This window comes from Rhinoraja longicauda, chromosome 39 (genome assembly GCF_053455715.1).
Source record: "Rhinoraja longicauda isolate Sanriku21f chromosome 39, sRhiLon1.1, whole genome shotgun sequence".
NCBI lineage: Eukaryota > Metazoa > Chordata > Chondrichthyes > Rajiformes > Arhynchobatidae > Rhinoraja > Rhinoraja longicauda.
The window spans coordinates 6,470,975-6,543,063 of record NC_135991.1 but is presented as its reverse complement, the minus strand read 5'-3'; the positions used below and the strand labels follow the sequence as shown (position 1 = coordinate 6,543,063).

Below are 72,089 nucleotides of genomic sequence, written 5' to 3'. Positions count from 1 at the left end.
GGAGAACTTTGTGGGTTGGGCTTAATCTATCATGTAATCTTCAGAAATGGAAACTTGAGCAAAAACATTTAGCAGAAGACGGTGTTGGTGGTGCAGCGTTACAGTTGCCAGAGACCCGGGTTCGTTCCTGACCACGGATCCTGTCCGTGCGGAGTTTGTAAGTACTCGCTGTGACCGCATGGGTGTTTTCTTGGTGCACCGGTTTCCTCTCACGCTGCAAAGACTTACAGTTAATTTGATAATCGGTAGAATTTTAAATTTTACCTAGTGTGGAGGATAGCGCTAGTATACGGGGATCGCTGGTCGGCGCGGACTCGGTGGGCCGAAAGGTCAGTTTCCGCGGTTTATATCTGAAGTCTAAATTCTAAAGAGGGTAAAAACGAAAAGTGAAAGATTTAATGCGAACGTTTTAGTACGAACGGAGGGATTAGGTTCTCACGAACAAGATTGTGGGCACGTGGGACGAACTGCCAGAGGAAATAATCGAGGTAGGTACAACAACAAAATTTAAATAAATCGAATACGTGGACAAGATTTCAGCCATTCGAAAGAGGGATCTGATTGCAGGTTTAATTCATGAGTTCCTGTTGGTCGGTTGATGTGACGACGAGTTGATCATTGGGGGGGGGGGGGGGGTCGCTATAGCGACTATTGAAACGCTCCATAAAGCGTTCGTCCGACAGCCGAGATGCGGACGGTTCCTTGCGCCGTTCGAACAACAGATCGCCGCGAACCCTTTGTTGCGTCACTCGCGCTGAGAACCAATCGGCGTTCTCTTTGCCTTTCTCCGCGCGTTCCACGACAACGGTTGGTTCGCTGGCGGCCAATCACAGTCGGCCTGGCTGAATGGAACGTTCCATCGGGCGGGGTATAAAAGGACGCGTTCGGCGGATGCGACACATTGCCTGGAGCTGCGAGACCAGAAGGAAGATCATGGTGGGTTCTCCCGGGTCTGGTCGGTGGGGCGTCGTGTCAAACCGGTACGGGGGTGGGGGAGCCGGGATACCTCTAGAGGACCCGGTACGAAGAACCTGTCGACAGAGGATTTCCGCGATGACCACGCAAATCCAGGCGCACGCTGTGGAGTTCATGTTAGCACTCGGAGCCAATAACCGTGCGAATAACACTTTCATCTCTTCCCCCTTTTTTCCAACGCCCACCCCCTCTTTCTCTCTCTCTCCAGCGTGAGTGTATCTCCATCCACATCGGACAGGCCGGAGTCCAGGTCGGCAATGCTTGCTGGGAGTTGTATTGCCTAGAGCACGGGATCCAGCCGGACGGACAGATGCCCAGCGACAAGACTATCGGTGGCGGCGACGACTCCTTCAACACCTTCTTCAGCGAGACGGGGGCGGGAAAGCATGTCCCGCGGGCGGTGTTCTTAGATCTGGAGCCCACGGTGATCGGTAAGCTGGTAGGGAGAGAGTGTTGATATATTATGTCTCAGTCCCTCCCCGCTACGTGCCGGGAGGGGCGTTTGCGGCGCTGGTTTGATCTCCGGTCTCTGCTCCCCACTACCCATAGACGAGGTGCGGACCGGTACATACCGTCAGCTCTTCCACCCCGAGCAGCTCATCACCGGTAAGGAGGACGCGGCCAATAACTACGCCCGGGGCCACTGCTCCATCGGCAAGAGGATCGTGGACCTGGTGCTGGATCGCATCCGGAAACTGGTAGGTTTAGTTTAGTTTAGTTTAAAGATAAAACGCGGAAACAGGCCCTTTCGGCGCGCCGGGTCCGCGTCGACCAGTGATCCCCGCACATTAACACTATCCTACACCCACTAGGGACATTTTTGTTACATTTACCAACCCAATTACCCTACATACCTGTTGGTCTTTGGAGTGTGGGAAGAAACCGAGGATGTCGGAGAATACCCACGCAGATCACGGGGAGAGCGCACAAACCCCGTAGAGACAGCACTCTGACAGTCAGGATCGAACCCGGGTCTCATCCCTTCTGTGGCATGTAATGCCACAAATTGACAACTCTCTTGGTGAAAACGTTTTTTTTCTCATCTCAGTTTTAAATGGCCTCCCTTTCATTCTTGGACTGTGACCCCTGGTTCTGGACTCCCCAACACTGGGAACATATTTCCTGCATCAAGCTTGTCCAGTCTTTGTATAATTTTATACGTTACTGCAAGTATTTACATACATCTAAAGCTCTGCCTCGTCAATGGTGTTTTGGTCACATAATCACAAAACCCAATCAGATTGGTGATACAAAACCAACCACCTACACAGCCGTGTTGACTATCCCTAGTCAGCCTATGTCCATCTACATGCATTCCTAACCTGTCCCTTAGATACTTTGTCGCATCGTTCCGACCACAGATGTTAAACTAAACCTACAGATGTTATGCTCCGTCCACAGATGCTAGACACCTCCTCAGAGCGTCAGTTTACCCTTGTAACACTCACACTCACCCTCACACCTTTCTCCCTTCCAATGCTCTCTGTTTTCTCTGCCCGCAGGCCGACCAGTGCACCGGACTCCAGGGGTTCCTCATCTTCCATAGTTTCGGCGGCGGCACCGGCTCGGGCTTCACCTCCCTCCTCATGGAGAGACTCTCCGTGGACTACGGCAAGAAATCCAAGCTGGAGTTTTCCGTCTACCCGGCGCCGCAGATCTCCACCGTCGTGGTCGAGCCCTACAACGCGGTGCTGGTCACCCACTGCACCCTGGAGCACTCCGACTGCGCCTTCGTGCTGGACAACGAGGCCATTTATGACATCTGCCGGCGGAACCTGGACATCGAGCGCCCCACCTACACGAACCTCAACCGCCTGCTGGGCCAGGTAGTGTCGTCCATCACCGCCTCGCTGCGCTTCGACGGCGCCCTCAACGTGGACCTGCTCGAGTTCCAGACCAACCTGGTCCCCTACCCGCGCATCCACTTCCCGCTGGTGACCTACGCGCCCCTGATCTCGGCCGAGAAGGCTTACCACGAGCAACTCTCCGTGTCGGAGATCACCAACGCCTGCTTCGAGCCGGCCAACCAGATGCTCAAGTGCGACCCCCGCCAGGGCAAGTATATGTCGTGCTGCATGCTCTACCGCGGGGACGTGGTGCCCAAGGACGTCAACGCCTCCATCGCCACCATCAAGACCAAGCGCTCCATCCAGTTCGTGGATTGGTGCCCGACCGGGTTCAAGGTACGTGGAGATTTTGCACTATTCCACGCGGCAGAGGCTTGACCCAAACCCGGGTCTCGCACTGGGCTGTGATGTCTACCGCATCCAGACAAGCCGGTCCACGATTGCAGAAACCAAACCGAGGGCCTGGGTTCTGAACATCCATCCAGGGAAATATTGAGGGTTTCTGGGAGACTCCTGGTCAACCGGTCGCGCCGGCATCAGGATAACTAGCAGCGCTCTCCATAGGTTAAATGCGCAAATCTTTATTTTTAGTCAACGTCCGGTATCATTGGGCCCATCGTGTCCATGCTGGCCCTTCCATTAGTTCCATTCTCTCCTCTCACTGCTGTCCTGGTAACGCTCGTTCAGTCCCTGGTTTTGTTTGCACTGTTCCGCCATGCGACCTCCAATTAATTTGCTCCCGCCCATTTGCGATGGGCGGGAGGCGGCATAGGAAGATAGCGGAACGTCGGAGGTTGGGATCGAACCCGGGTCCACAGCGCCCTGGAAGAGCTGCTTTCGTGGAACTCCAGCCCAAGCGGGAACCATTTGCGATTTCTAGAATTTTATTGGCCATTGCGCGGCTCCGGCTTCTTCCAATGGAAGAAGAAAACTGGCTATCGCTCGGTAAAAGGAGCACCGATTTGTCTTTCACCACTCACCCTATGCAAGCCATTACTCCATCACCAACATGTTTGGGTCGCGTCTAGTAACGTGACAAAGCAACGGAGGTCTGTTTCTATTAGGTACGTCACACTACTTCCACCTACCGGTGGCAGATGCATCTTATCTTGAATGCGATCCTTTCTATGCAACCGCACTAAACGCTGTTCTTCTCCCCCTGCAGGTGGGCATCAACTACCAGCCCCCGACGGTGGTGCCGGGGGGCGACCTGGCCAAGGTGCAACGCGCCGTCTGCATGCTGAGCAACACCACCGCCGTCTCGATGGCCTGGACCCGCATGAACCTCAAGTTCGACAAGATGTACGCCAAGCGGGCCTTTGTCCACTGGTACGTGGGGGAGGGGCTGGAGGAGGGGGAGTTCCAGGATGCGCGGGAGGACATGGCTTCGCTGGAGAAGGACTACGAGGAAGTAGGCATCGATTCGGCGGATCTGGACAAGAAGGGGGAAGAGGAAGAGTGAATGTATTGTATATCTTGTATGTCTAGAAAGATTCATTTATTTTTGTTACTACTGTTGTAAATCTCATTTCCGAAATTAAACATATTTATGACTTAGTTTGGTATTGCGTCCTTCGTAGAGACACAATTGCTCAATGTCTATAGGTTCATACCGTGGAAATAGACCCTTCGGCCCAACTTGTCTATGCCGACCATACCTCCTCATCTATGCTCATCCTGTTTGGCGCATATCACTCTATTCAATTCTTCGTCATGTCACTACATCAATATATTTTAAATGTTTCTGTACCTGCCGCTGTGAGATCAACTGGACCCTCGTTCCATTTGCCCACAACCGCCTGCGAGATGAATAGACAATAGTCAATAGACAATATGTGCAGGAGTAGGCCATTCGGCCCTTCGAGCCAGCACCACCATTCAATGTGCTCATAGCAGATCATTCTCAATCTACCCCGTTCCGGCCTTCTCCCCGTACCCCTGACTCTGCTATCCTTAAGAGCTCTATCTAGCTATCTCTCTTGAATGCATTCAGAGAACTGGCCTCCACTGCCTGAGGGAGGGAATTCCACAGATTTACAGCTCTCTGACTGAAAAGTTTTTCCTCATCTCCGTTCTAAATGGCATACCCCTTATTCTTAAACTGTGGCCCCTGGTTCTGGACTCCCCCAACATTGGGAACATGTTTCCTGCCTCTAACGTTTCCAACCCCTTAATAATCTTATATGTTTCGATAAGATTCCCCTCTCATCCTTCTAAATTCCAGTGTATACAAGCCTAGTCGCTCCAGTGTTTCAACATTTGGCAGCCCCGCCATTCAGGGAATTAACCTAGTAAACCTACGCTGCACGCCCTCCTTCCTAAAATTTGGAGACCAAAACTGCACTCAGTACCCCAGGTGCGGTCTCACTAGGGCCATGTACAACTGCAGAAGGACCTCTTTGCTCTTATACTCAACTCTTCTTGTTATGAAGGCCAACATTCCATTCGCTTTCTTCACTGCCTGCTGTGCCTTCATGCTTCCTTTCAGTGACTGATGCACTAGGACACCCAGATCTCGGTGAACGTCCTAACATGACAGCATTCAGATAATAATCTGCCTTCCTATTCTACCACCAAAGTGGATAACCTCACACTTATCCACATTAAAAAGCATCTGCCATGCATCCGCCCACTCACGCAACCTGCCAAATCACCCCGCAACCGCATAGCATCTTCATCACAGTTCACACTACCACCCAGCTTTGTATCATCTGCAAATTTGCTAATGGTACTTTTAATCCCTTCATCCAAGTCATTTATGTATATTGTAAATAGCTGCGGTCCCAGCAGCGAGCCTTGCGGTACCCCACTAGTCACTGCCTGCCATTCTGAAAGGGACCCATTTATCCCCACTCATTGCTTTCTGTCTGTCAACCAATTTTCTATCCATGTCAGTATCCTACCCCCAATACCATGTGCTCTAATTTTGCCCACTTATCTCCTATGTGGGGCCTTGTCGAAGACTTTCTGGAAGTCGAGGTACACCACGTCCACCGGCTCTCCCCTGTCAATTATCCTAGTTACATCCTCAAAGACTTCCAGAAGATCAGTCAAGCATGATTTTCCCCTTCGTAAATCCATGCTGACTCAGAACGATCCTGTTATTACTATCCATATGCTCCGCAATTTCCCCTGTTTCTGGACTCCCGCAATATCGGTTACATGTTTCCATCCTTTCGCGTGTCCAATCCCTTAATAATCTTGTATATTTCAATAAGATCGCCTCTCATCCTTCTAAATTCCAGAGTATACAAGCCCAATCGCTCCAGCCTTTCAACGAACGACGGTCCCACCATTCCGGGAATTAACCTCGTGAACCTACGCTGCACACCTTCAATAGCAAGAATTTCAATTCCTGAAATTTGGAGACCAGAACTGCACACAGTACTGCGGGTGCGGTCTCACTGGGGCCCTGTACAACTGCAGAAGGACCTCTTTGCTCATATACTAAGCTCCTCTTGTTATAAAGGCTAACATGCCATTAGCTTTCTTCACTTCCTGCTGTACAAGCATGCTAACTTTAAGTGACTTATGAACAAGGACACCCAGATCTCTTCGTTCTTCCCCATTTCCTAACTTGACACAATTAAGATAATAATCTGCCTTCCTGTTCTTACCACCAAAGTGGATAACCTCACATTTCGCCAAATTAAACTGCATCTGCCATGTATCTGCCTATTCGCACAACCTGTGCAAGTCTCCCTGCATCCCCACAGCATCCTCCTCAGAGTTCACACTGCCACCCAGCTATGTGCCATCCGAAAAAATGCTTTTAATCCCTTCATCTAAGTCATTAATGTATATTGTAAATAGCTGCGGTGCAAGCACCGGGCCTTGTGGTACCACACGAGTCACTGCCTGCCATTCTGAAAGGGACCCGTTAATCCATACTCTTTGTTTCCTGTATGCCAACCAATTTTCTATCAATGTCAGCACCCTATCCCCAATACCATGTGCACCAAACTTGCCCACTAATCCCCTATGTGGCACTTTATGAAAGGCTTTCTGGAAGTCCAGGCACACTACATCCACTGGCTCTCCCTTGTCCATTTTACTAGTTACATCCTCAAAAAAATCCAGAAGATTAGTCGAGCATGATTTCCCCTTTGTAAATCCATGCTGACTCGGCGCGATTCTGTTACTGCTATCCAAATGTTCCGCAATTTCTTCTTTTACAATTGACCCCAGCATCTCCCCCCACCCCCGATACAGATCATCTGTCCCTGCGGATTTATCAGCCTTCAGCCCCATCTGTTAACCCAACATCATTTCCTGCCTAATGTGAATTTCCTTCAGTACCTCCGTCACCCTAGGACCTCTGTCCACAGGTACATCTGGGAGATTGTTGGTGTTTTCCTTAGTGAAGACAAATCCAAAGTATCTGTTCGACTCGTCTGCCATTTCCATGTTCCCCATAATAAATTCACCTGCTTCGGTCTTCAGGGGACCCACATTTGTCATAACTATGTTTTCCCTCTTCACATACAGAAAGAAGCCTTTACTATCCTCCTTTAGATTCTTGGCTAGCTTACCTTCGTAACTCATCTTTTCACCCCGTATTACCGATATTTTGAATTAGGGGACAAACCGCATACATTGTTAGCCCGTCAGCTTAGAGGGCAACAAGCAAGTAGGGCCATATATATATAATAAAATCAGGCAAGGGTGTTGCTTTAACCGATCCAAAATTAATAAATGAACGCTTTAAGGAGTATTATCAAGAGCTGTATAAATCCAAAGCTAACGGTGATATCAATGCATGGTTAAAAAAGTTGGACATACTAAAATTAGATAGTGCCTCTTGTGAGGCCTTAAACTCAGAACCCTCCTCTGTAGAAATCATGGATGCAATTAGGTCGTTGCAAAACGGCAAGAGCCCTGGGCCAGACGGTTTTGGAGTCGAATTTTATAAGAAGTTTGCTGACCGGGTAACTCCGATTCTGCACAGGATGCTCTCCCACTCAATCGAGTTGAAAAAGCTCCCACCATCATTGTACAATGCTAATATTTCTCTCTTATTGAAACAAGACAGGGATGAAACCAATCCCTCCTCATACCGACCAATTTCTATGCTTAATTTGGATTTCAAATTTTTTACTAAAATAATGGCGACTAGACTAAATAAGTGTATAGAATCCATTATCCATACGGATCAGACCGGGTTCATCCCCAATAGGTTCTCTTTCTTTAATGTTAGAAGAGTAATGAATATTATGTATCGACAGTTCTTCCAAACAAGCCATTCTGTGTTTAGACGCAGAAAAAGATTTCGATCATGTTGAGTGGGGATATTTACTCAGAGTGCTGGAAGAGTTTGGTCTTGGTGCCTCTTTTATTTCCTGGGTACGTCTTATATATGCTCATCCCACCGCTTCCATACCTACAAACCAGGATAGGTCACCCCCTTTTGCCCTTCAGAGGGGTACGCGACAGGGCTGCCCCCTCTCGCCGCTCCTCTTTGCGTTAGCCATTGAGCCGCTGGCAATCAGCATAAGAGGGCATGCGCTTATAAAACCAATAATACTGGGTGGGGTGGAACATAAGATTTCGCTTTATGCGAATGATATTGCCATCTTTGTATCTGACCCTGAACATTCTGTCCCTTACCTATTCCAGCTTATTAATTCCTTTGGCGACGTCTCAGGTTACACTATAAACTGGCAGAAGAGTGAACTTATATCGTTAACAGCAGAATTAGACCCTGTATTCTTAGCCAACATGCAGTTTAAAACAAATCCGGACAGTATAAAATATCTGGGCATTAAAATATCTAAAAACCCCAAGACCCTTTTTAAAATTAACTTTACCGAAAGGTTGAACAAGCTAAAGGAGAACATAGAGAAATGGAGAACGTTGCCTATTTCCTTGATTGGCCGCGTGAACGCAGTAAAGATGGTCTCCCTGCCGAGATTTCTGTATTTATTTCAGAATGTCCCTATTTTTATCCCCAAATCCTACTTTAAGTTAATCGATTCTATCATTATGCCGTTTATTTGGGGATATAAAGCACACAGGATCTCAAAAGCTTATCATCAAAAAACGAGGGAACAGGGGGGACTGGGGTTACCGTGCTTTTAATATTACTATCGGGCGGCCAATGTTAGAGTCATGGTATACTGGCAGTGTGCATATGAACGGGGAGTTGGATATGACCTGCCCCCTTGGCTGGCGATTGAAAAAAGCTTAACCCCAAAAACTTCTCTCCCTGCTCTTTTATTTCATTACCCAGATCTCTCACCTCTCTTAGAGAGGATCATTTCACTCTGTCCAATGCTCAGAGAATATGGCACCAAATTAGGAAAGTTTGTGAGCTTCCGAATACGTCAATGCACGCCCCAATCTGGCATAACCACGCTTCCCCCCCCCCCCCCCATCATTTACAGACACAGCGTTCAGAGAATGGAGCTGTAAAGGGATAGTTACAATAAAAGATCTTTACATAAATAGACACTTTGCATCATTTGATCAGCTACAATCCAAGTTCTCATTGCCCAAAACTCAATTCTTCAGGTACTTACAGCTGAGAAATTATGTTCGACAAAACAATTCGCCTTTTGAGTCCTTGCCCGAAGACGACCCATTGTCCAAAATTTTGCTGGGTCACCAGGAAGCAAAGAACCTAATCTCATCTTTTGTAGGTATCTTTTCAAACAAACTAGATAAATCTACTTTAAAAATAAAACAAACCTGGGAAGAAGACCTTAACATTGAAATTGATGACGATGTCTGGAAGGTAGTACTGAAAAGTATAAAATCCTGTTCTATTAATTCTAGGCTACACCTGATTCAATTCAAGGTTATACACAGATTACACTACTCTAAGGTTAAGCTGCATAAAATCTTTCCTGATCTCTCACCTTTGTGTAATAGATGCAAGACCGCTGAGGGTACACTCGCTCACCACTTTTGGACTTGTCCAAAACTTCACAACTTTTGGTGTCTTTGATTTCAATGGCACTCTACTGTTTTAAATGTCACTTTAACTCCGGACCCTGAAACTGCTCTATTCAGGTATTCCACAACGCTTGAGAAGCTAGACCATAATGCTCGCACAATCTTGGTTTATGGTATGGTAATTGCCAACAGATGCATTTTGAAACTATGGAAATCAGACTCTGCTTCTCAGTTTGAGACTTGGTTAAGAGAATTAATGGGCATCTTACACGTAGAGAGGTTGAGATATGAATTGTCTGGCAACCCTCAAAAGTTCTTCAACATATGGAACCCAGTGCTGCAGCATATTAAGGACAAGTAAAACTATCCCCTCAATGCCACATGCTTTTGTACCTTCTTTGAATCCAGCAGTGAAAATACTGAAATATTTGACATGTGAAAATTACCTTGCCTCATGTTTTTGTGCTTTTATCTTTTTTGTCACATTGTAGTTATGTTTTTGTTTTAAATTTATTTATATTTATTTATTTCTTTGTTTTTGTTTGTTTGTTTTCATGATTATGTAGGGAAGGGGAGGGATGGAGTTTACTGTTGTTGTTATATGTACTGTAATTAATTAAATTAAAAATTACAAAAATAAACATTAAAAAAAACCCTATGTTTTCCCTCTTCACATACCTAAAGAAGCTTTTACTATCCTCCTTTATATTCTTGGCCAGCTTAGCTTCGTAACTCATCTTTTCTCCCTGGATTACCTTATTAGTTTTCTCCTGTTGCTCTTTAAAAGAGCCCCAATCCTTTGGCTTTCCGATCATCTTTGCTGTGTTGTACGTCTTCTCCTTTATTTACACTGATAATTCTTCAGTTCTGTCCATACTGTTTCTACATTTCCTGATTCGATGTCACCCCTTGCAAGGGACTGAATATCATTCCTTACCAACAGAGCGACAGTACCCCCTCTGCCCACACCCGTCTGTCTTTTTTTCGATAGGTCGTATACGCCTGAATATTCATCTCCCAGCTCTGCTCCTTTTGCAGCTATGTCTCTGTAAGTACCACAACATCAAACGTGTTAATATCTAACGGCGCCTCAATCTCATCCACTTTACTTTTTATACTTCGCGCTTTAACCTCGGTATTCACCTCACCTCTCACACCGGAAAATATTGGCCCTGACCTTACCCTCATATCCGTTCGAGAACTTTCCTTCCCGTTAACTCGGGTGTCTTTTGCAACTTTTCGTGTAATCACTTCCCCTTTAACTCCATCTTTATATTCCCAATTTGTCAACCCCACCCCTCCCCCCACACAATTTAGTCTTCCTGTTTCCTACTATATCTTATCTTTATCCCGCCCCCTCTCCTGATATCAGTCTGAAGAAGGGTCTCGACCCGAAACGTCACTCATTCCTTCTCTCCAGAGATGCTGCTTGACCCGCTGAGTTACTCCAGCATTTTGTGTTTACCATATTTAAAGGTACTGCCGTTCGAAGAGCAGAGTTTACGGGGGGATGTGCACAATATGCAAAAATGCAGCCTGTCCAAAGTCATATAAAGCTGCGAAACAACTTCCTGTCGCTTATACGCTGCGCCCCGCCCAAGCATGTGTGGATATTAATAAAATAATACAACAGAGGTTAGTGTCCAATTAAGAATGGGACGAGCTAAACTTCTGCATTGACCAACCCAACTGCGGAGAACTTTGTGGGTTGGGCTTAATCTATCATGTAATCTTCAGAAATGGAAACTTGAGCAAAAACATTTAGCAGAAGACGGTGTTGGTGGTGCAGCGTTACAGTTGCCAGAGACCCGGGTTCGTTCCTGACCACGGATCCTGTCCGTGCGGAGTTTGTAAGTACTCGCTGTGACCGCATGGGTGTTTTCTTGGTGCACCGGTTTCCTCTCACGCTGCAAAGACTTACAGTTAATTTGATAATCGGTAGAATTTTAAATTTTACCTAGTGTGGAGGATAGCGCTAGTATACGGGGATCGCTGGTCGGCGCGGACTCGGTGGGCCGAAAGGTCAGTTTCCGCGGTTTATATCTGAAGTCTAAATTCTAAAGAGGGTAAAAACGAAAAGTGAAAGATTTAATGCGAACGTTTTAGTACGAACGGAGGGATTAGGTTCTCACGAACAAGATTGTGGGCACGTGGGACGAACTGCCAGAGGAAATAATCGAGGTAGGTACAACAACAAAATTTAAATAAATCGAATACGTCGACAAGATTTCAGCCATTCGAAAGAGGGATCTGATTGCAGGTTTAATTCATGAGTTCCTGTTGGTCGGTTGATGTGACGACGAGTTGATCATTGGGGGGGGGGGGTCGCTATAGCGACTATTGAAACGCCCCATAAAGCGTTCGTCCGACAGCCGAGATGCGGACGGTTCCTTGCGCCGTTCGAACAACAGATCGCCGCGAACCCTTTGTTGCGTCACTCGCGCTGAGAACCAATCGGCGTTCTCTTTGCCTTTCTCCGCGCGTTCCACGACAACGGTTGGTTCGCTGGCGGCCAATCACAGTCGGCCTGGCTGAATGGAACGTTCCATCGGGCGGGGTATAAAAGGACGCGTTCGGCGGATGCGACACATTGCCTGGAGCTGCGAGACCAGAAGGAAGATCATGGTGGGTTCTCCCGGGGCTGGTCGGTGGGGCGTCGTGTCAAACCGGTACGGGGGTGGGGGAGCCGGGATACCTCTAGAGGACCCGGTACGAAGAACCTGTCGACAGAGGATTTCCGCGATGACCACGCAAATCCAGGCGCACACTGTGGAGTTCATGTTAGCACTCGGAGCCAATAACCGTGCGAATAACACTTTCATCTCTTCCCCCTTTTTTCCAACGCCCACCCCCTCTTTCTCTCTCTCTCCAGCGTGAGTGTATCTCCATCCACATCGGACAGGCCGGAGTCCAGGTCGGCAATGCTTGCTGGGAGCTGTATTGCCTAGAGCACGGGATCCAGCCGGACGGACAGATGCCCAGCGACAAGACTATCGGTGGCGGCGACGACTCCTTCAACACCTTCTTCAGCGAGACGGGGTGGGAAAGCATGTCCCGCGGGCGGTGTTCTTAGATCTGGAGCCCACGGTGATCGGTAAGCTGGTAGGGAGAGAGTGTTGATATATTATGTCTCAGTCCCTCCCCGCTACGTGCCGGGAGGGGCGTTTGCGGCGCTGGTTTGATCTCCGGTCTCTGCTCCCCACTACCCATAGACGAGGTGCGGACCGGTACATACCGTCAGCTCTTCCACCCCGAGCAGCTCATCACCGGTAAGGAGGACGCGGCCAATAACTACGCCCGGGGCCACTGCTCCATCGGCAAGGGGATCGTGGACCTGGTGCTGGATCGCATCCGGAAACTGGTAGGTTTAGTTTAGTTTAGTTTAAAGATAAAACGCGGAAACAGGCCCTTTCGGAGCGCCGGGTCCGCGTCGACCAGTGATCCCCGCACATTAACACTATCCTACACCCACTAGGGACATTTTTGTTACATTTACCAACCCAATTACCCTACATACCTGTTGGTCTTTGGAGTGTGGGAAGAAACCGAGGATGTCGGAGAATACCCACGCAGATCACGGGGAGAACGCACAAACTCCGTAGAGACAGCACTCTGACAGTCAGGATCGAACCCGGGTCTCATCCCTTCTGTGGCATGTAATGCCACAAATTGACAACTCTCTTGGTGAAAACGTTTTTTTTCTCATCTCAGTTTTAAATGGCCTCCCTTTCATTCTTGGACTGTGACCCCTGGTTCTGGACTCCCCAACACTGGGAACATATTTCCTGCATCAAGCTTGTCCAGTCTTTGTATAATTTTATACGTTACTGCAAGTATTTACATACATCTAAAGCTCTGCCTCGTCAATGGTGTTTTGGTCACATAATCACAAAACCCAATCAGATTGGTGATACAAAACCAACCACCTACACAGCCGTGTTGACTATCCCTAGTCAGCCTATGTCCATCTACATGCATTCCTAACCTGTCCCTTAGATACTTTGTCGCATCGTTCCGACCACAGATGTTAAACTAAACCTACAGATGTTATGCTCCGTCCACAGATGCTAGACACCTCCTCAGAGCGTCAGTTTACCCCTGTAACACTCACACTCACCCTCACACCTTTCTCCCTTCCAATGCTCTCTGTTTTCTCTGCCCGCAGGCCGACCAGTGCACCGGACTCCAGGGGTTCCTCATCTTCCATAGTTTCGGCGGCGGCACCGGCTCGGGCTTCACCTCCCTCCTCATGGAGAGACTCTCCGTGGACTACGGCAAGAAATCCAAGCTGGAGTTTTCCGTCTACCCGGCGCCGCAGATCTCCACCGTCGTGGTCGAGCCCTACAACGCGGTGCTGGTCACCCACTGCACCCTGGAGCACTCCGACTGCGCCTTCGTGCTGGACAACGAGGCCATTTATGACATCTGCCGGCGGAACCTGGACATCGAGCGCCCCACCTACACGAACCTCAACCGCCTGCTGGGCCAGGTAGTGTCGTCCATCACCGCCTCGCTGCGCTTCGACGGCGCCCTCAACGTGGACCTGCTCGAGTTCCAGACCAACCTGGTCCCCTACCCGCGCATCCACTTCCCGCTGGTGACCTACGCGCCCCTGATCTCGGCCGAGAAGGCTTACCACGAGCAACTCTCCGTGTCGGAGATCACCAACGCCTGCTTCGAGCCGGCCAACCAGATGCTCAAGTGCGACCCCCGCCAGGGCAAGTACATGGCGTGCTGCATGCTCTACCGCGGGGATGTCGTGCCCAAGGACGTCAACGCCGCCATCGCCACCATCAAGACCAAGCGCTCAATCCAGTTCGTGGACTGGTGCCCGACCGGGTTCAAGGTACGTGGAGATTTTGCACTATTCCACGCGGCAGAGGCTTGACCCAAACCCGGGTCTCGCACTGGGCTGTGATGTCTACCACATCCAGACAAGCCGGTCCACGATTGCAGAAACCAAACCGAGGGCCTGGGTTCTGAATATCCATCCAGGGAAATATTGAGGGTTTCTGGGAGACTCCTGGCCAACGGGTCGCGCCGGCGTCAGGATAACTAGCAGCGCTCTTCATAGGTTAAATGCGCAAATCTTTATTTTTAGTCAACGTCCGGTATCATTGGGCCCATCTTGTCCATGCTGGCCCTTCCATTAGTTCCATTCTCTCCTCTCACTGCTGTCCTTGTAACGATCGTTCAGTCCCTGGTTTTGTTTGCACTGTTCCGCCATGCGACCTGCCAATTAACTTGCTCCCGCCCACATGGGCGGGAGGCGGCATAGCAAGATAGCGGAACGTCGGAGGTTGGGATCGAACCCGGGTCGACTGCGCCCTGGAAGAACTGCTTTCGTGGTACTCCAGCCCAAGCGGGAACCATTTGCGATTTCTAGAATTTTATTGGCCATTGCGCGGCTCCGGCTTCTTCCAATGGAAGAAGAAAACTGGCTATCGCTCGGTAAAAGGAGCACCGATTTGTCTTTCACCACTCACCCTATGCAAGCCATTAGTCCATCACCAACATGTTTGGGTCGCGTCTAGTAACGTGACAAAGCAACGGAGGTCTGTTTCTATTAGGTACGTCACTCTACTTCCACCTACCGGTGGCAGATGCATCTTATCATGAATGCGATCCTTTCTATGCAACCGCACTAAACGCTGTTCTTCTCCCCCTGCAGGTGGGCATCAACTACCAGCCCTCGACGGTGGTGCCGGGGGGCGACCTGGCCAAGGTGCAACGCGCCGTCTGCATGCTGAGCAACACCACCGCCGTCTCGATGGCCTGGACCCGCATGAACCTCAAGTTCGACAAGATGTACGCCAAGCGGGCCTTTGTCCACTGGTACGTGGGGGAGGGTCTGGAGGAGGGGGAGTTCCAGGACGCGCGGGAGGACATGGCGTCGCTGGAGAAGGACTACGAGGAAGTAGGCATCGATTCGGCGGATCTGGACAAGAAGGGGGAAGAGGAAGAGTGAATGTGTTGTATATTTTGTATGTCTAGAAAGATTCATTTATTTTTGTTACTACTGTTGTAAATCTCATATCCGAAATTAAACATATTTATGACTTAGTTTGGTATTGCGTCCTTCGTAGAGACACAATTACTCAATGTCTATAGGTTCATACCGTGGAAATAGACCCTTCGGCCCAACTTGTCTATGCCGACCATACCGCCTCATCGATGCTCATCCTATTTGCCCACGTTTGGCGCATATCACTATCCAATTCTTCGTCATGTCACTACATAAATATATTTTAAATGTTTCTGTACCTGCCGCTGTGAGATCAACTGGATCCTCGTTCCATTTGCCCACAACCGCCTGCGAGATGAATAGACAATAGTCAATAGACAATATGTGCAGGAGTAGGCCATTCGGCCCTTCGAGCCAGCACCACCATTCAATGTGCTCACAGCAGATCATTCTCAATCAGTACCCCGTTCCAGCCTTCTCCCCATACCCCCTGACTCTGCTATCCTTAAGAGCTCTATCTAGCTCTCTCTCGAATGCATTCAGAGAACTGGCCTCCACTGCCTTCTGAGGCAGGGAATTCCACAGATTTACAGCTCTCTGACCGAAAACGTTTTTCCCTCATCTCCGTTCTAAATGGCCTACCCCTTATTCTTAAACTGTGGCCCCTGGTTCTGGACTCCTAACATTGGGGACATGTTTCCTGCCTCTAACGTTTCCAACCACTTAATAATCTTATATGTTTCAATAACATTCCCTATCATCCGTCTAAATTCCAGTGTATACAAGCCTAGTCGCTCCAGTCTTTCAACATTTGGCAGTCCCGCCATTCAGGGAATTAACCTAGTAAACCTACGCTGCACGCCATCAATAGCAAGAATATCCTTCCTCAAATTTGGAGACCAAAACTGCACACAGTACTCCAGGTGCGGTCTCACTAGGGCCATGTACAACTGCAGAAGGACCTCTTTGCTCCTATACTCAACTCCTCTTGTTATGAATGCCAACATTCCATCGGCTTTCTTCACTGCCTGCTGTGCCTGCATGCTTCCTTTCAGTGACTGATGCACTAGGACACCCAGATCTTGGTGTACGCCCTAACATGACACCATTCAGATAATAATCTGCCTTCCTATTCTACCACCAAAGTGGATAACCTCACACTTATCCACATTAAAAAGCATCTGCCATGCATCCGCCCACTTACGCAACCTGTCCAATCACCCCGCAACCGCATAGCATCTTCATCACGGTTCACACTACCACCCAGCTTTGTATCATCTGCAAATTTGCTAATGGTACTTTTAATCCCTTCATCCAAGTCATTTATGTATATTGTAAATAGCTGCGGTCCCAGAAGCGAGCCTTGCGGTACCCCACTAGTCACTGCCTGCCATTCTGAAAGGGACCCATTTATCCCCACTCATTGCTTTCTGTCTGTCAACCAATTTTCTATCCATGTCAGTATCCTACCCCCAATACCATGTGCTCTAATTTTGCCCACTAATTTCCTATGTGGGGCCTTGTCGAAGGCATTCTGGAAGTCGAGGTACACCACGTCCACCGGCTCTTCCTGTCAATTATCCTAGTTACATCCTCAAAGAATTCCAGAAGATCAGTCAAGCATGATTTCCCCTTCGTAAATCCATGCTGACCCGGAACGACCCTGTTATTACTATGCAAATGCTCCGCAATTTCCCCTGTTTCTGGACTCCCACAATATCGGTTACATGTTTCCCTCCTCTCGCGTGTCCAATCCCTTAATAATCTTATATATTTCAATAAGATCCACTCTCATCCTTCAAAATTCCAGCGTATACAAGCCCAATCGCTCCAGCCTTTCAACGCACGACGGTCCCGCCATTCCGGGAATTAACATCGTGAACCTACGCTGCATACCTTCAATAGCAAGAATTTCAACTCCTGAAATTTGGAGACCAGAACTGCACACAGTACTGCGGGTGCGGTCTCACTGGGGCCCTGTAGAACTGCAGAAGGACCTCTTTGCTCATATACTCAACTCCTCTTGTTATAAAGGCTAACATGCCATTTGCTTTCTTCACTTCCTGCTGTACATGCATGCTAACTTTAAGTGACTTATGAACAAGGACACCCAGATCTCTTCGTGCTTCCCCATTTCCTAACCTGACACCATACAGATAATAATCTGCCTTCCTGTTCTTACCACCAAAGTGGATAACCTCACATTTCGCCAAATTAAACTGCATCTGCCTTGCATCTGCCCATTCGCACAACCTCTGCAAGTCTCCCTGCATCCCCACAGCATCTTCCTCAGAGTTCACACTGCCACCCAGCTATGTGCCATCCGAAAAATTGCTTTTAATCCCTTCATCTAAGTCATTAATGTATATTGTAAATAGCTGCGGTGCAAGCACCGGGCCTTGCGGTACCACACGAGTCACTGCCTGCCATTCTGAAAAGGACCCGTTAATCCCTACTCTTTGTTTCCTGTATGCCAACCAATTTTCTATCAATGTCAGCACCCTATCCCCAATACCATGTGCTCCAATCTTCCCCACTAATCTCCTATGTGGCACTTTATGAAAGGCTTTCTGGAAGTCCAGGCACACTACATCCACTGGCTCTCCCTTGTCCATTTTACTAGTTACATCCTCAAAAAAATCCAGAAGATTAGTCGAGCATGATTTCCCCTTTGTAAATCCATGCTGACTCGGCGCGATTCTGTTGCTGCTATCCAAATGTTCCGCAATTTCTTATTTTATAATTGACCCCAACATCTCCCCCCCCCCCCCCCGGATACAGATCATCTGTCCCTGCGGATTTATCAGCCTTCAGCCCCATCTGTTAACCCAACATCATTTCCTGCCTAATGTGAATTTCCTTCAGTTCCTCCGTCACCCTAGGACCTCTGTCCACAGGTACATCTGGGAGATTGTTGGTGTTTTCCTTAGTGAAGACAAATCCAAAGTATCTGTTCGACTCGTCTGCCATTTCCGTGTTCCCCATAATAAATTCACCTGCTTCGGTCTTCAGGTGACCCACATTTGTCTTAACTATGTTTTCGGGGGGCGTGTCCAATGTCTGGCTGAGTAGACATAACTTTTCAGCATTCCCGAGAACAAAGCCCTAAACTACCAAAAAAAGACGCACTAAAAGAATTCAAGTACTTTAATTTAAAGTTAAAAGTATAAAGAACGTACTGATGAACCCCAAGAAAGAAAGGAAGGGAGCACAGCTGCCACTGAAGCCAAGAAATCCACCGGGGGAATCAAGAAAGAAAATCGAAGGTAGGCCTACAGCCACGACGGAGCAGGGGCCTGGATTTGATGAGCTCTCAGCAGGCGCAGAGGCATGGCCCTCTGGTGGCCGAGAGGCTCAAGTTTCGGAATCGAGTGAAGATGAGGGAACCAGCAGAGAAAGTGGAAACAAGCAAGAACGGGATCAAGAAGATTCAGAGATTAAAATTAAAGCGATGTTTGAAGAAATTATTAAAAGGCTCAAGAAAATGGAAGGAGCTCACAAAGTGATGGAAAAGGAAGTGAAAGCATTGAGGATAGATAATAAGGAACTGCATAACGATAAGAAGGAGCTTCATAAGGACAATATCGAAATATATAAGACTTTGAAAAAAATGGAGGGGGACTTTCAAACAGTGATAAACAGAGTGGATAATATAGAAATGGAGAACAAATTGTTAAAATCCAGAGTGGAAAGAAATGAAGATAGTATTACTGCTGCAACAATTGAAAGCAAAAAGATCGTGGAAAAGTTGGATGCCTTGGAAAACTACAGCAGGAGAAATAATGTTAAAATTGTTGGCTTGCCAGAGGGAGTTGAGGGGGAAGACCCAATCAATTTTTTTCAAGATTGGATAGTGACTAGTCTTGGAATAGATAAACAAGGACCGATGGAAATAGAAAGAGCACATAGGGCTCTAAGACCGAAACCTACGAATAATCAAAAGCCAAGATCTGTGTTGATTAAATTCTTAAGGTACCGAGATAGAGAATTGGTCCTCAAATCAGTCGGAATGAATATAAGACAGGGAAAACCAATAGAGTATGAAGGTACCAAAATAAATTTTTACCCAGATATTAGTAATGTCTTGTTGAGCAGGAAAAAAGAATTTATGGAAGAAAGGATATAAGTTCATTTTACTGCATCCTGCTACTTTGAAGATCATGATCAACATTGGAGAAAATAAATTTTTCAAAGACTTTGTCAGAGCACAAGAATTTGCTGAAGAATTGCCATCGAGAATTGGTGAAGAAGATCCGTGAATGAATGATTATTAACAAGATTTGTATACTACAGAGGGGATCAATTGTATTAAGGATAGTTAATTTTTAGAAGTACTTGAAATATCGGGGGGGCTGGAGAATATGCATGCTCTACCATAATCATGGGCACAAGTGTGGTGTGGACCACACCTCGTATAATAGAGGGGGGTAATGTTGTTAATTTATTTATTAACAACATTAGAGGGAGGGTTTACTTTTCTTTCTTTCTTTTTTCTTTTCTGTTTTTGTACCTGGACGATGGAAGGGAGTACACTGAAATACGGCACAACGTAAATATTCGAAGAGGTAACAAGGTAAGGAGGAAGGGAAAAAAAAAAAAAGATTGAATGGAGAATAAATTAAATTTTTTAAGTTATAATGTGAATGGGTTAAATGGACCGATAAAAGGGAAGAGAATTTTAACACAGATGAAAAAATTGGAAGTGGATATAGCTTTCTTACAAGAAACACATCTAACGGAAAAAGAACATCAAAAGTTAAAGAGAGATTGGGTAGGAAGTTTGGTAGCATCTTCTTTTAATTCAAAAGCAAGAGGGGTTGCGATCCTATTTAAGAAAACGCTACCAATTAAGATACAAAATATTGTAAGTGACCCAGTAGGTAGATTTATAATCGTACATTGTCAAATTTTCTCAGAATTGTGGACTTTAATGAATATATATGCACCAAATACAGATGATGAGAAGTTTGTGCAGGGTACTTTTCTAAATCTAGCGGAAGCACATGAAAATATATTGATAGGGGGAGATTTCAATTTTTGTTTAGATCCAGTAATGGATAGATCATCAAGGACAACGACAAGGACAAGAGCAGCGAAGATAACCTTGAATTTAATGGAAAGTTTAAATTTAATAGATGTTTGGAGGAAAAGCCATCCCAAGGAAAGAGATTACTCTTTTTATTCCAATAGACATGATACATATTCTAGAATAGATCTATTTTTGATTTCAGCTCAATTAAGCGGTAGAATAATACAAATAGATTACAAGGCTAGATTGTTATCGGATCACTCACCATTATTAATGAAAATTACGATGTCAGATAAAGAACAGGCAGTGTATAGATGGAGACTCAACTCTTTACTATTGAAAAGGCAAGACTTTTGTGATTTTATTCGAGGACAAATTGAATTATATTTGGAGACAAATTTAAATTCAGTGGATGATAAATTTATTGTATGGGATGCAATGAAGGCTTATTTGAGAGGCCAAATTATAAGCTACTCATCTAAGATAAAGAAAGACTATAGGAAGGAATCTGAAAGATTAGAAAAAGAAATCACTGTATTAGAAAAAGACTTACAGAAAACTTCTTCAGATACAAAAAAAACACAACTTGCAAATAAAAAATTTCAATACAATACATTACACACTCACAGAACTGAAAACTAATATTACGAACTAACCAAAGATATTATGAATTAGGAGAAAGAGCCCACAAGGTATTAGCATGGCAACTGAAAGAACAAATATCAAGAACAATAAATTCAATTAGAACAGATCAAAACATTATTACTTATAAACCTAGAGAAATCAATGAGGTATTTAAGCAATTCTACACTAATCTCTACCATTCTGAATCTGAAAAGGATGAAATTAAGATAAATAATTTTTTATCCAAGATACGATTACCAACAATCTCTAATGAGGAGCAGATGGGACTAAATGCCTCCTTTACTTTGAGAGAGGTGGAGGAAGTACTATATTCTTTACCAAGTAATAAATCTCCAGGGGAAGATGGTTTTCCGCCTGAGTTCTATAAAAAATTTAAAGAGTTGTTGTTACCACTATTTATGGAAGTGATACATCAAGCGGAGAAAACATCTACATTACCAGACTCCTTCTCATTGGCAATTATAACTGTAATTTTAAAAAAAGGGAAAGACCCTTTAAATGCATCTTCTTATAGACCAATATCATTGTTGAATGTAGATTATAAAATAGTTGCTAAACTTTTAGCAAGGAGATTGGCAGAATATTTACCGAAGCTGGTCAAAGAGGACCAAACTGGATTTGTCAAAAAAAGGAAAATATCTGATAATGTAGCAAGATTTATAAGTATTTTACATTTAGCACAGAAAAGAAAGGAATTGAGCGTAGCTGTTGCTTTAGATGCTGAAAAGGCGTTTGACAGGTTAGAATGGGATTTTTTATTTAAAGTATTAGAGAAGTACCGAATAGGAAACAGTTTTATTAACTGGGTAAAAGCTCTTTATAAACAACCTAAAGCCAAAGTGGTGACAAATGGCCAATCTTCTCAATCATTTAATTTGGAAAGATCTAGTAGACAGGGATGTCCCTTGTCACCGGCTTTATTTGTATTGGCCATTGAACCTCTGGCAGAGCTAATAAGATCAGATTTAAATATTAAAGGATTTAAAGTTAACCAGGAAGATCACAAGATTACTTTATTTGCAGATGATGTCTTAATTTGTCTTACTAGACCATTGGAATCCTTAAGAAAACTATATTCTAGACTGGAAGAATATGGGAAAGTATCAGGATATAAAATTAATAAAGATAAAACTGAAATAATGCCTCTTGTTGAAGGCAATTATGATCAATGTAAAAGAGAAAGTCAGTTTAAATGGCAAAAAGAAGGCATTAAGTTTTTAGGAGTGAAAGTAGATAATAAGTTAAATAATTTGTATAACTTAAATTATAAACCACTAATAAAAAAAATAGATGAGGACCTGAAGAAATGGATGAATCTTCCAATTACATTGATAGGGAGAGTTAACTGTATTAAGATGAATATTTTTCCGAGGATACAGTATTTATTTTCAACACTGCCTATACCTTTGCCAAATAAATTTTTCCAAGAATTGAACAAAACTGTGAGGAATTTTCTTTGGAAAGGTAAAATGCCAAGAGTGTCTCTGGAAAAATTAACATGGAAATTTGAATTAGGTGGATTGCAATTACCAAATTTTAAAAATTACTACCTGGCAGCGCAAATGAGTTTTATTTCATCCTTTTATCAAGAGGGTGGAAAAACAGCATGGGTTAAAATTGAAATGGATAAAATAAAAGAGTCTTGTCCAGAAGAATTTATATATAAATGGGAAGCGAAGATATTAGTTAAGGATAAAGAGTCACCCTTGCTAAAACATTTAATTAATACATGGTTGAAAACAGTTAAAGTTAAAGATAAAAGATTTTTTTTAACAGCTAAAACTCCATTAGTAAAAAATGGATTATTGCCGTTTGCTTGGAATAATCAAATACTACAACTCTGGGAACAGAAGGGTATTAAAAATATAGGAGATTGCTATGAAGGGAATATCTTTTTGACATTTTCTCAATTGAGAAATAAATATCAAATTCCAGGGAATAGTATTTTTTTCTATTATCAATTACAATCTTTTTTAAGGGAAAAGTTAGGAAATTCAATGTCTCTATTTCAGATTAAAGGAATCGAATCCTTGATTCAGGGTAAGGGAATTAAAAATTTTATATCATCAATGTATAAACTACTACAGATAGCTAGTCCAAAGATAGGAATTAATAAAGCAAGACAAAGATGGGAAACAGATCTTAATATTATTATTGATGAACCAAGTTGGGAAAGACTGTGTCTAGATATTATGAAAAATACTATTAATGTGAGGTATAACTTAGTGCAGTATAATTTTTTGCAGCAACTATATTTAACCCCGGAAAAATTAAATAAATTTAAACTAAATTCAACTGAAAGGTGTTTTAGATGCAACCAAGACGTGGGCACTTTTATACACTCTACTTGGGCATGTCAGAAGGTAACTCCTTTTTGGCAAGACCTAAAAAAGTTTTTAGAGCAATTGATGAATAAGATTATACCAATGGATCCAAGGTTGTTTTTGCTAGGAGATACAAAAGGAATAACACCAAAGCTAAGTCTCGATAAACATCAGGAAAGATTTCTCAAAATATCATTAGCAGTAGCCAAAAAATGTGTTGCGGTTACATGGAAAGAACAAAATGAAATAAGATTCGAAAGATGGCATGCAGAAATGCGGAGTTGTATCCCATTAGAAAAAGCAACGTATAATCTGAGAAATGGATACGACTTCTCTTTGAAGGTGTGGAACCCATTCATGGCAAAGTTAGGATTAAGAATAGGAAGTACTTAAATTCAGGATTGCCTTGTTACCTAGCAAGAATTTAGAAAGAAATTACTCGGAAGTGACCCCCTCGGGACTCCAGGTTTCTTTCTTTCTTTCTTTCTTTCTTTCTTTCTTTCTTTCTTTCTTTCTTTCTTTCTTTCTTTCTTTCTTTCTTTCTTTCTTTCTTTCTTTCTTTCTTCTGCTTTTTCTTTTTCTTTCTTTTCAACTGAGGGGTGGGGGGGGGGGGGGCGGGGGGGTGGGGTTAGGGGAGAAAATACAGAACAATACGTGTATAATCGAAGTTATAGGTTAGTGACTATTGTTTACTATTGTTTACTATGAAATGTATAATGTATAACGTATGGGTTCTGTTAAAACTTAAATAAAATATTTTTAAAAAAAACAACATATAAAAAAACTATGTTTTCCCTCTTCACATACCTAAAGAAGCTTTTACTATCCTCCTTTATATTCTTGGCTAGCTTACCTTCGTAACTCATCTTTTCTCCCCGGATTACCTTATTAGTTTTCTCCTGTTGCTCTTTAAAAGAGTCCCAATCCTCTGGCTTTCCGACCATCTTTGCTGTGTTGTACGTCTTCTCCTTTATTTACACTGATAATTCTTCAGTTCTGTCCATACTGTTTCTACATCTCCTGATTCGATGTCACCACTTGCAAGGGACAGAATATCATTCCTTACCAACAGAGCGACAGTACCCCCTCTGCCCACACCCGTCTGTCTTTTTTTCGATAGGTCGTATACGCCTGAATATTCATCTCCCAGCTCTGTTCCTTTTGCAGTTATGTCTCTGTAAGTACCACAACATCAAACGTGTTAATATCTAACGGCGCCTCAATCTCATCCACTTTATTTTTTATACTTCGCGCTTTAACATCGGTATTCACCTCACCTCTCACACCGGAAAATATTGGCCCTGACCTTACCCTCATATCCGTTCGAGAACTTTCCTTCCCGTTAACTCGGGTGTCTTTTGCAACTTTTCGTGTAATCACTTCCCCTTTAACTCCATCTTTATATTCCCAATTTGTCAACCCCACCCCTCCCACCACACAATTTAGTCTTCCTGTTTCCTACTATATCTTATCTTTCTCCCGCCCCCTCTCCTGATATCAGTCTGAAGAAGGGTCTCGACCCGAAACGTCACTCATTCCTTCTCTCCAGAGATGCTGCTTGACCCGCTGAGTTACTCCAGCATTTTGTGTTTACCATATTTAAAGGTACTGCCGTTCGAAGAGCAGAGTTTACGGGGGGATATGCACAATATGCAAAAATGCAGCCTATCCAAAGTCATATAAAGCTGCGAAACAACTTCCTGTCGCTTATACGCTGCGCCCCGACCAAGCATGTGCGGATATTAATAAAATAATACAACAGAGGTTAGTGTCCAATTAAGAATGGGACGAGCTAAACTTCTGCATTGACCAACCCAGCTGCGGAGAACTTTGTGGGTTGGGCTTAATCTATCATGTAATCTTCAGAAATGGAAACTTGAGCAAAAACATTTAGCAGAAGACGGTGTTGGTGGTGCAGCGTTACAGTTGCCAGAGACCCGGGTTCGTTCCTGACCACGGATCCTGTCCATGCGGAGTTTGTAAGTACTCGCTGTGACCGCATGGGTGTTTTCTTGGTGCACCGGTTTCCTCTCACGCTGCAAAGACTTACAGTTAATTTGATAATCGGTAGAATTTTAAATTTTACCTAGTGTGGAGGATAGCGCTAGTATACGGGGATCGCTGGTCGGCGCGGACTCGGTGGGCAGAAAGGTCTGTTTCCGCGCTTTATATCTGAAGTCTAAATTCTAAAGAAGGTAAAAACGAAAAGTGAAAGATTTAATGCGAACGTTTTAGTACGAACGGAGGGATTAGGTTCTCACGAACAAGATTGTGGGCACGTGGGACGAACTGCCAGAGGAAATAATCGAGGTAGGTACAACAACAACATTTAAATAAATCGAATACGTCGCCAAGATTTCAGCCATTCGAAAGAGGGATCTGATTGCAGGTTTAATTCATGAGTTCCTGTTGTCCGGTTGATGTGACGACGAGTTGATCATTGGGGGGGAGGGGGGGGGGGTCGCTATAGCGACTATTGAAACGCCCAATAAAGCGTTCGTCCGACAGCCGAGATGCGGACGGTTCCTTGCGCGGTTCGAACAACAGATCGCCGCGAACCCTTTGTTGCGTCACTCGCGCTGAGAACCAATCGGCGTTCACTTTGCCTTTGTCCGCGCGTTCCACGACAACGGTTGGTTCGCTGGCGGCCAATCACAGTCGGCCTGGCTGAATGGAACGTTGCATCGGGCGGGGTATAAAGGGACGCGTTCGGCGGATGCGACACATTGTCTGGAGCTGCGAGACCAGAAGGAAGATCATGGTGGGTTCTCCCGGGGCTGGTCGGTGGGGCATCGTGTCAAATCGGTACGGGGGTGGGGGAGCCGGGATACCACTAGAGGACCCGGTACGAAGAACCTGTCGACAGAGGATTTCCGCGATGACCACGCAAATCCAGGCGCACACTGTGGAGTTCATGTTAGCACTCGGAGCCAATAACCGTGCGAATAACACTTTCATCTCTTCCCCCTTTCTTCCACCGCCCACCCCCTCTCTCTCTCTCTCTCCAGCGTGAGTGTATCTCCATCCACATCGGACAGGCCGGAGGCCAGGTCGGCAATGCATGCTGGGAGCTGTATTGCCTAGAACACGGGATCCAGCCGGACGGACAGATGCCCAGCGACAAGACCATCGGTGGCGGCGACGACTCCTTCAACACCTTCTTCAGCGAGACGGGGGCGGGAAAGCATGTCCCGCGGGCGGTGTTCTTAGATCTGGGGCCCACGGTGATCGGTAAGCTGGTAGGGAGAGAGTGTTGATATATTATGTCTCAGTCCCTCCCCGCTACGTGCCGGGAGGGGCGTTTGCGGCGCTGGTTTGATCTCCGGTCTGTGCTCCCCACTACCCATAGACGAGGTGCGGACCGGTACATACCGTCAGCTCTTCCACCCCGAGCAGCTCATCACCGGCAAGGAGGACGCGGCCAATAACTACGCCCGGGGCCACTGCTCCATCGGCAAGGGGATCGTGGACCTGGTGCTGGATCGCATCCGGAAACTGGTAGGTTTAGTTTAGTTTAGTTTAAAGATAAAACGCGGAAACAGGCCCTTTCGGCGCGCCGTGTCCGCGTCGACCAGTGATCCCCGCACATTAACACTATCCTACACCCACTAGGGACATTTTTGTTACATTTACCAACCCAATTACCCTACATACCTGTTGGTCTTTGGAGTGTGGGAAGAAACCGAGGATGTCGGAGAATACCTACGCAGGTCACGGGGAGAACGCACAAACTCCGTAGAGACAGCACTCTGACAGTCAGGATCGAACCCGGGTCTCATCCCTTCTGTGGCATGTAATGCCACAAATTGACAACTCTCTTGGTGAAAACGTTTTTTTTTCTCATCTCTGTTTTAAATGCCCTCCCTTTCATTCTTGGACTGTGACCCCTGGTTCTGGACTCCCCAACATTGGGAACATATTTCCTGCATCAAGCTTGTCCAGTCCTTGTGTAATTTTATACGTTACTGCAAGTATTTACATACATCTAAAGCTCTGCCTCGTCAATGGTGTTTTGGTCACATAATCACAAAACCCAATCAGATTGGTGACACAAGACCAACCACCTACACAGCCGTGTTGACTATCCCTAGTCAGCCTATGTCCATCTACATGCATTCCTAACCTGTCCCTTAGATACTTTGTCGCATCGTTCCGACCACAGATGTTAAACTAAAACTACAGATGTTATGCTCCGTCCACAGATGCTAGACACCTCCCCAGAGCGTCAGTTTACCCCTGTAACACTCACACTCACCCTCACACCTTTCTCCCTTCCAATGCTCTCTGCTTTCTCTGCCCGCAGGCCGACCAGTGCACCGGACTCCAGGGGTTCCTCATCTTCCATAGTTTCGGCGGCGGCCCCGGCTCGGGCTTCACCTCCCTCCTCATGGAGAGACTCTCCGTGGACTACGGCAAGAAGACCAAGCTGGAGTTTGCCGTCTACCCGGCGCCGCAGATCTCCACCGCCGTGGTCGAGTCCTACAACGCGGTGCTGGTCACCCACTGCACCCTGGAGCACTCCGACTGCGCCTTCGTGCTGGACAACGAGGCCATTTATGACATATGCCGGCGGAACCTGGACATCGAGCGCCCCACCTACACGAACCTCAACCGCCTGCTGGGCCAGGTAGTGTCGTCCATCACCGCCTCGCTGCGCTTCGACGGCGCCCTCAATGTGGACCTGCTCGAGTTGCAGACCAACCTGGTCCCCTACCCGCGCATCCACGTCCCGCTGGTGACCTACGCGCCCCTGATCTCGGCCGAGAAGGCTTACCACGAGCAACTCTCCGTGTCGGAGATCACCAACGCCTGCTTCGAGCCGGCCAACCAGATGCTCAAGTGCGACCCCCGCCAGGGCAAGTACATGGCGTGCTGCATGCTGTACCGCGGGGACGTGGTGCCCAAGGACGTCAACGCCGCCATCGCCTCCATCAAGACCAAGCGCTCCATCCAGTTCGTGGATTGGTGCCCGACCGGGTTCAAGGTACGTGGAGATTTTGCACTATTCCACGCGGCAGAGGCTTGACCCAAGCCCGGGTCTCGCATTGGGCTGTGATGTCTACCACATCCAGACAAGCCGGTCCACGATTGCAGAAACCAAACCGAGGGTCTGGGTTCTGAACATCCATCCAGGGAAGTATTGATGGTTTCTGGGAGATGCCTGGCCAACGGGTCGCGCCGGCATCTGGATAACTAGCAGCGCTCTCCCTAGGTTGAAAGCGCAAATCTTTATTTTTAGTCAACGTCCAGTATCATTGGGCCCATCATGTCCATGCTGGCCCTTCCAGTAGTTCTATTCTCTCCTCTCACTGCTGTCCTTGTAATGCTCGTTCAGTCCCTGATTTTGTTTGCACTATTCCGCCATGCGACCTGCCAATTAACCTGCTCCCGCCAATTAAATTGCTCTCTCCCATTTGCGATGGGCGGGAGGCGGCATAGCAAGATAGCGGAACGTCGGAGGTTGGGATCGAACCCGGGTCCACAGCGCCCTGGAAGAGCTGCTTTCGTGGAACTCCAGCCCAAGCGGGAACCATTTGCGATTTCTAGAATTTTATTGGCCATTGCGCGGCTCCGGCTCCTTCCAATGGAAGAAGCAAACTGGCTATCGCTCGGTAAAAGGAGCACCGATTTGTCTTTCACCACTCACCCTATGCAAGCCATTACTCCATCACCAACATGTTTGGGTCGCGTCTAGTAACGTGACAAAGCAACGGAGGTCTGTTTCTATTAGGTACGTCACTCTACTTCCACCTACCGTGGCAGATGCATCTTATCTTGAATGCGATCCTTTCTATGCAACCGCACTAAACGCTGTTCTTCTCCCCTTGCAGGTCGGCATCAACTACCAGCCCCCGACGGTGGTGCCGGGGGGCGACCTGGCCAATGTGCAACGCGCCGTCTGCATGCTGAGCAACACCACCGCCTTCTCGATGGCCTGGACCCGCATGACCCTCAAGTTCGACAAGATGTACGCCAAGCGGGCTTTTGTCCACTGGTACGTGGGGGAGGGGCTGGAGGAAGGGGAGTTCCAGGACGCGCGGGAGGACATGGCGTCGCTGGAGAAGGACTACGAGGAGGTGGGCATCGATTCGGCGGATCTGGACAAGAAGGGGGAAGAGGAAGAGTGAATGTATTGTCTGTCTTGTATGTCTAGAAAGATTCATTTATTTTTGTTACTACGGTTGTAAATCTCATTTCCGAAATTAAACATATTTATGACTTAGTTTGGTATTGCGTCTTTCGTAGAGACACAATTGCTTAATGTCTATAGGTTCATACCGTTCGGCCCAATACCTCCTCATCTCTGCTATCGTTTTGCCCACGTTTGGCGCATATCACTCTAACGAATTCTTCGTCATGTCACTGCATAAATATATTTTAAATGTTTCTGTACCTGCCGCTGTGAGATCAACTGCATCCTCGTTCCATTTGCCCACAACCGCCTGCGAGATGAATAGACAATAGTCAATAGACAATATGTGCAGGAGTAGGCCATTCGGCCCTTCGAGCCAGCACCACCATTCAATGTGCTCAGAGCAGATCATTCTCAATCAGTACCCCCGTTCCAGCCTTCTCCCCATACCCCCTGACTCTGCTATCATTAAGAGCTCTATCTAGCTCTCTCTTGAATGCATTCAGAGAACTGGCCTTCACTGCCTTCTGAGACAGGGATTTCCACAGATTTACAGCTCTCTGACTGAAAACGTTTTTCCCTCATCTCCGTTCTAAATGGCCTACCCCTTATTCTTAAACTGTGGCCCCTGGTTCTGGACTCCCCCAACATTGGGGACATGTTTCCTGCCTCTGACGTTTCCAAACACTTAATAATCTTATATGTTTCGATAACATTCCCTCATCCGTCTAAATTCCAGTGTAAACAAGCCTAGTCGCTCCAGTCTTTCAACATTTGGCAGTCCCGCCATTCAGGGAATTAACCTAGTAAACCCACGCTGCACGCCCTCAACAGCAAGAATATCCTTCCTCAAATTTGGAGACCAAAACTGCACACAGCACTCCAGGTGCGGTCTCACTAGGGCCATGTACAACTGCAGAAGGACCTCTTTGCTCCTATACTCAACTCCTCTTGTTATGAATGCCAACATTCCATCGGCTTTCTTCACTGCCTGCTGTGCCTGCATGCTTCCTTTCAGTGACTGATGCACTAGGACACACAGATCTTGGTGTACGCCCTAACATGACACCATTTAGATAATAATCTGCCTTCCTATTCTACCACCAAAGTGGATAACCTCACACTTATCCACATTAAACTGCATCTGCCATGCATCCGCCCACTCACGCAACCTGTCCAAGTCACCCCGCAACCGCATAGCATCTTCATCACAGTTCACACTACCACCCAGCTTTGTATCATCTGCAAATTTGCTAATGGTACTTTTAATCCCTTCATTCAAGTCATTAATGTATATTGTAAATAGCTGCAGTCCCAGCACCGAGCCTTGCGGCACCCCACTAGGCACTGCCTGCCATTCTGAAAGGGACCCATTTATCCCCACTCATTGTTTTCTGTCTGTCAACCAATTTTCTATCCATGTCAGTATCCTACCCCAATACCATGTGCTCTAATTTTGCCCACTAATCTCCTATGTGGGGCCTTGTCGAAGCCTTTCTGGAAGTCGAGGTACACCACGTCCACCGGCTCTTCCTGTCAATTATCCTAGTTACATCCTCAAAGAATTCCAGAAGATCAGTCAAGCATGATTTCCCCTTCGTAAATCCATGCTGTTATTACTATGCAAATGCTCCGCAATTTGCCCTGTTTCTGGACTCCCGCAATATCGGTTACATGTTTCCCTCCTCTCGCGTTTCCAATCCCTTAATAATCTTGTACATTTCAATAAGATCGCCTCTCATCCTTCAAAATTCCAGCGTATACAAGCCCAATCGCTCCAGCCTTTCAACGCACGACGGTCCCGCCATTCCGGGAATTAACCTCGTGAACCTACGCTGCATACCTTCAATAGCCAGAATTTCAACTCCTGAAATTTGGAGACCAGAACTGCACACAGTACTGCGGGTGCGGTCTCACTGGGGCCCTGTAGAACTGCAGAAGGACCTCTTTGCTCATATACTCAACTCCTCTTGTTATAAAGGCTAACATGCCATTAGCTTTCTTCACTTCCTGCTGTACATGCATGCTAACTTTAAGTGACTTATGAACAAGGACACCCAGATCTCTTCGTGCTTCCCCATTTCCTAACCTGACACCATACAGATAATAATCTGCCTTCCTGTTCTTACCACCAAAGTGGATAACCTCACATTTCGCCAAATTCAACTGCATCTGCCATGCATCTGCCCATTCGCACAACCTGTTCAAGTCTCCCTGCATCACCACAGCATCCTCCTCTGAGTTCACACTGCCACCCAGCTATGTGCCATCCGAAAATTTGCTTTTAATCCCTTCATCTAAGTCATTAATGTATATTGTAAATAGCTGCGGTGCAAGTACCGAGCCTTGCGGTACCACACGAGTCACTTCCTGCCATTCTGAAAGGGACCCGTTAATCCCTACTCTTTGTTTCCTGTATGCCAACCAATTTTCTATCAATGTCAGCACCCTATCCCCAATACCATGTGCACCAAACTTGCCCACTAATCCCCTATGTGGCACTTTATGAAAGGCTTTCTGGAAGTCCAGGCACACTACATCCACTGGCTCTCCCTTGCCCCTTTGTAAATCCATGCTGACTCGGCGCGATTCTGTTGCTGCTATCCAAATGTTCCGCAATTTCTTATTTTATAATTGACCCCAACATCTCCCCCCCCCCCCCCCCCCGATACAGATCATCTGTCCCTGCGGATTTATCAGCCTTCAGCCCCATCTGTTAACCCAACATCATTTCCTGCCTAATGTGAATTTCCTTCAGTTCCTCCGTCACCCTAGGACCTCTGTCCACAGGTACATCTGGGAGATTGTTGGTGTTTTCCTTAGTGAAGACAAATCCAAAGTATCTGTTCGACTCGTCTGCCATTTCCATGTTCCCCATAATAAATTCACCTGCTTCGGTCTTCAGGGGACCCACATTTGTCTTAACTATGTTTTCCCTCTTCACATACAGAAAGAAGCCTTTACTATCCTCCTTTAGATTCTTGGCTAGCTTACCTTCGTAACTCATCTTTTCACCCCGTATTACCGATATTTTGAATTAGTGGACAAACCGCATACATTGTTAGCCCGTCAGCGTAGAGGGCAACAAGCAAGTAGGGCCATACATATAATAAAATCAGGCAAGGGTGTTGCTTTAACCGATCCAAAATTAATAAATGAACGCTTTAAGGAGTTTTATCAAGAGCTGTATAAATCCAAAGCTAACGGTGATATCATATAACATATAACATATAACAACTACAGCATGGAAACAGGCCTGTCCGACCCTACCAGTCCACGCCGACTATTCTCCCTGACCTAGTCTCATCTACCTGCACTCAGACCATAACCCTCTAATCCCCTCCTATCCATATACTTATCCAATTTACTCTCAAATAATAAAATCGAGCCAGCCTCCACCACTTCCACCGGAAGCCCATTCCATACAGCCACCACCCTCTGAGTAAAGAAGTTCCCCCTCATGTTACCCCTAAACCTTTGTCCCTCAATTCTAAAGCTATGTCCCCTTGTTGGAATCTTCCCCACTCTCAAAGGGAAAAGCCTACCCACGTCAACTCTGTCCGTCCCTCTCAAAATTTTAAAAACCTCTATCAAGTCCCCCTCAACCTTCTACGCTCCAAAGAATAAAGACCCAACCTGTTCAACCTCTCTCTGTAGCCTAAGTGCTGAAACCCAGGCAACATTCTAGTAAATCTCCTCTGTCCCCTCTCCATTTTGTCGACATCCTTCCTATAATTTGGCGACCAGAACTGCACACCATACTCCAGACCCGGCCTCACCAATTCCCTGTACAATTTCAACATTACATCCCAACTTCTATACTCGATGCTCTGATTTATAAAGGCAAGCATACCAAACGCCTTCTTCACCACCCTATCTACATGAGATTCCACCTTCAGGGAACAATGCACAGTTATTCCCAGATCCCTCTGTTCCACTGCATTCCTCAATTCCCTACCATTTACCCTGTACGTCCTATTTTGATTTGTGCTACCAAAATGCAGCACCTCACACTTATCAGCATTAAACTCCATCTGCCATCTTTCAGCCCACCCTTCCAAAAGGCCCAAGTCTCTCTGTAGACTTTGAAAATCTATCTCACTATCAACTACTCCACCTATCTTAGTATCTATCATCTGCATATTTACTAATCCAATTTGCCACACCATCATCCAGATCATTAATGTAAATGACAAACAACAGTGGACCCAACACAGATCCTTGGGGTACTCCACTAGACACTGGCCTCCAACCTGACATACAATTGTCAACCGTTACCCTCTGGTATCTCCCATTCAGCCATTGTTGAATCCATCTTGCAACCTCACTATTAATACCCAACGATTTAACCTTCTTAATCAACCTTCCATGTGGAACCTTGTCAAATGCCTTACTGAAGTCCATATAGACAACATCCACAGCCTTGCCCTTATCAATTTCCCTGGTAACCTCTTCAAACAATTCAAGAAGATTAGTCAAACATGACCTTCCAGGCACAAATCCATGTTGACTGTTTCTAATCAGGCCTTGATTATCCAAATAATTATATATATTGTCCCTAAGTATCTTTTCCATTAATTTTCCCACCACAGACGTCAAACTAATAGGTCTATAATTGCTAGGTTCACTTTTAGAACCTTGTTTAAACAAGGGCACAACATGCGCAATGCGCCAATCTTCCGGCACCATCCCCGTTTCTAATGACGTTTGAAATATTTCCGTCATAGCCCCTGCTATTTCTGCACTAACTTCCCTCAATGTCCTAGGGAATATCCTATCAGGACCTGGAGACTTATCCACTTTTATATTTTTCAAAATTGTCCGTACCTCCTCTTCTTTAATCCTCCTAATTTCCATCACTACTCTACTTGTTTCGCTTACCTCACATAATTCAATATCCTTCTCCTCGGTAAATACCGAAGAAAAGAAATTGTTTAATATCTCCCCCATTTCTTCCGGCTCAGCACATAGCTGACCACTCTGACTCTCTAATGGACCAATTTTATCCCTCACTATCCTTTTGCTATTGACATATCTAAAGAACCCCTTGGGGTTTACTTTTACATTACTTGCCAAAGCAGCCTCATATCTTTTTTTCGCTTTTCTAATTTCCTTCTTAAGATTCCTTTTACATTCTTTATATTCCTCAAGAACCTCATTTACTCCCTGCCGCTTATATTTATTGTATATCTCCCTCTTTTTCCGAACCAAGTGTCCAATTTCCCTGGAAAACCACGGCTCTTTCAAATTATTATTCTTTCCTTTCCACCGAACAGGGACATAAAGACTCTGTACTCTCAAAATTTCACCTTTAAATATCCTCCATTTCTCTGTTATATCCTTTTCATAAAACAAAAATTTCCATTTCACTCCTTCACTCCTCATCTCCTCAAAATTAGCCTTTCTCCAATCCAAAATCTCAACCCTTGGTCCAGATTTGACCTTCTCCATAATGATATTAAAACTAATGGCATTGTGATCACTAGACCCAAAGTGCTCCTCAACACATACCTCCGTCACCTGACCCATCTCATTTCCTAACAGGAGGTCCAACCCTGCCCCTTCTCTGGTAGGCACCTCTACGTATTGCTGCAAAAAACTATCCTGCACACATTTTACAAACTCCAAACCATCCAGCCCTTTAACAGAATGCGATTCCCAGTCTATATACGGAAAATTGAAATCACCCACAATCACCACTCTGTGCTTACTACTAATATCTGCTATCTCCTTACATATTTGCTCTTCCAATTCTCGTTCCCTATTTGGCGGTCTATAATACACCGCTATAAGTGTTGCTAAACCTTTCTCATTTCTGAGTTCCACCCAAACAGCCTCCCTAATCGAGCCTTCTAGTCTGTCCTGCCAAAGCACTGCTGTGATATCCTCCCTGACAAGCAATGCAACACCCCCACCTCTTGCCCCTCCGATTCTATCACATCTGAAACAATGAAATCCTGGAATATTTAATTGCCAATCGCAACCCTCCTGCAACCATGTTTCACTGATCGCCACAACATCATACTTCCAAATGTCAATCCAGGCTCTAAGCTCATCCACCTTTCTTACAATGCACCTAGCATTAAAATATACACATTTAAGGGACCCATAATTTCTTATTCTCAGTTTATTTCTTTTCCCTTCTTTCTCTCCTACATATTGGGTCTGAGTGTTTCCCTTTTCTGCCTCCTGCCTCACACACTGCCTGTTAGCTATCTGTGTTTGAGTCCCTCCCCCCAACCGTACTAGTTTAAAGTCTCCCCAATTATTTTAGCAAATCTCCCCGCCAGGATATTGGTTCCCCTCAGGTTCAGATGCAACCCGTCCTTTTTGTACAGGTCATACTTCCCCCAGAAGAGGTCCCAATGATCCAGAAACTTGAAACCCTGCTCCCTGCACCAGTTCCTCAGCCACTTATTTATCCTCCACCTCACTCCATTCCTATTCTCACTAACGCGTGGCCCAGGCAGTAAGCCTGAGATTATTGCTTTGGAAGTCCTTTTTTTTAACTCTCTTCCATGTTTAAAAAGTTGGACATACTAAAATTAGATAGTGCCTCTTGTGAGGCCTTAAACTCAGAACCCTCCTCTGTAGAAATCATGGATGCAATTAGGTCGTTGCAAAACGGCAAGAGCCCTGGGCCAGACGGTTTTGGAGTCGAATTTTATAAGAAGTTTGCTGACCGGGTAACTCCGATTCTGCACAGGATGCTCTCCCACTCAATCGAGTTGAAAAAGCTCCCACCATCATTGTACAATGCTAATATTTCTCTCTTATTGAAACAAGACAGGGATGAAACCAATCCCTCCTCATACCGACCAATTTCTATGCTTAATTTGGATTTTTTTACTGAAATAATGGCGACTAGACTAAATAAGTGTATAGAATCCATTATCCATACGGATCAGACCGGGTTCATCCCCAATAGGTTCTCTTTCTTTAATGTTAGAAGAGTAATGAATATTATGTATCACAAATTCGACAGTTCTTCCAAACAAGCCATTCTGTGTTTAGACGCAGAAAAAGATTTCGATCATGTTGAGTGGGGATATTTACTCAGAGTGCTGGAAGAGTTTGGTCTTGGTGCCTCTTTTATTTCCTGGGTACGTCTTATATATGCTCATCCCACCGCTTCCATACCTACAAACCAGGATAGGTCACCCCCTTTTGCCCTTCAGAGGGGTACGCGACAGGGCTGCCCCCTCTCGCCGCTCCTCTTTGCGTTAGCCATTGAGCCGCTGGCAATCAGCATAAGAGGGCATGCGCTTATAAAACCAATAATACTGGGTGGGGTGGAACATAAGATTTCGCTTTATGTGAATGATATTGCCATCTTTGTATCTGACCCTGAACATTCTGTCCCTTACCTATTCCAGCTTATTAATTCATTTGGCGACATCTCAGGTTACACTATAAACTGGCAGAAGAGTGAACATATATCGTTAACAGCAGAATTAGACCCTGTATTCTTAGCCAACATGCAGTTTAAAACAAATCCGGACAGTATAAAATATCTGGGCATTAAAATATCTAAAAACCCCAAGACCCTTTTTAAAATTAACTTTAGCGAAAGGTTGAACAAGCTAAAGGAGAACATAGAGAAATGGAGAACGTTGCCTATTTCCTTGATTGGCCGCGTGAACGCAGTAAAGATGGTCTCCCTGCCGAGATTTCTGTATTTATTTCAGAATGTCCCTATTTTTATCCCCAAATCCTACTTTAAGTTAATCGATTCTATCATTATGCCGTTTATTTGGGGATATAAAGCACACAGGATCTCAAAAGCTTATCTTCAAAAAACGAGGGAACAGGGGGGACTGGGGTTACCGTGCTTTTAATATTACTATCGGGCGGCCAATGTTAGAGTCATGGTATACTGGCAGTGTGCATATGAACGGGGAGTTGGATATGACCTGCCCCCTTGGCTGGCGATTGAAAAAAGCTTAACCCCAAAAACTTCTCTCCCTGCTCTTTTATTTCATTACCCAGATCTCTCACCTCTCTTAGAGAGGATCACTTCACTCTGTCCAATGCTCAGAGAATATGGCACCAAATTAGGAAAGTTTGTGAGCTTCCGAATACGTCAATGCACGCCCCAATCTGGCATAACCACGCTTTCCCCCCCCCCCCCATCATTTACAGACACAGCGTTCAGAGAATGGAGCTGTAAAGGGATAGTTACAATAAAAGATCTTTACATAAATAGACACTTTGCATCATTTGATCAGCTACAATCCAAGTTCTCATTGCCCAAAACTCAATTCTTCAGGTACTTACAGCTGAGAAATTATGTTCGACAAAACAATTCGCCTTTTGAGTACTTGCCCGAAGACGACCCATTGTCCAAAATTTTGCTGGGTCCCCAGGAAGCAAAGAACCTAATCTCATCTTTTGTAGGTATCTTTTCAAACAAACTAGATAAATCTACTTTAAAAATAAAACGAACCTGGGAAGAAGACCTTAACATTGAAATTGATGACGATGTCTGGAAGGTAGTACTGAAAAGTATAAAATCCTGTTCTATTAATTCTAGGCTACACCTGATTCAATTCAAGGTTATACACAGATTACACTACTCTAAGGTTAAGCTGCATAAAATCTTTCCTGATCTCTCACCTTTGTGTAATAGATGCAAGACCGCTGAGGGTACACTCGCTCACCACTTTTGGACTTGTCCAAAACTTCACAACTTTTGGTGTCTTTGATTTCAATGGTACTCTACTGTTTTAAACGTCACTTTAACTCCGGACCCTGAAACTGCTCTATTCAGGTATTCCACAACGCTTGAGAAGCTAGACCATAATGCTCGCACAATCTTGGTTTATGGTATGGTAATTGCCAACAGATGTATTTTGAAACTATGGAAACCAGACTCTGCTCCTCAGTTTGAGACTTGGTTAAGAGAATTAATGGGCATCTTACACGTAGAGAGGTTGAGATATGAATTGTCTGGCAACCCTCAAAAGTTCTGCAACATATGGAACCCAGTGCTGCAGCATATTAAGGACAAGTAAAACTATCCCCTCAATGCCACATGCTTTTGTACCTTCTTTGAATCCAGCAGTGAAAATACTGAAATATTTGACTTGTGAAAATCAACTTGCCTCATGTTTTTGTGCTTTTGTATTTTTTGTCACATTGTAGTTATGTTTTTGTTTTAATTTTTATTTATTTATTTATTTGTTTGTTTTTGTTTGTTTGTTTTCATGATTATGTAGGGAAGGGGAGGGATGGGGTTTACTGTTGTTGTTATATGCACTGTAATTAATTAAATTAAAAATTAAAAAAATAAACATGAAAAAAAACCCTATGTTTTCCCTCTTCACATACCTAAAGAAGCTTTTACTATCCTCCTTTATATTCTTGGCTAGCTTACCTTCGTAACTCATCTTTTCTCCCCGGATTACCTTATTAGTTTTCTCCTGTTGCTCTTTAAAAGAGTCCCAATCCTTTGGCTTTCCGATCATCTTTGCTGTGTTGTACGTCTTCTCCTTTATTTACACTGATAATTCTTCAGTTCTGTCCATACTGTTTCTGCATCTCCTGATTCGATGTCACCCCTTGCAAGGGACAGAATATAATTCCTTACCAACAGAGCGACAGTACCCCCTCTGCCCACACCCGTCTGTCTTTTTTTCGATAGGTCGCATACCCCTGAATATTCATCTCCCAGCTCTGCTCCTTTTGCAGCTGTCTCTGTAAGTACCACAACATCATACGTGTTAATGTCTAACTGCGCCTCAAGCTCATCCACTTTATTTTTTATACTTCGCGCTTTAACCTCGGTATTCACCTCACCTCTCACACCGGAAAATATTAGCCCTGACCTTACCCTCATATCCGTTCGAGAATTTTCCTTCCCGTTAACTCGGGTGTCTTTTGCAACTTTTCGTGTAATCACTTCCCCTTTAACTCCATCTTTATATTCCCAATTTGTCAACCCCACCCCTCCCCCCACACAATTTAGTCTTCCTGTTTCCTACTATATCCTATCTTTATCCCGCCCCTCTCCTGACATCAGTCGGAAGAAGGGTCTCGACCCGAAACGTCACTCATTCCTTCTCTCCAGAGATGCTGCCAGACCCGCTGAGTTACTCCAGCATTTTGTGTTTACCATATTTGAAGGTACTGCCGTTCGAAGAGCAGAATTTACGGGGGAGCATGCACAATATACAAAAATGCAGCCTATCCAAAGTCATATAAAGCTGCGAAACAAATTCCTGTCGCTTATACGCTGCGCCCCGACCAAGCATGTGCGGATATTAATAAAATAATACAACAGAGGTTAGTGTCCAATTAAGAATGGGACGAGCTAAACTTCTGCATTGACCAACCCAGCCGCGGAGAACTTTGTGGGTTGGGCTTAATCTATCATGTAATCTTCACAAATGGAAACTTGAGCAAAAACATTTAGCAGAAGACGGTGATTGTGGCGCAGAGTTACAGTTGCCAGAGACCCGGGTTCAATCCTGACCACGGATCCTGTCCGTGCGGAGTTTGTAAGTACTCGCTGTGACCGCATGGGTGTTCTCTTGGTGCACCGGTTTCCACCCACGCTGCAAAGACGTACAGTTAATTTGATAATCGGTAGATTTTAAATTGTACCTACTGTGGAGGATAGCGCTAGTATACGGGGATCGCTGGTCGGCGCGGACTCGGTGGGCCGAAAGGTCTGTTTCCTTTATATCGCTTTATATCTGAAGTCTAAATTCTAAAGAAGGTAAAAACGAACAGTGAAAGATTTAATGCGAACGTTTTAATACGAACGGAGGGATTAGGTTATCACGAACAAGATTGTGGGCACGTGGGACGAACTGCCAGAGGAAATAATCGAGGTAGGTACAACAACAGCATTTAAATAAATCGAATACATCGACAAGATTTCAGCCATTAAATAAGAGGGATCAGATTGCAGGTTTAATTCACGAGTTCCTGTTGGTCGGTTGATGTGACGAGGAGTTGATCATTGGGGGGGGGGGGGGGGGGGGATCGCCGCGAACCCTTTGTTGCGTCACTCGCGCTGAGAACCAATCGGCGTTCTCTTTGCCTTTGTCCGCTCGTTCCGCGCCAACGGTTGGTGCGCTGGCAGCCCATCACAACGCGACCCGGCTGAATGGAACGTTCCATCATGCGGGATGTAAAAGGGCGCGTTCGGCGGATGCGACACATTTTCTGGAGCTGCGAGACCAGAAGGAAGATCATGGTGGGTTCTCCCGGGGCTGGTCGGTGGGGTGTCCAGAGGACCCGGAACGAAGAACCTGTGTACAGAGGATTTCCGCGATGACCACGCAAATCCAGCCGCACACTGTGGAGTTAATGTTAGCACTCGGAGCCAATAACCGTACGAATAACACTTTCTTCTCTTCCCCCTTTCCTCCACCGCCCCACCCCCTCTTTCTCTCTCTCTCTCTCCAGCGTGAGTGCATCTCCATCCACATCGGACAGGCCGGAGTCCAGTTCGGCAATGCTTGCTGGGAGTTGTATTGCCTAGAGCACGGGATCCAGCCGGACGGACAGATGCCCAGCGACAAGACCATCGGTGGCGGCGACGACTCCTTCAACACCTTCTTCAGCGAGACGGGGGGGGGGGGGCAAGCATGTCCCGCGGGCGGTGTTCTTAGATCTGAAGCCCACGATGATCGGTAAGCTGGTGGGGAGATAGTGTTGATATATTATGTCTGTCCCCCCCGCTACGAGCAGGGAGGGGCGTTTGCGGCGGTGGTTTGATCTCCGGTCTCTGCTCCCCACCACCCATAGACGAGGTGCGGACTGGTACGTACCGTCAGCTCTTCCACCCCGAGCAGCTCATCACCGGCAAGGAGGACGCGGCCAATAACTACGCCCGGGTCCACTGCTCGATCGTCAAGGAGATCGTGGACCTGGTGCTGGATCCCATCCGGAAACTGGTAGGTTAATTTAGTTTAGTTTCAAGATAAAACGCGGAAACAGGCCCTTTTGGCGCACCGGGTCCGCGTCGACCAGTGATCCCCGCACATTAACACTATCCTACACCCACTAGGGACATTTTTGTTACATTTACCAACCCAATTACCCTACATACCTGTTGGTCTTTGGAGTGTGGGAAGAAACCGAGGATGCCGGTGAACACCCACGCAGGTCACGGGGAGAACGTACAAACTCCGTAGAGACAGCACTCTGACAGTCAGGATCGAACCCGGGTCTCATCCCTTCTGTGGCATGGAACGCCACAAATTGACAACTCTCTTGGTGAAAATGTTTGTTCTCATCTCAGTTTTAAATGGCCTCCCTTTCATTCTTGGAATGTGACCCCTGGTTCTGGACTCCCCAACATTGGGAAATTTTTCCTGCAACAAGATTGTCCAGTCCTTGTATAATTTTAAACGTTCCTGCAAGTATTTACATACATCTGGACCTCTGCTTCATCAATGGTGTTTTGGTCACATAATCACAAAACCCAATCAGATTGGTGACACAAGACCAACCACCTACACAGACGTGTTGACTATCCCTGGTCAGCCTATGTCCATCTACATGCATTCCTAACCTGTCCCTTAGATACTTTGTTGCATCTTTCCGACCACAGATGTTAAACTAAACCTACAGATGTTAGGCTCCGTCCACAGATGCTAGGCACCTCCCTCCTCACCCTCACACCTTTCTCCCTTCCAATGCTCTCTGCTTTCTCTGCCCGCAGGCCAACCAGTGCACCGGACTCCAGGGGTTCCTCATCTTCCATAGTTTCGGCGGCGACACCGGCTCGGGCTTCACCTCCCTCCTCATGGAGAGACTCTCCGTGGACTACGGCAAGAAATCAAAGCTGGAGTTTTCCGTCTACCCGGCGCCGCAGATCTCCACCGCCGTGGTCGAGCCCTACAACGCGGTGCTGGTCACCCACTGCACCCTGGAGCACTCCAACTGCGCCTTCATGCTGGACAACGAGGCCATTAATGACATCGATTTTCTGGTGCCGGCTGCGTGGTTTCCATAATTCCTATTGATCACCAATATGACTTGTTCAATGCCCACTTGCGCCTGGTCTCTCAAGGGCCCTCGCGCCATGTGACCAGAAGTGCCTCCCACCTCTTCAATTCACTTACACTCCAGGTCTCCTTCGACGAATGGATCGCACGCCTTCCGGGCCAATCCCGACACCCCATCCCAGGCCATATATTTCTGCACCCTTCCCTCCCAGCGCCACTTCCTTCCGGCTCTGTCGGATTTTCCAGGCGCCCACTGACGTTCCCATTCCCCGGGTGCGCGGCTGTGCTCTGCAGCTGCGGCTCACCGGCAGTCTCTCTGTCATTTTTTTTGTTTTTTGTCTGTCATCGTTTAATTGTACGTTTTGTTTTATTTTTAACTCTGTGTATGTGGGGGGGGGGGGGGGGGGGGTGGTGGGGGGGTTGGGGGAAACCTTTTTTCAAATCTCCTCCTCAACGGAGATGCGACCTTTACCGTGTCGTATCTCCGTTCGCGCTACGGCCTAACATCGTGGAGTCGGCGGCCTCCAGCTGGGATCGACCTTGAAAACTCCGGTCGCAGGGCCTGGACTTACCATCTCGGAGTCTTCGGCCGTGGGCCCTGCAGACCGCAACATCGGGAGTTCGCATGTCCCTGGCTGGCGACCGGCTTTCGGGAGCTCCAGCCGTAGCAGCTTCAACCGCCCCGAAGTGCGAGGTATGATCAACCCGCTCGCAGGCCCTTCATCGCCCTGCGTGGCTCGGCCGCAGCACTTTCCATCGCCCGATGGGGGCTCAAGACTTTCATCGGCCTGCTTGGCTCGGCCCTGGGACTTTCCATCGCCCGGTGGGGGCTCAGGACCTTCATCGGCCTGCTCGGCTCGGCCCTGGGGCTTACCATCGCCCGGTGGGGGCTCAGGACCTTCATCGGCCTGCTTGGCTCGGCCCTGGGACTTACCATCGCCCGGTGGGGGCTCAAGACTTTCATCGGCCTGCTTGGCTCGGCCCTGGGACTTTCCATCGCCCGGTGGGGGCTCAGGACCTTCATCGGCCTGCTTGGCTCGGCCCTGGGACTTACCATCGCCCGGTGGGGGCTCAAGACTTTCATCGGCCTGCTCGGCTCGGCCCTGGGACTTACCATCGCCCGGTGGGGGCTCAGGACCTTCATCTGCCTGCTTGGCTCGGCCCTGGGACTTTCCATCGGCCAGTGGGGGCTTCAAAAAGTTGGGAGCCTCGATCACCTCGTGGCACCACGGGAGAAGAAATCAGGAGGAGATAAGACTTTGCCTTCCATCACAGTGAGGGTGTGCTTAGAGCAATCACTGTGATGGCTGTTTGTGTAAAAATTGTTTAAAAATTGTATCTGTGTGTCCTGTGCTTTTTGTTCTCTACTGCCGGACCCTGACGTGAGAGGACGCTAGCGTTGTTTATTCGCCGCTTCTCCGTTAGGATAGTTTGTCTGTTTGTTTTTATGTTTGATTGTTTATGTAAAGCGCTTTGAGCACCTGATAAGGCGCTATATAAAATAAATGCTTATTATTATTATTATAACAAATGATTAATTAGAGTAAGGCGATGGGTGTTGGCTGCATCGTGTTTGGTGAAGTATTTGTCAAAGTCCCCCATGGTGGACATTGGGAGACCTTGACTCCAGAACCAGAGGTCACAATTTAAGAAAAGGCCATTTAGGACGGAGGTGAGAAAACACAATTCAGCCAGCGATTTGCCTTCTTTGGAAGAGTATTACAAACATTTACAGCTCTCTGGGTGAAAATGTTTTGATCTCACCTCAGTTTTAAAGACGGTAAGACTACATATGATATCTGGAAGCTTTATAAATATTTTGTTGGTCTTATTTGGAATATTGTGTGTAGATATGTTCGGCCCGTTGTAGGAAGACAAGGAGTCTTCAGATGTTGAACTGAGACCTCATAGAAGTTTATAAGTTTATGACATTGATCTCTATTATATCAAATCAATGGGAAAATTTGGTAATTTTGTCTACAGTCCTAACGCATTGTACCTGTATTTACCAAGAAGGACAGCGAGGTAAGTGTTGGGTCGTTTAATATATTAATGGGCATCTTGATATCAGAAAGGAAGTGTTGGGTCTTCTCAAGAACATTAAGGTGGTTAAGCCCACAGCGACAGATGCAATCCGTCCCTGATTATTGAACGCGATGGAAGGAAGTTTGAAAGGAAGGGTTGCCAAAGGCGAAGTTCGGGAGGAGAGGGGGAGTGGCCTATGTCGTTTCTTTGTTTAAGCAGGCGAGTACGGAGAATGTAGGAAGGACATCCTTGTAATTGAGGCAGTGCAGCGTAGGCTCACGAGATTGATCCCTGGGATGACGGGACTGTCATAGGAGGAAAGATTGAAAAGACTAGGCTTGTATTCACTGGAGTTTCGGAGGACGAGAGGGGATCTTATAGAGACATGTAAAATTATAAAAGGACTGGAGAAGCTCGATGCAGGAAAAAAGTTTCCAATGTTCGGGGAGTCCAGAAGCAGGGGGCACAATCTAAGACTAAAGGGAAGGCCATTTAAAACTGACGTGAGAAAATAATTTTTCACCCAGAGAGTTGTTAATTTGTGGAGGCCAAATCACAGGATGAATTTAAGAGAGAGTTAGATAGAACTCTAGGGGTTAGTGGAATCAAGTGACATGGGGAGAAGTCAGGCACGGGTAATTGATTGTGGTTGATCAGCCATGAGTACAATGAATGGCGGTGCTGTCTCGAAGGGCCGAATGGCCTCCTCCTGCACCTATTTTCTATGTTTCAATGTTTCTATGACTGGAACGTTGCGACCCTTGTACCCCGAGCTCTTTCAAGAAACAGATTGCTTCCTCCAATGACCAAACCCCAGCCATCCAACCATCCCCGTCCTGAGATACATCAGGGTGACGATTTATGAGATGCAATGATTTACGATGCCAGGACTCGTGGGATTGAGATATAGGGAGAGGTCAGGCAGGCAAAACCTGCAAAATCACTGGAGCACAGAAGGATGAGTAGTTTCAATGTGGAGGGATATGAAATCATGAGCGGCATAGACAGTTTATTTTATTTTAGTTTAGTTTAGTTTAGTTTAGTTCAGTTTAGTTTAGCTTCGTTTAGTTTAGTTTAGTTTGGTTTGGTTTGGTTTAGTTTAGAGATCCAGCGCGGAAACAAGCTCTTCGACCCACCGACTCCGCGCTGACCAGCGATCCCTGCACATCAACACAAGCCTACAGAAACTAAGGACAATTTACACTTATACCGAGTATACAAACCCAAGCCAATTAACCAACAAACCTGTACGTCTTTGGAGTGTGGGAGGAAACCGAAGATCTCGGGGAAAACCCACGCGGTCACGGGGAGAACGCACAAACTCCGTACAGACAGCTCCGTAGTTGGGATTGAACCCGTGTCACCTGCGCTGCAAGCGCTGTAAGGCAGCAACTCTACCGCTGCGCCCATAGGGCTAATGCATAGTGTTAATGCACAGAAACCTTCCGATCAATACAGGAATCGAAAACGAGAGGGATAGGTTCAAGATGAGAGGGGAAAGAGTTAATAGGAAACGGAAGGCACATTCATCTCGCATGCGGTTGTGGGCACATGGGACGAGGTGATCTAACAGCGGCAGGCACAGAAACATTTAAACTATATTTATGCAGTTACATGACGAAGAATTGGATGGAGTGATGTGCGCCAAACTTGGGCAAATAGGATGAGCATAGATGAGGGGGTATGGTCGGCATTGACAAGTTGGGCCGAAGGGTCTGTTTCCGCGGTATGAACCTATAGACATCAAGCAATTGTGCTTCTACGAAGGACGCAATACCAAACTAAGTCATAAATATGTTTAATCTCGGAAATGAGATTCACAACAATATTAACCAAATTAAATGAATCATTCTAGACATACAAGACATATAATACATTCACTCTTCCACTTCCCCCTTCTTGTCCAGATCCGCCGAATCGATGCCCACTTCCTCGTAGTCCTTCTCCAGCTATGCCATGTCCTCCCGCGCGTCCTGGAACTCCCCTTCCTCCAGCCCCTCCCCCACGTACTAGTGGACAAAGGCCCGCTTGGCGTACATCTTGTCGAACTTGAGGTTCATGCGGGTCCAGGCCATCGAGACGGCGGTGGTGTTGCTCAGCATGCATGCACCTTGGCCAGGTCGCCACCCGGCACCACCGTCGGGGGCTGGTAGTTGATGCCCACCTGCCGGGGGAGAAGAACAGCGTTTAGTGCGGTTGCCGACACATAGAAAGGATCGCATTCAAGATGAGATGCATCTGCCATGGAGGTAGAGTGCCGCAGCTAATAGAAACAGACCTCGATTGCTTTGTTACGTTAGTAGACGCGACCCAAACATGTTGGTGATGGATTAGTAGGCAGCTTGCATAGGATGAGTGGTGAAAGACAAATCGGTGCTGCTTTTACCGAGGGAGAGCCAGTATGGTTCTTCCATTGGAAGAAGCTGGAGCCGCGCAATGGCCAATGCAATTCAAGAAATAGCAAATGGTTCCCGCTTACGTTGGAGTTGCACGAAAGCAGCTCTTCCAGGGCGCTGTGGATCCGGGTTCGATCCCAACCTCCGACGTTCCGCTATCTTGCTGTGCCCGCTCCCGCCCATCGCAAATGGGCGCGCGCATGGTAATTGGCAGGTCCCATGGCGGAATAATGCAAAGAAAATCAGGGACTGAACGAGCGTTACAAGGACAGGAGAGAATGGGCCAGCATGGACACGATGGGCCGAATGACAGTGGACGTTGACTAAAGTAAAGATTTGCACTTTCAACCTAGGGAGAGCGCTGTTGGTTATCCAGATGCCGGCGCGACCGGTTGGCCAGGAGTCTCCCAGAAACCCTCAATGCTTCCCTGGATGGATGTTCAGAACCCAGGCCCTCGGTTTGGTTTCCGCAATCGTGGACCGGCTGGACTGAATGTGGTAGACATCACAGCCCAGTGCGAGACCCGGGTGCGTGTCAAGCGTCTGCTGCGTGGAATGGTGCAAAGTCTCCAAATACCTTGAACCGGTCGGGCACCAGTTCACGAACTGGATGGAGCGCTTGGTCTTGATGGTGGCGATGGCGGCGTTGACGTCCTTGGGCACGATGTCACCGCGGTACAGCATGCAGCGCGCCATCTACTTGCCCTGCCGGGGGTCGCACTTGAGCATCTGGTTGGCCGGCTCGAAGCAGGCGTTGGTGATCTCCGACAAGGAGAGTTGCTCGTGGAATGCCTTCTCGGCCGAGATCAGGGGAGCGTAGGTCACCAGCGGGAAGTGGATGCGCGGGTCGTGTACCAGGTTGGTCGGAACTCGAGCAGGTCGACGTTGAGGGCGCCGTCGAACCGCAGCGAGGCGGTGATGGACGACACTACTTGGCCCAGCAGGCGGTTGAGGTTCGTGTAGGTGGGGCGCTCGATGTCCAGGTTCCGCCGGCAGATGTCATTAATGGCCTCGTTGTCCAGCATGAAGGCGCAGTTGGAGTGCTCCAGGGTGCAGTGGGTGACCAGCACCGCGTTGTAGGGCTCGACCACGGCGGTGGAGATCTGCGGCGCCGGGTAGACGGAAAACTCCAGCTTTGATTTCTTGCCGTAGTCCACGGAGAGTCTCTCCATGAGGAGGGAGGTGAAGCCCGAGCCGGTGTCGCCGCCGAAACTATGGAAGATGAGGAACCCCTGGAGTCCGGTGCACTGGTTGGCCTGCGGGCAGAGAAAGCAGAGAGCATTGGAAGGGAGAAAGGTGTGAGGGTGAGGAGGGAGGTGCCTAGCATCTGTGGACGGAGCCTAACATCTGTAGGTTTAGTTTAACATCTGTGGTCGGAAAGATGCAACAAAGTATCTAAGGGACAGGTTAGGAATGCATGTAGATGGACATAGGCTGACCAGGGATAGTCAACACGTCTGTGTAGGTGGTTGGTCTTGTGTCACCAATCTGATTGGGTTTTGTGATTATGTGACCAAAACACCATTGATGAAGCAGAGGTCTAGATGTATGTAAATACTTGCAGGAACGTTTAAAATTATACAAGGACTGGACAATCTTGTTGCAGGAAAAATTTCCCAATGTTGGGGAGTCCAGAACCAGGGGTCACATTCCAAGAATGAAAGGGAGGCCATTTAAAACTGAGATGAGAACAAACATTTTCACCAAGAGAGTTGTCAATTTGTGGCGTTCCATGCCACAGAAGGGATGAGACCCGGGTTCGATCCTGACTGTCAGAGTGCTGTCTCTACGGAGTTTGTACGTTCTCCCCGTGACCTGCGTGGGTGTTCACCGGCATCCTCGGTTTCTTCCCACACTCCAAAGACCAACAGGTATGTAGGGTAATTGGGTTGGTAAATGTAACAAAAATGTCCCTAGTGGGTGTAGGATAGTGTTAATGTGCGGGGATCACTGGTCGACGCGGACCCGGTGCGCCGAAAGGGCCTGTTTCCGCGTTTTATCTTGAAACTAAACTAAATTAACCTACCAGTTTCCGGATGCGATCCAGCACCAGGTCCACGATCTCCTTGACGATCGAGCAGTGGACCCGGGCGTAGTTATTGGCCGCGTCCTCCTTGCCGGTGATGAGCTGCTCGGGGTGGAAGAGCTGACGGTACGTACCAGTCCGCACCTCGTCTATGGGTGGTGGGGAGCAGAGACCGGAGATCAAACCACCGCCGCAAACGCCCCTCCCTGCTCGTAGCGGGGGGGACAGACATAATATATCAACACTATCTCCCCACCAGCTTACCGATCATCGTGGGCTTCAGATCTAAGAACACCGCCCGCGGGACATGCTTGCCCCCCCCCCGTCTCGCTGAAGAAGGTGTTGAAGGAGTCGTCGCCGCCACCGATGGTCTTGTCGCTGGGCATCTGTCCGTCCGGCTGGATCCCGTGCTCTAGGCAATACAACTCCCAGCAAGCATTGCCGAGCTGGACTCCGGCCTGTCCGATGTGGATGGAGATGCACTCACGCTGGAGAGAGAGAGAGAGAAAGAGGGGGTGGGGCGGTGGAGGAAAGGGGGAAGAGAAGAAAGTGTTATTCGTACGGTTATTGGCTCCGAGTGCTAACATTAACTCCACAGTGTGCGCCTGGATTTGCGTGGTCATCGCGGAAATCCTCTGTACACAGGTTCTTCGTTCCGGGTCCTCTGGACACCCCACCGACCAGCCCCGGGAGAACCCACCATGATCTTCCTTCTGGTCTCGCAGCTCCAGAAAATGTGTCGCATCCGCCGAACGCGCCCTTTTACATCCCGCATGATGGAACGTTCCATTCAGCCGGGTCGCGTTGTGATGGGCTGCCAGCGCACCAACCGTTGGCGCGGAACGAGCGGACAAAGGCAAAGAGAACGCCGATTGGTTCTCAGCGCGAGTGACGCAACAAAGGGTTCGCGGCGATCCCCCCCCCCCCCCCCCCAATGATCAACTCCTCGTCACATCAACCGACCAACAGGAACTCGTGAATTAAACCTGCAATCTGATCCCTCTTATTTAATGGCTGAAATCTTGTCGATGTATTCGATTTATTTAAATGCTGTTGTTGTACCTACCTCGATTATTTCCTCTGGCAGTTCGTCCCACGTGCCCACAATCTTGTTCGTGATAACCTAATCCCTCCGTTCGTATTAAAACGTTCGCATTAAATCTTTCACTGTTCGTTTTTACCTTCTTTAGAATTTAGACTTCAGATATAAAGCGATATAAAGGAAACAGACCTTTCGGCCCACCGAGTCCGCGCCGACCAGCGATCCCCGTATACTAGCGCTATCCTCCACAGTAGGTACAATTTAAAATCTACCGATTATCAAATTAACTGTACGTCTTTGCAGCGTGGGTGGAAACCGGTGCACCAAGAGAACACCCATGCGGTCACAGCGAGTACTTACAAACTCCGCACGGACAGGATCCGTGGTCAGGATTGAACCCGGGTCTCTGGCAACTGTAACTCTGCGCCACAATCACCGTCTTCTGCTAAATGTTTTTGCTCAAGTTTCCATTTGTGAAGATTACATGATAGATTAAGCCCAACCCACAAAGTTCTCCGCGGCTGGGTTGGTCAATGCAGAAGTTTAGCTCGTCCCATTCTTAATTGGACACTAACCTCTGTTGTATTATTTTATTAATATCCGCACATGCTTGGTCGGGGCGCAGCGTATAAGCGACAGGAATTTGTTTCGCAGCTTTATATGACTTTGGATAGGCTGCATTTTTGTATATTGTGCATGCTCCCCCGTAAATTCTGCTCTTCGAACGGCAGTACCTTCAAATATGGTAAACACAAAATGCTGGAGTAACTCAGCGGGTCTGGCAGCATCTCTGGAGAGAAGGAATGAGTGACGTTTCGGGTCGAGACCCTTCTTCCGACTGATGTCAGGAGAGGGGCGGGATAAAGATAGGATATAGTAGGAAACAGGAAGACTAAATTGTGTGGGGGGAGGGGTGGGGTTGACAAATTGGGAATATAAAGATGGAGTTAAAGGGGAAGTGATTACACGAAAAGTTGCAAAAGACACCCGAGTTAACGGGAAGGAAAATTCTCGAACGGATATGAGGGTAAGGTCAGGGCTAATATTTTCCGGTGTGAGAGGTGAGGTGAATACCGAGGTTAAAGCGCGAAGTATAAAAAATAAAGTGGATGAGCTTGAGGCGCAGTTAGACATTAACACGTATGATGTTGTGGTACTTACAGAGACAGCTGCAAAAGGAGCAGAGCTGGGAGATGAATATTCAGGGGTGTGCGACCTATCGAAAAAAAGACAGACGGGTGTGGGCAGAGGGGGTACTGTCGCTCTGTTGGTAAGGAATTATATTCTGTCCCTTGCAAGGGGTGACATCGAATCAGGAGATGCAGAAACAGTATGGACAGAACTGAAGAATTATCAGTGTAAATAAAGGAGAAGACGTACAACACAGCAAAGATGATCGGAAAGCCAAAGGATTGGGACTCTTTTAAAGAGCAACAGGAGAAAACTAATAAGGTAATCCGGGGAGAAAAGATGAGTTACGAAGGTAAGCTAGCCAAGAATATAAAGGAGGATAGTAAAAGCTTCTTTAGGTATGTGAAGAGGGAAAACATAGGGTTTTTTTTCATGTTTATTTTTTTAATTTTTAATTTAATTAATTACAGTGCATATAACAACAACAGTAAACCCCATCCCTCCCCTTCCCTACATAATCATGAAAACAAACAAACAAAAACAAACAAATAAATAAATAAATAAAAATTAAAACAAAAACAAAAAGCGTTGCCGATCTGGGCGCCAGCCTGGCCGATGTGGATTGAAAGACACACGCGAAGGTGGCGAGGGGAAACAGGCGGTGAGATGTTAGAGTGGGAGGGAGTCGATTTTGTACTTTTTCTCCTTTATTTTTATACTGTCCTTGACTTCCCTTGTCAGCAACGGTTGCGTCTTACTCCCCTTCGAATATTTCTTCCTCTTTGGAATGAACTGATCCTGCACCTTCGGTATTATTCCCAGAAATACCTGCCATTGTTGTTCCACCGTCTTTCCTCTAGGGTATATAAATATAAATCCTGCTCCCTGCACCAGCGTCTCAGCCATACATTCATATCCCCTATCTCCCTGTACCTGCCCTCACCAGCACGAGGTACGGGAAGCAATCCAGAGATAACCACCCTAGATGTCCTACTCACCAGTCTATTTCCAAACGCCTTAAATTCGCGATGTAAACCTCCTGCCTCTTCCTCCGAACGTCGATCGTGCCCACGTGCACAACTACTTCCGGCTGTTCACCTTCCCTCTCGAGGATGTTCTGAGGTCGTGACAACCTCACATTTCATCAATGCTGCTAATGGAGTTCCTTTGCCTTGGACTTTCCCAAGTTACCCAATGCTACCTGCTCCCAAACTACTCTCCTCAGTCCCTGCCGAACAATGTTGCAATTTGCCTTTAACCCGTGTTCGACAATAGATCATCAACATGTTCATTAAAATATCTTTATTTTCATAAATATCATGTTAAGTTATTAAATAAAACAAACTATGAACTTATAAATTAATAAAACTTATTCTTCCTCTTCCCCCTTTCTTTCGAGGTCGGCGGAATCCACGGCCACCTCTTCGTAGTCCTTCTCCAGTGACGCCATGTCCTCCCGCGCGTCCTGGAACTCCCCTTCCTCCAATCCCTCGCCCACGTACCAGTGGACAAAGGCCCGCTTGGCGTACATCTTGTCGAACTTGAGGTTCATGCGGGTCCAGGCCATGGAGATGGCGGTGGTGTTGCTCAGCATGCAGACAGCGCGTTGCACCTTTGCCAGGTCGCCCCCCGGCACCACCGTCGGGGGTTGGTAGTTGATGCCCACCTGCGGTGGATAGGGGTGCGGGCGGGGGGGGGGGGGGAGAGGGAGAGGAGCAGAGGGAAATAATATCATAAACACTTCTTGTAAAAATGGAAAACCATGGACCATCAGTTTAGTACGCGTCCTAAAATGGTATAATCATTGGCTGCTATCTTGTCTTTCCTGACTGCTATCTTGTCTTTCCTGAACAGAAAACGCAACTTCCTCTCGTTCGCTTCAAAGCTGATGTAAGAGCATTTTGGTCTCAGTTATAGAGCTGCATTCCATGCTAACGGGCCATAGGGCCTACTTGTGCACGTCAACCAATTTGCCACATAGTGCGATTCATATTTGCCTGCACTTGCCACATATCTCTCTGAACCCTTTTCATGCCATATATCTATTCAAATGTATTTTAAGATTGGTGCATTAATCCGCGTCCATACGTTCTTCTGGCTGCATTATTCGCGTACGGGATACCCTCTTTGTGAAATGCATGTCACAGAGGTCTGCCGTCCCACCTCAAGCTCATGCCCTATGGTTGTGGATTGATGCCATTTACAATGGCATGAAGACTGCGAGTGTTCATTTCATGCATTGCCATTATGACTTTCTACTGGCAAAGCAATAGTCACGTCATTTGCTTAGTTGTTCCCATTAAATGGCCTCTCATGACTGTATGCCCCCTCGTGGTGTCAGTGAGGTAACCCCTCTGACTTCTGCGCTCCAATCAAAAGGTCTCACCCTATTTAACTACACCCAATAACCTCGGCCCCTGAGACCAAGCGTCATGCTAGTGAATCTATTCTGATCTCTTTCAAACCTAATGACATCCTTGCACAGGGTGGGGGTGGAGTTGTGAGATTGATGACGTGTGCTTTGAGACATGGGAATTAGTCACAGAGTCAGACTTACCTTGAACCCGGTCGGACACCAGTCCACGAACTGTATGGAGCGCTTGGTCTTGATGGTGGCGATGGCGGCGTTGACGTCCTTGGGCACCACGTCCCCGCGGTACAGCATGCAACACGCCATGTACTTGCCCTGGCGTGGGTCGCACTTCACCATCTGGTTGGCCGGCTCGAAGCAAGAGTTGGTCAATTGTGAAACGGACAGTTCCTCGTGGAAAGCCTTCTCGGCCGAAATAATGGGCGCGTACGTGACGAGCGGGAAGTGGATGCGCGGGTAGGGGACCAGATTGGTTTGAAACTCAGTCAGGTCCACGTTGAGGGCACCATCAAAGCGTAGCGAGGCGGTGATGGACGACACGATCTGCGCCATAAGACGATTGAGGTTGGTGTAGGTGGGGCGCTCAATATCCAGGTTCCGCCGACACACGTCGTAAATGGCCTCGTTGTCCATCATGAAGGCGCAGTCGGAGTGCTCCAGGGTGCAGTGGGTGACCAGCACCGCGTTATAGGGCTCGACCACGGCGGTGGAGATCTGCGGCGCCGGGTAGACGGAAAACTCTAGCTTGGATTTCTTGCCGTAATCCACGGAGAGTCTCTCCATGAGGAGCGAGGTGAATCCCGAGCCGGTGCCGCCGCCGAAACTGTGGAAGATGAGGAACCCCTGGAGTCCGGTGCACAGATCGGCCTGAGGGCGGAGAAGGGGCAAAGCATTAATTTTCTACTGAGTTTTAGAGATGCCTTTTACGGGAAGGATCATCCCAAGAGGAGCGACGGTGCCGCCTATTTCCGGCACAGAGGGAGATTGTGTCAACTCGAGACAACTCGAGCTCTGACAGTAGGAATCCCGGAGCAGACAATCGGGGCAGAACGTGGGAATGGGTCGCAAGGCACGAGCGTTGCAACCGGATACGTTGAGGTCGAAGAGCGCACTTTCCTGTTGCTTGGCAACTTACCAGCTTCCGGATGCGATCCAGGACCAGGTCCACGATCTCCTTGCCGATGGAGCAGTGGCCGCGGGCGTAATTATTGGCCGCGTCCTCCTTTCCGGTGATGAGCTGCTCGGGGTGAAAAAGCTGCCGGTAGGTGCCGGTCCGCACCTCATCTGTGGAGGCAAATGAGTAAAGAACGAAAGATTTAATAGGCGATCACTTCAATCTGTTCCACACGGCCTTTTCAATAGCACCGGGGCCTTACCGATCACCGTAGGTTCCAGGTCGATGAACACAGCCCGTGGGACGTGCTTGCCCGCCCCCGTCTCGCTGAAGAAGGTGTTGAAGGAGTCATCGCCGCCCCCGATGGTCTTGTCGCTGGGCATCTGTCCATCCGGCTGGATCCCGTGCTCCAGGCAATACAGCTCCCAGCAAGCGTTGCCGATCTGGACGCCAGCCTGGCCGATGTGGATTGAAAGACACTCGCGCTGGTGGCGAGGAAAACAGGCGGTGAGATATTAGCGTGGGAGGGAGTCGATTTTCTGGTGCGCGCTGCATGGTTTCCATTATTCCTATTGATCACCACAATGACTTGTTCAATTCTCATTTGCGCCTGATCTCTCACGGGCCCTCACGCCATGTGACCACCATTGCCTCCCACCTCTGCAATTCACTTACACTCCTGGTCCCCTTCGCCGAATGAACCGCTCGCTTTCCGTCCAACCCCGACACCGCATCCCAGGCCTTAGATTTCTGCACCCTTCTCTCCCAGCGCCACTTCCTTCCAGCTACGTCGGAGTTCCCATTCCCCGTGGGTGCTCTCCCGTTCCCGTGTCCAGTCTCGGACACCAGTCAACGAATCCCTTCACTCCCCCGGGTATCCCTCGCTCGGGGGAAAACGCGCGCCCGCGGGCATTCTCCCGCGCGCTCACCATGTTGCTCCGCTCGCGTGGTTCAAGATACCGTGACGCTCGGCGTCGCTCTGGTATTTATACGGGCCCCGGGATAGAACGTTGGCATTGGCCAAACGCGCGCGGATTGGTGAGTGGGAACAATGGCCTTTGTTGACGTCGCATACAGACGCGGAAGGTTCCATCGGGCTCGACGCTGATTGGCTGATTGTGGAAGACGTCGGAACAAAGACCTTCTGTGACACAATTGTTTGTCCCCTATCAGATTCCAATCCATCAATCGCCCATAGAGTTAAAGCAAGATCAACAAATTATTAATTAGGGTAAGGCGATGGGTGTCGGCCTCATCGTGAGGTGTTTGGCAAATTTCTCCACGTTGGAAATTGGGGGCATTGAGTCCAGAAACAGGGGGTCACAGTTTAAGAAAAGGCCATTTTGGACAGAGATGAGAGAAAAAAATCAATCACAGAGTTGGGTATCTGTGGAATTCTCTGCCACAGTAGGCACTGGAGGCCAATTCACTGGATGAATTTAAAAGAGTTAGATAGAGCTCTCGGGGCTAGTGGAATCAAGGGATGTGGGGGAAAGGCAGGCACAGGATCCTGATTGTGGACGACCAGCCATGATCACATTGAATGGCGGTGCCGGCTGGAAGGGCCGAATAGCCTCCGCCTTGCACCTATTTTCTATGTTTCTATCTTGCTATGATGCAAATTGGGGGAGTCCAGAACCAAAGGTCACAATTTAAGAAAAGTGCATTTAGGACTGAGATGAGGAAAGAAAAAATTGCGAATCTGTGGAATTGTCTGCCACAGAATGCACTGTAGTTCAATTCACTGGATGTATTCAAGAGAGAGAGAAATATAGTTCTTGGGGCGAACGGAATCAAGGGATATCAGCAGGAAGCAGGGACAGGGTACTGATTCCCGATAATCAGCCATGATCATATTGAATGGAGGTGCTGACTCGAAGGGTCGAGTGGCCTACTCCTGCACCTATTTTCTCTGTTTCCATGGAATGATCCAGGAGAACGTGCAAAACAGGCTGTTCAACCCAACATGCGAAATTGACCAAGATGTCGCGACTCCACTAGTCCCATTTACTGGCGGTTGGCCCATATCCTTCTAAACTTTCCCCATCGACGTCCCTCTCCAAATATCTTTAAAATGTTGGGTTTTTGCCTGCATCAACCACCACGACGAAGGCTCATTCCACATACCCACCTCCAACGAAGTAAAAAGGTTTCGCCTCTATCAACATTTTCCTCTCACATTATACATATGCCCTCTGGCTCTACATTCGCCTATTCTCGGTACAATACGTTATGAATTAATCCTACCTATTTCCCCCGTGATCCCATACACTTCCATTGAGGCTATATAGGTAGAGCTGAGAAATAAATAGGGGATGATCACTTTTGTGGGAGTGGACTATAGGCCCCCAAATCGCCCTCAATTCGCGAGTCAGAAGAGCAAATATGCCAGGAGATTGCAGGCAGATGCAAGCCTAATATGTTCGCCACAGTGGGGGATTTTAACTTTCCCAATATAGACTTGGACTCTCATAGTGCAATTTGTCCAATGTGTTCAGACGCAGATTTCCGAGGCAATATGTAGCTGGCCCAACAAAAGGAAAGGACAAAGCTTGGTCTACTCTAAGGAACTTGGAAAGTGACCGAGATGTGCGTGTGCGAGTCTTTTAGGACGAACGACCACGTGTATATTATCTTTAAATTAGTGAAGGATAAAGAGAGGACGGGTCCACACGTTCTAATTCTGAACTGGACAGTGTACGCTTGGATGGTGTTAGGTGGGGATTTGATGTTGATTGTCGTATGTTGTTGGCTGGCAAAGGAAACTCTTGAAAGTGGGATCATTCATTCAGTCCTTCAATCTTTCATTCATTCATTCATTTAATCACTCACTCATTTTCTCCATTCATTCATTCATTCATTCATTCATTCATTCATTCATTCATTCATTCATTCATTCATTCATTCATTCATTCATTCGTTCATTCATTCATTCATTCATCCATTCATTCATTCGTTCATTCTGTAGATTGTGCATGCTAGTTCACCTTCACTACATATATATAGCATCACATTCACTATGCATGCTGCACATTCCACACACGATCCAGTCCGGATCTTCACTCCCACCTTGACTATGTACGCTGCGGGTCGCTGCCTTCCAGGCAGACCGTGACCAGACTGTGAAGACGATAGCACTTATTGTTACCTCCGCTTAAGTACAAATAAAACTATGAGTTGCAACTCTTGTGTAGTGGCATGAACACACAACATGGCGTCAGAAGTTTCTCGACCCACTACTTCAGTTTTGTTTTATTTGCTTAGTTTGTTTTGATTTACTGTCTCACTATGGCTGGAGCGTTTCGCAAGCCTGACCCACTCGTATTCGATGGCGACCTCGCTGAACGCTGGCGCATCTTCGAGGAGGATTTCAGGATCTATATTCAGGCAGCTCATCATGCTGCACCTCCAGCTATTCGTGCTGCTATTCTCCTCAACCTGGCGGGCAGTGAGGCCATTCGCCGTGCTCACCGGTTCCACTACGCGCCGGCCCGCATAACTCCCGCGGGCGTTCAGGTCCCGGCAGAATCTATGGAGGACCCAGACTGCCTCCTGACAAAGTTCCGACAGCTTTGCGAGCTGCGCTCGAATCTCGTTATGGAGGGTCACAGATTTTTCACTCGCAACCAGAAGCAAGGTGAGCCTGTTGAAGCTTACATTAGCTCCCTGAGATATATTGCCAGCCGGTGCGCGTTCGACAATTTGTGTGACAGTCTCGTTCGGGACAGACTGGTCTGTGGCATCCTTGATGACAAGGTGCGTGATGAACTACTACGTGAGGCTGACCTCACCCTAAAGGTGGCTGAGTATCGTTGTCGAGTTGCTGAGCTAACTGCCTCACACACTAAATCCTTGGGGCCGGGACCCCACTCTGCGTTTGATGTGAATGTTGCCGGCACAACGCCCACTTTCTGAAGTGCCCGGCAGATCCTGTGCCGGTCACATCAACAACTGTAGTAACTGTGGGGGCTCACACGCTGGGATTCGGGAGCAGTGCCCTGCATTTGGGAAAGTCTGTAATTACTGCAAACGTAGAAACCATTTTGTCCGCTGCTGTCGTTCGCGTGGGAACAGTGTCGGGACAAAACAGCCGGTTCATCTGCTACAGCCAGAGCCGTCCCACGCAGCACCTTCATCACTCCCTGCGTTTAATGAGCATGACCTAGCTGCTATCGACGGACTGAATATCAGTATACATTCCTTATCAGACCCATCTGCAAAACATCTCGATCCCATGGTCACCCTCCTCATTAACGGAGTGCCTGTTACTGCAAAGCTCGACACAGGGGCTCGCTGCAACGTTATCACCTTATCAGAGCTCCACAGGATTTGTAATGCCAAGGACATCAAGCCAACCATGGCCTAACTGCTTCCCTTTGGAGGGGGCTCAATCAAGCCCGTCGGAACTGTTGAGCTGCAGTGCCAGCTAGCGTCCCGTGTTCACAAACTGTCTTTCTTGGTTGTCCGGGAAAACATTCCTTCCCTGCTAGGCATTGCTGCCTGCATCGACTTAGGCTTGGTTGCCTTCGACTCGGTGGTCCACCAACTGGCTTCCGCACATGCCCCCGCCCAGCGATTCCTCTCGCAGTACGGTGAGCTCTTTAACGACAAGCTCGGCAAGCTTCCGGTCACGTACAAGATCACGATCAACCCAGAGGTCTTACCGGTCGTCCGTCCAGCCCACCGGATTCCCCATGCTATGCTATGAGTGAACTCAACAGGATGGTGGATCTGGGAGTGATTGCCCTTGTCACGGACCCGTCAGACTGGGTCTCTACCATGGTGGTTGCCTCTAAAAAAAACACGGAGGAGATACGGATTTGCATTAATCCCAGGGATTTAAACACCGCCATTAAACGGCCACACTATCCCATGCGCACGGTGGAAGATGTCGCAGCGCAACTGGGCAAGGCGACAGTTTTCTACGTCCTCGACGCAAAAGCTCCTTCTGGCAGATTCCGCTAGATGACAACTCCTCCAACCTGACCACTTTTTGTACACCGTTTGGACGTTTCAAAATTTTACGTATGCCCTTCGGCTTAAACTCAGCCAGCGAGGTGTTTCAACGCACCGTGGAACAGCTATTTGCCAGATACCCCTGCTCAATTGTGGTTGACGACATCCTCGTCGCCGGTCAGAATGTCGAGGACCACGACGCGAATCTGAAGAAAGTCCTCGACCGCGCCAAAGAGATCAATCTCAATCTCAACCCGCTTAAGTGTAAATTCCGGGTGAGCGAAGTCAACTACGTGGGCCACATATTCACGAGCGCCGGTCTCAAACCCGATCCATCTAAAACAATCGCGATCAACGAACTGCCAGCGCCCTCCGATGTGACCGGTCTGCAGCGCTTTCTCGGGATGGTCAACTACCTGGGAAAATTCATCCCGAGGTTTAGTGAAATATTTGCCCCTTTACGCCTACTAACTCACAAAGACACTGTTTGGGGCTGGCATGAACAGCAACAGAGAGCGTTTGACACTCTGAAACAACAGATGTCTTGTGCCCCCACTCTCGCGTACCACGATGTCAAGCTGCCTGTCACGCTGTCCTGCGATGCCTCGCAGTATGGACTGGGTGCCGTCTGCCTTCAAAACAGCGGTGACGGCCACAGACCTGTTGCCTACGCCTCTCGTACTATGACGGACACCGAACAACGATATGCGCAAATCGAAAAAGAGCTGCTAGCGGTCGTCTTCGCTTGCAGAAAATTCAATGATTTTATCTTCGGCAAGAAGGTCACGATCGAAACAGACCACCAGCCACTCATTAGCATTGTAAACAAGCCAATACACGCCGCCCCTGCGCGGCTCCAGCGGATGATGCTGCAGCTTCAGAGGTACGACATCTCTCTAGTCTACAAGCGGGGCAACGACATGCACCTGGCGGACACCCTTTCTCGAGCTCCGCGGGCAACCTGCGGCTCTCCTTCGTCAGGAGACGAGTTTGCCGTCATGATGGTCTCCTACGTCCCCTCGTCCTGCCTGGAGGACCTGGCAGCCCAGACTTCCGCCGACGACACCCTCCTAGCACTATCCTCTGTCATAAGGCATGGGTGGCCGGTCAAGCAGAACAGACTGCCGGATGCCTTACAGCCCTTCTTCTCCGTCCGCGACGAGCTCGTCCTGCAGGGTGGTATTGTCGTAAAGGGCCACAAACCTGTGATTCCTGCCTCCTTACATGGCAAGTACTTCGACAGCATCCATGGGGGACACCCAGGCACAGAAGCAACGATCTCGAGAGCTAAGAGCATGTTCTTCTGGCGTGGAATGTCTGACTATATTCGTCAAAGAGTAGAGTCCTGTGCGGTGTGCAACAGCCTGGCGCCGCACCAGCAGAAACAGCCGCTCCTTCCGCACCCGGTTCCTGACCTCCCGTGGTCCATCGTGGCAACTGACAGTTTTGAGTGGAACGGGAAGCGGTACTTAGTCATAGTCGACTCGTACTCCGGGTGGTTCGAGATCGATCTGCTCCCGAGCCTCACCTCCGCGGCAGTGATCCAGAAGCTTGCACGCCATTTCTCCGTCCACGGGGCTCCTCATCGCCTACTGTCCGACAACGGCAGCCAATTCCCCAGCCTCCAATTCAAAGAATTTGCTGCACGCTGGGACTTTTGCCACATCACTAGTAGCCCCGAGTACCCTCAGTCTAATGGGCTAGCGGAGCGTGCCGTCCGGAGTGCCAAGCAGGTAATGGAACGTTCCCGCAGAGCGGGATCAGACGTTTTCCTCGACTTACTAAACCTGCGGAACATCTCCCGCGATCCGATCCTTGGTTCACCCACGCAACGCCTAATGTCCAGGCAGACAAGAACCACTTTACCCATTGCTAAACATACCCTGGAGCCACAAGTTCGCTTTCCATCTGATGTTCAGTCCCAGCTGCAACGGAAATGTGACATCAAAAAACGCTGGTACGACAAGACGAGCAGGCCTCTGCCACCACTGGCTAACGGTCAGGTGGTCCGCCTACGAACCGAAAAGGGTCACGACCGCCTGGGGGTGATATTTCGGCCAGCGCCCAGAGCCTCGTTCGTATTTAGTCGAAGCCGATGGCGGAATTTACAGACGCAACCGACAGCACATCCTGCCAGTGTGCGAACCCGCAACACATCTGTTCCTCCCCGACCACTCAAGTTTAACCACCCGCACCCCTCTGGGGACACCGGCCTGTCTATGCCTCCGCTGCCCGGTCTGTCAGCCCTTCCGGCCTCGCCTGTGGCCTCGCCACCTCACCGCCCGCCATTGTCTCCCGTCCCATCGCCAGCAATGTCACCGCACTCTCTGGGGCCGGTTCCATCGGTCTCGTCTCCAGCGGGACTGTACCGTACACGTGCAGGTCGTGCCTGCCGGCCCACCGTGAAGTACCAGGCCTAACACTTGAACTTTGAGTGACATTCAACGGGCTACATTTGGACTGCCTTTGTCAATATCAGTTTACCTGTACTTATGTTAGTCGCACATGAGCGGTGATATATATTATAAGATCCACGGCGACTACCGTATCTTTATTTTATTATGTATTCTTTCCTTGAGAGGAAGGATGTAGATTGTGCATGCTAGTTCACCTTCACTATATATATATAGCATCACATTCACTATGCATGCTGCACATTCCACACACGATCCAGTCCGGATCTTCACTCCCACCTTGACTATGTACGCTGCCGGTTGCGGCCTTCCAGGCAGACCGCGACCAGACTGTGCAGACGATAGCACTTATTGTTACCTCCGCTTAAGTACAAATAAAACTATGAGTTGCAACTCTTGTGTATTGGCATGAATACACAACACATTCATTCATTCTTAAAGTATCATTCGTGTAATGATGAGAGTTCAGGGCATGCGTGTTCCTGTTAGAGTGAAGTGCAAGGCAGGTAGGGTAAGGAAACATGGATAACGAGAGAAAATGCGCCCCTGTTCAGGAATAAGTAGAAGGTATCGGGCGGGATTACGGATCAAGTGTATCCCTGGTGGAGTTTAAGCAAGTAAGGGGCATACCTAAGGAAGAATTCAGTAAGGCAAAAAGGGAGTAGAGGCCGTATCGGCCAGTTGACATGAAGGTAAATCCAAAGATATATGTACATTCAGCAAACGAGGGTAACTAGAGGGAGACTAAAACCCCTCAGAAACCAAAGTGGTCAACTCTGTGTGGCGCAGCAGGAGATGGGCACGGTCCTAAATGGGTATTGGTCCGGTTTCAACCGCGTAGAACGCCGTGAAGGCTGGGTAAATGAATCGATAAGTTTTATGTACAGTCCGTAATACAGTCCAGGATGTCTTAACATGATGTAAATCTCCCCAGCCTGATGAAAGCCATCCGGGGCCTATCCAAAGAAGTTGGAGAAAATGATGCAGGAGCCCTGGCTGAGATATATCTATTAGATCATTAGATTCAGGTGAGATGCCGGAAGACAGAAGGAAAGCTAATTTCATGCCTCTAAGGCTGCAAGACAAAACCTGGGATCTCTCTACAGGTATCCTAATATCTGGTTCCTGGAGAGGATTCTGAGGGTTAAAATATACAGGTGTCTCTATATCCAGGGGCTGTTCAGGGATAGTTAGCTTGGCATCGTACTTGGAAGTTCGTGTCTTAAGAATTTGATTTGTTTGAAGAAGTAACCAAAAGGTTTGATGAGGGTAAAGCCGCAGAAATTCTCTATATGGTATTTAATAACGCTCCGCATGATCATCTGCTCTGGAAGGTTAGATCGCACAGGGTCCAAGGAGAGCTATTCAATACAATATAGAATTGGCGTCATGGAAGGGAAAGGCGTTTTTTTTCAGGTTGGAGGTTCGTGACCAATTGTGTGCCTCAGGAATCGGAGCTGGACCCAATGGTGTTTGTGGTTTTTATCATCGATTTGGATGAGAATATGCAAAGCATTTGCAACGTTTGCAGGCGACTCTAACGTGTGTTCATAGTGTTTGAGAGTCACAGTCTTTTCGCGTGGAAGCAGGCCGTTCGACCCCTCATGCCTACACCTAATAGTCCCCGCGAACCCTTTGTTGCGTCACTCGCGCTGAGAACCAATTGGCGTTCTCTTTGCCATTGTTACCGCGTTCCAAGCCAACGGTTGGTTCGCTGGCGGCCAATCACAGCGCGGCCCGGCGGAATGGAACGTTCTATCGGGCGGGGTATAAAAGGGCGAGTCGGACGGATGCGACACATTGTCTGGAGCTGCGAGACTGGAAGGACGGTCATGGTGGTTTTGCCAGAGGTGGCGCGAGGGCCGTCGGCTGAATCGGGTGAGGGGAGAGCCGGGCGAGGTCCAGAGGACCATTACCCAGAAAGCATCCATTGGCAGGATCGAACACAGGTGTCTGCCGCTGCAAGAAAGCAACTCTATCGCTGCGCCACCGTGCCGCCCTAATTTGCTAAGGGCATTACAATCATAGAGCCATACAGCGATACAGTGTGGAAACAGACCCTTCGCCCCAACCTGCCTACACCGTCCAACATTATCCCAGCTACACTAGTCTCACCTGCCTGCGCATAGTCCATATCCCTCCAAACATGTCCTGTCCATGTTTCTGCCTAACTGTTTCTTGAACGATGGGTAGTCCCAGCCTCAACTAATTCATCTGGCAGCTTGTTCCATACACCCATCACCCTTTGTATGAAAAGGTTAACTCCCGGATTCCCATGAAGTCTTTTCCCCTTCACCTTGAACATATGTCCTCTGGTCCTCGATTCCCCAACTCTGGGCAAGAGACTCTTTGCATCTACCCGATCTATTCCTCTCATTATTTTGTACACCTCCATAATATCACCCCTCATCCTCCTCGGCTCCAAGGAATAGAGATCGAGCCTACTCAGTCTCTCCCTTTCGCTCACACCCTCTAGTCCTGGCAACATCCTCGTAAATCGTTTCGGAAACATGTCAAGCTTGATAATATCTTTCCTTTAACACGGTGCCTAAACTGAACACAATATTCTAAATGCGTTCTCACCAACGACTTTTCAACTGCAACAAGACCTCCCAAATTCCATGTGCAGGAAAGAACTGCAGATGCTGGTTTAAATCCAAAGTAGACACAAAATGCTGGAGTAACTCAGTGGGTCAGGCAGCATCTCTGGAGAGAAGGAATGAGTGACATTTCGGGGCAGGCTGAAGAAGGGTCTCGACCCGCAACGTCACCCATTCCTTCTCTCCAGAGATGCTACCTGATCCGCTGTGTTACTCCAGCATTTATTCACAAAATGCTGGAGTAACTCAGCAGGTCAGGCAGCATCTCGGGAGAGAAGGAATGGGTGACGTTTCGGGTCGAGACCCTTCTTCAGACTGATGTCGGGGGTGGGACAAAGGAAGGATATAGGTGGAGACAGGAAGATAGAGGGAGATCTGGGAAGGAGGAGGGGAAGGGAGGGACAGAGGAGCTATCTGAAGTTGGAGAAGTCGACGTTCATACCACCGGGCCGCAAACTGCCCAGGCGAAATATGAGGTGCTGCTCCTCCAACTTCCGGCGGGCCTCACCATGGCACTGGAGGAGGCCCATGACAGAGAGGTCAGACTGGGAATGGGAGGGGGAGTTAAAGTGCTGGGCCACCGGGAGATCAGTTGCGTTAATGCGGACCGAGCGCAGGTGTTCAGCGAAGCGATCGCCGAGCCTGCGCTTGGTTTCGCCGATATAGATAAGTTGACATCTAGAGCAGCGGATGCAATAGATGAGGTTGGAGGAGGTGCAGGTGAACCTCTGTCTCACCTGGAAAGAATACTGTGTTACTCCAGCATTTTGCGTGTACATCTGAATTTCCATACTCAATACTCTGACTGAACAAGGCAAATGATCCGTAAGCTTTTTTGACCACCTTATCTCCTACGAACTCGACCTTTAAGGAACCATGCACCTGCACACCTAGACCTTTCTGCTCTACAACACTTCTGTTCCCTCATCCCAGTTATCAATGTTCAGGTAGCCGGAAGTCCATCCTGGAGAATTGCGCATTCTTGACTTCACAATTTGCACCCCACGTAGCTCCTCGCCCAGTGCTCAGAAATCTGGAATAGATTTAACAGGCACCGAGGATGTATCCTCTTCGGTGTTCTTTCAGAAAGCCAGCTCCCCCCCCCCCCCCCCCCCCCCCCCCATCCATCCATCCTTGACATCAAGATCTCCTAGAATATCAGTAGACCCCACACCGATCACACTGTCTTCCATGTCCTTCCGGGTGAACACCGGCGCAATGTATTCATTCAGTCCCTCGGTCATTTCCTCCACATCCAATCATAACTTGCTTCCTTTGCACGTGAATGGTTCTCCCCTCTCTCCGTCTCCCCTCGTGTATTCCATATATCGTTGAAACCCCATGGGATTTTCCATACTCCCTGTGGCCAAGGACATTTGACCTTCCCGATTCCTTGTCTGCTTTGCTGCTTTTTGTACATTCCATCGCGACCCTGGCCCATCTCAACTGCCAAAAACTTACTTGTCTTTCCTTCTGTGCAGGAAGGGACTACAAATGTTGATTTACCCACGATGATGGACAAAAAATGCTGGAATAGCAGCGGGCAGGTAGCATCTCTGGAGAAAAGGAATTGGTGACGTTTCGGGTCGAGACCCCACAACAGACTTTTCTTTGGTTTTCAAAGCTACAGCGCGAAAAACAGTCCCGTCGGCTCGCCGTGCGTGCGCCGACCGGCGATTCCTGTACATCAAAATTATCCTACACACTAGGGACAATTTGCAGGCGCCAAATTAACCTGCAACCCTGTAGGACTTCGGAGTTTGTGAGGAAACCGGAGCACGCTGGGAAAACCCCATGCGGTCACCGGGAGAACATACAATCTCCGTACAGATAAGCATCAATAGTCAGAATCGTACCCGTGTCTATGGCGCTGTAATGCTCCAGCTATACCTCTGCGCCGCTGAGCTAGTCTCCTCTTTTTTTATTGACTGAACTTACCGTCCAAGTTTCAGGATACCTGCCGTCTGCGTCCATGGAGTACGAAGGAACTGAACTCCCATCACCGAGGCTTGAAACGACTCCTGCAGGCAAAGAACAACTGCTCCCAAATTACTTTCCCCGCTTTCTGCCTAACAATGTTGTTTCTTTCCATTCACCGACGTCTTCAATGAATGACAAAACAATCGGTCCTTAAAATAATTTTATTATCATCTATATACTAAAACTCTCGTTTGTTTATTTGTTTGTGATCGAACTTCAGCTAAAATGGTACAAGATAGCGTGACAGTTTTAGGCCCACCTTACTCACCGTCGTCGCTTTAATCGCAAAAATGGTCGTTTTATTGAAATTGGTGTTATACTTTTAAAGTTATTCACATTTAAAGTTTTTTTAAAACTAGCGCATGCGCAGTAGAACCCGGTCTTCACGTAAGATCGCCGCCAGACCAGCGCCTACAATTACGTAAGATGGCCGCCGAGTGACTCGCGTGCGCAGTTGGGGGTTGGGTCGTCATTTTCGTTCAGCTCCCACTTCCCGCCAGACGGCCGTTTGGTTCCGCGGCCCAAGTTTTGGTTCCAAGTTCCAAGTTTGGTTCCACGCCTTCATCACCTCCCGTCTGGACTACTGCAACAGCCTCCTCTATGGCGCACCCTCAAAAATCATCAATAAACTTCAATACATTCAAAACTCCGCTGCCCGTCTACTCACACACACCTCGATCCGTGACCATATCACCCCCGTCCTTTATAAACTCCACTGGCTCCCCACCCCCCAGAGAATCCAGTACAAAATCCTCCTCATAACCTACAAAGCCCTCCATAACCTGGCCCCATCCTACCTGACCGACCTCCTCCACAGGCACACTCCCACCTGCACCCTCCGCTCTGCCGCTGCCAATCTCCTATCCCCCCACATCCGGACTAAACTCAGATCCTGGGGGGACAGGGCTTTCTCCATCGCTGCTCCCACCCTATGGAACTCACTACCCCAAACCGTTAGAGACTCCCCCACACTCACCACATTCAAAACATCGCTGAAGTCTCACCTGTTCAGTACTGCCTTCAACCACTGAAGGTCACATCACCTTCTGTCTCCTTTCTCTGTTCATTTATTTATTTACTTATTTATCTATTTATTCATTTCCCTATGTTCTCAAAATCTCTGTAAAGCGTCTTTGAGTATATGAAAAGCGCTATATAAATAAAATGCATTATTATTATTATTATTAAGTTCACCGGGCCTCGCCTCGCCTTGGTTCACCGCTGCCGCTCCCGCTCCAAACCCCGGGCGTCTCCATCATGGCCGCCGCTCCGCCTCGGAGCCCCCGCCCATCCATCACCCCTGCCGCCGCTCCCTCTCCAAACCACGGTCGTCCCCATCATGGCCGCCTCTTGGGAGCTCCCGCCACCACCGCTGCCGCCGCTCCAAACCACGGGCATCTCCATGACTGAGCCCCGCTAATCCATTGCGCCGCCGACGCCGCTGCTTCTTCCTCCCGCTCCAAACCATGCGCGACTCCATCATGGACGCCGTTCCCGCTGCCGCCCTAACCCCGGGCGTTTCCATCGCTGCCGTCGCCGCTGAGCCGCGGAGCCGCAGTTCAACCATCGTGCCGCCACCGTCGCCGCCGCTCCCGCTCTAAACCACGGGCGTTTCCTTCACTGCTGCGCCCCGGAGACGCAGCTGAACCATCGCGCCGCCGCCGCCGCTGCTTCTACTGCCCGCTCTAAACCCCGGGCGTCACCATTGCTGCCGTCGCCTCTGAGCCCTCCAGCTTCCGCTCAGCTATGGCCGCCGCTGCCGCTCCTGCTGCCGCTCCTGCTGCCGCTCTCATCCACCGCTCTCAGCCACCGCTCTCAGCCACCGCTCTCAGCCACCGCTCTCAGCCACCGCTCTCAGCCACCGCTCTCAGCCACCGCTCTCAGCCACCGCTCTCAGCCACCGCTCTCAGCCACCGCTCTCAGCCACCGCTCTCAGCCACGGGCGTCTCATTCGCCGCAACCCCCCCCCCCCCCCCCTCCCGAGCCGCCGCCAGTCAGTTAACGGTCAGACTAAGTAGATCAAGCGGACCCGCTGGGCCCAAACCCCTTCCACGTTCGTGCAGCGCCCGATCCCCCTCCCCCTCCCCCTCCCCTCCCTTCTCCCACCCTCCCCCCTCTCCCCTCCCCCTGCTCTCCTCTCCCCCCTCCTCTCTCTCTCTGCTCTCCCCCTCTCCTCTCCTCCCCCTCTCCTCTCACCCTCTCATATCCCCATCTCCTCTCCCCTCTCCTCTCCCCCTCTCCTCTCCCCCTCTCCTCTCCCCCTCTCCTCTCCCCTCTCCCCCTCTCCCCTCTCCTCTCCCCCGCCCTCCCCCCTCCTCCCCATCTCCTCTCCCCCCTCTCCTCTCCCCCCCTCTCCTCCCGCCCTTTCCTCCCCCTCTCTCATCACCCCCTCTCCTCGCCCCCCCTCCCCACCCCGCCTCGCCGCGCCTATTGCCTGGCCTCGCTGCTCGCCCGGCGTCGCCAGACCGGGCCGAGCCTCGCCGTTCACCCGGCCTCTCCTCGCCGCTACGCACGCCGGGCCTCGACGCACCTCGCCGCTCGCCGGGCCTCGCCTCACCTCACCGTCCACCGTGCCTCGCCTCGCAGCTCGCCTGGCCGGGCCTCACATCGCCGATCGCCAGGCCTCTCCACTAACCGGGCCTTACCTCGGCTCGCCGGGCCTCGCCTCGCAGGGCCTCGCCTCGCCTGGCCCCGTCTCGCCGCCCACCGGGCCTCAGCGCTCGCCTGGCCTCGCCTTAACGCTTGCCATGCCTGTCCTCGCCGCCCGCCGGGCCTCGCCTCACCTTACCACTGGCTGGGCCTCGCCTCGCCGGGCCTCGCCTCGCCGGGTCTCGCCTCGCCGCTCGCAGTGCCTCACCTCGCTGCTCGCCGGGACTCGCCACTCGCTGGGGCGTTGTGATTTGCTGTTGAAGACCACTGGAGCATGTATGGCTTCAATGAAATTAGGTATGTGTAGTTTTAAATAAAACACTTTCATCGTAACTTAGTCATACATTTTATGACCATTGTTCTTTTATTCAATAGCAAGAGAATTGGGATGTGTACGGAAAAACAAAAATAGAAAAAACAAAACAAAACAATATTTTCTTTGTTGTAAAAAGTATTTCTGTTCAATAACCTTTCTATAAATACCAGAATATACTCATGATAGGCATGGCATTGTACATGTAGTCCAAGAACTACAGACTGTTGGAAATAATAATGTTTTCCACACATGAATGTAGCGCAACGCGTGTGCGCTTTTGGCGTGCATACTTTTTTTTGCTGAACATTTGCATTACGTGCCATATTATGAATTTGATGTAAAATTCTGAATTTTGGACATCAAAATTATGAATTTGGAAAACCAAATGTTGGGAGGTCTGTTCATGGACCTTACTGCGACCACACCTCTCCATGTTGGAAGAATGGAAGATGCAGAAAGAGATTCCCGAAGCCGTTTATCGAAAGCACAACGTATGGAGATGAGTCACATCCTCTGTACAAGAGACGATCTCTGGATATGGGAGGATTTCAGGGACATCAAGAAGGACGCCGGGATCGACCTATTACTTCTGCATGGGTGGTGCCCTGTAATGCTCAACTCTTGAAGTTGTTCAAATGTCACATCAACGTTGAGATAAGCTCCTCTGTAAAGTCGGTCAAACACGTGTTCAAGTACACCATGACGGGGAGTGATCAAGCAGTTTTTGGGGTTAACAAATGACGAAATTTCACAGTACTTTACTGGCAGATACATTGGTCCATCGGAACCAGTGGGATCTATCCCTGGATTTCCAACTCATGCGAGACGCCCCGCTGTCATTCGACTCCAGGAGCATCTACCACAAGAACAACGAGTCGTCATCAGAGTCGATGCTGGTCGGCTGGTGTGAAATGAGGATATCACGAGAACAGCTTTAACTCAATTCATGGAATTGTGTTCTCGAGATCAATTTGCAAGAACACTGTACTACGCTGATGTACCCATATTTTACACATGGAACAATAAGAAATGGCAAAGAAGGAAGTTTGGGAAGATAGTGGAAGGTCTTCCAGGTATTTTTGAAGCGAACGTTCTGGGACGAATGTATATCGTTTCTCCAAGATGTGGTGACCTCGAGACTGGTGTACCTGAGACTGCTTCTCCATCACGTAAAAGAGCCAGTATCCTTCGATTCATCGAGGACACATGACGGACATATTATTCCTTCCTTCAAAGACGTCTGCATAGAAAGAGGTTTGTTGCAAACTGACGACCATTGGCAACAGACGATGGAAGATGCTGAGCGGACAAGACTCCCCGAAGCAATGAGAGATTTGTTTGTTTTGCTGACGATTGCTGAGATCAACATTTCTCGACAATCATGGGATCACTTCAAGAATTCAATGTCTGAAGATTACCTTGAAATTGAACGGAGAACGATCGATGATCCAAATATCATGATTGATGAGAGGCATCATGATCAGGCTATGTTGTATATTCAACACAAGCTTGTGAATTACAACAAGACACTGGAATACTTTCATGTGCCACTACCAAGACATGGAAGGATGAACCTTGATGGTGACAATGCAGAATTGCTGCATGGATTGCAGTACAATAGACCTGAACCACAGTGATTTGTTGAAGAGAAGGAGCCTCTGCTGAATGCTGAGCAAAGAGCAGTGTATGACCATGTGTGCAGCTGCTTGGAAAGGAATGATCCTTCAATTTTTTTCATTGATACACCAGCAGGAATGGGCAAGACAATTTTCACCAATTTGATCCTCTCCAACGTTCGAGGTCAAGTTGATATTGCTTTTGCTGTAGCATCCTCTGGTATAGCAACTACATTGATGCCTGGTGGAAGAACTGCACATTCTCGATTCAAGATACCCATCAAAGTGACCGATAATGCAATGTGCAACATTGAGAGGGACTCCAACATGGTTCATTTGATCAGGAGTGTGAAACTGATTGTTTGGAATGAGTGCCCGATGATTAGGAGGGAGAGATTTGAATCGGTGGGCAGAACTCTTCGAGATCTATGCAAAAAGAACGACGAGCCTTTTGGCGGCATTCTTACCAGTGGGTATGGCGATTTTCGACAACTCCTTCCTGTTTGAAAAGGGGAAATGATGCTGATGTTGAAAATGTCTACATCAAGAAACCCTATTAACATTCAAATTGTTATATTTTGTTATTCACATTTTAAACTTTAATAAATCCCTTTTCCACACTCTGTGCCCGTCAGCCGCCCATGCGCAGTAATACCTCCATGTTCGACGTCACAATGGA

The 72,089-nt window shown here is 48.0% G+C and overlaps 1 protein-coding gene and 5 pseudogenes across 1 annotated transcript; 4 read left to right on the top strand and 2 right to left on the bottom strand.

Annotated features, from left to right (window-relative positions):
• Positions 1-1,089: 1,089 nt before the first annotated feature.
• Positions 1,090-4,284, top strand: LOC144611248 (tubulin alpha chain-like; annotated as a pseudogene).
• An 8,210-nt stretch (positions 4,285-12,494) lies between these two features.
• LOC144611057 (tubulin alpha chain-like) lies at positions 12,495-15,684 on the top strand (annotated as a pseudogene).
• Positions 15,685-26,593: 10,909 nt separating this feature from the next.
• On the top strand, positions 26,594-29,807 carry LOC144611058 (tubulin alpha chain-like; annotated as a pseudogene).
• An 11,285-nt stretch (positions 29,808-41,092) lies between these two features.
• LOC144611160 (tubulin alpha-1C chain-like) lies at positions 41,093-42,782 on the top strand (annotated as a pseudogene).
• A 3,894-nt stretch (positions 42,783-46,676) lies between these two features.
• Positions 46,677-49,808, bottom strand: LOC144611159 (tubulin alpha chain-like; annotated as a pseudogene).
• A 2,955-nt stretch (positions 49,809-52,763) lies between these two features.
• On the bottom strand, positions 52,764-57,028 carry LOC144611252 (tubulin alpha chain-like). Its single transcript, XM_078430292.1, has 5 exons — positions 57,011-57,028; positions 55,142-55,364; positions 54,901-55,049; positions 53,952-54,632; positions 52,764-53,060 (listed from the first exon to the last, which is right to left on the bottom strand). The coding sequence occupies exons 2-5, from the start codon at positions 55,260-55,262 to the stop codon at positions 52,764-52,766; spliced, it is 1,248 nt and encodes a 415-aa protein (XP_078286418.1). The 5' UTR covers positions 55,263-55,364; positions 57,011-57,028.
• Positions 57,029-72,089: the final 15,061 nt, after the last annotated feature.

Coding starts and splice junctions, on each gene's coding strand:
- LOC144611252 (XM_078430292.1), bottom strand. CDS start 55,262: ATGCCCAGCGACAAGACCATCGGGGGCGGCGATGACTCCTTCAACACC. Junction 55,050..55,141: donor CCTGGAACCTACGGTGATCG/GTAAGGCCCCGG, acceptor TTGCCTCCACAG/ATGAGGTGCGGACCGGCACC. Junction 53,061..53,951: donor GGTGTCCGACCGGGTTCAAG/GTAAGTCTGACT, acceptor TATCCACCGCAG/GTGGGCATCAACTACCAACC.